We start from the raw sequence: 72,089 nt of genomic DNA, 5'->3' as shown, positions 1-72,089 counted from the left end.
AGAGGGTGGCAGGCATTGTTGTGAAACTTTATAAGAGGTACGAATTGAAGGTCGTACAGGCCTACGCCCCTACATCCAGTCATGATGACGAGGAAGTCGAAAGCTTCTATGAAGACGAGGAATCGGCGATGGGTAAAGTCAAAACAAAAGACACTGTACTGATATATATATATATATATATATATATATATATATATATATATATATATATATATATATATATATATATATATATATATATATATATATATATATGTGTGTGTGTGTGTGTGTGTGTGTGTGTGTGTGTGTGTGTGTGTGTGTGCTTGCGGCATTGTGCCGCACAAAATGTTCGTTAACTTGAATGCGCTGATGCACTGAGAGTGCATTTCAGCATTTACTGGGAGTACGAAGAACCGGGGTCATGAAAAACGTTTTCCACTTTTATTTCAACCTTGCCTTGCGCGCAGTAAGGTCATATTCACTAGCGTTATCGTTCAGAATGGTTGCGTTACCATCGAGTCAAAGATAACAGCTGTTTCAGCGTCATAGACTGGATAATTTAGTGACTCTGTTCAAGCATCCGCTCTATCGAGTGCAGCCCCGAACACGTGTTTCCATCGCGCTCGTGTTACCCTACCAGCCAGACTTATGACCCTTCAGCAAAGTGATTGAAAAGAAAAATTACTGTGGGAGAAACAGTTTTATACCCTCGTACAGGGCGTCCTGTTTCCTGTGGAGTGGCCTGGTATATTTACTGGGTTCGTAAAAACGTATGGATCCGTCACAAAGGGCAGGCTACCTCAATGCAGAAATAAAGATATGGCTTTGGAGTTTACATTAGCTAGATGCACCTCTAAAGAACACGTCAGGAGAACACAGAAAGAGCAAATGAAAGCATCATTTTATTATTTATATACAGTAGGTCCAGTTGCCGAAACATTGAACAAAAAAATGAGCTCAAAAGGTAATAAATAAACAGGGTGTTTGCGAGTGCAATAGTCGGGCAGAGGTATAACAGGTAATCATAAATGCAGCAATGCATCTTGCAATATTTATTAGAAAGGAAGAACTTCTTGTTCATTAAACCGTCTGAGTACTACGACAAACAAACCTTCAACTCCAACCGAGCCGCGGTGAAAGGAATTTCCGTCGATGGAGATAGTGTACGGAATCGGCTGTTCGCATGAACACCTGAGCGGAACAACCTGCTGCGCGGAAGGAGGGACAGCAGCAGTGGACAATGCTTGTTCAAAGCATGCTATAAAAATACATTTAATTCAAAGTTAGCCTCTGCAGACAATACAGGTGGTGTATATATATTTATATTAGCCCTTTCGGCCATGGTGTTCAACAAAAATGTCACGGAGAGAAATGGCTCGAAAATGTAACAAAAATGTTTAAGAAAATCACAATGTAATATAGCCATTCCCACTACATCTCTGCCAGCATAGATTGCAGTTTCTTCCTGCTTCTCTTTGTGCTTCTCTTGATTAGAACGCCCTAGACGGGAAAGCAATATGTCGGAAGGAAGTATAAAACACTGCATTGGTAACCACGCCTTTGACAATATTTTACTGGATTACCACTGTCTTCGTATCTATCCCAATATTTTTGTTGGTTATGAAATGCTTCGAGGTTTATGCAGATGGGTAAGCTTCGTCTCGCATTTATGCATAGCGAACGACATGCCACCTTAAGGTTAATATAAGCAACTCTAGAGAAAACGCTCCCCATCACGACTATCCATTGACAACGCTGAGTGATAGGGTGCCGTCATCATGGTCCACCTAGATGCCACGCAGACGACTAGTTGCCTTTGAGACGAGACGTGAAATCAACCCTAAACAGAGCCTCCTTCGGAATGATGACGCATGCTGCTTCCGTCACCTCCGAACCCGCTCCTCACGCACCGTATGTTTCACACAAAAATCTGACAAATAGCTATCGGATCTTCCTCAGAAATAGACCGAATGAACTTTACACATTGTCACCATGTACAGTCGCCCGACTACTTAACAGCACCGCGTGAGCGCCAACTGCCCGGCCGGTGAACCCTTTTTAATGGCGCGAAGGGGCCGGAACTAGCAATGGAAAGAGAGATGAGCAAACGATCAGCAAGTTCTCGCAGATATTCGTGGCATCACCCCGTTAGATGACGTTAACCGACCGGTGAGCTCACGCTCTTGCAGTACTGATAAAGAATCCCTCGACTGTACGTGATAGGTGTAAAGGCTTGTTTCTGCGTCGTATTGCTATAACGCTAAAAGCAAGGAGGCGGAAGAAGAGTACAAGCTTGGGGTTGAGGATGACGACATTCGACACTTGCCTCATGCGCTAGTATTTTCCTACATAACCTACAAATATGTTTCTCTGTTTGTTTATTCCTCGTGCTACAATTTGCTGGAAGTGGGAGGTGCATCTATTGCAAGCCTGACCACTACCACCATGCCGACTGAGGAAAAGGCTCCAACATTGGCGATCACCATGGTGAGAACCATGCCAAGCGTCACCTCGGCTCAGCCCCATGACTCTTGCACGTTTACAAGCACCGGTAACATTGAAGTGGAAGATTGGCTCCATATGAACGAGCATGTCAGCGAAAATAACAGGTGAGATCAGGCCCTTATGTTGGCCAATGTCACCTACTACTTCAAACACACGCGAAAAATCTGGTTTCAGACACATGAAGAGGAGCTAACAAGATAGGAGCAATGCAAGAAAACGTTGTGATGCCTTTTGGGTACGACAGTAGGACGACAACGAGCCGCGAAGAAGGACTTTGGGATTCGCGCCCAGACGTGACCTTTATTCAGGAGGTGCATGCCCTTTGCGGCAAGTGGCACAAGTGAATGTCGGAAGAAGAAAAGGTAAACCATGTTCTCAAGGGCAAAGCAGACGACGTCTTTAACCTTCTCCAGTAGAACTTCGCCCACACCAGCACTTCACCAGCAACAGTACCGACGAAGGTCACTTCACTCGCTGCTGCTGCTCTGCTTGCTCCCACCAACGTTTTGAAAGCCAGTGTCCGCGCTCATCGAGTGTGATGTAATCGTGTTTACTTGTTCGCGCTTACATTATGCCTATGGTATTATGGGAATGTCTTCAAGTCTATACGGTCGATAAAACTAGTATTCTTTGTTGGTACAGCTTTCTACCAGTTTGTTATCGCAATCAATGATTCACCTTTAGGACGATAGCGCAACTTTTTTGTTTACTTCGCCTATTTTCACGCCGCTAGAACACTAGCTGTAGCACATGTTCTGACTTTTTGTCAAGAGTGGACGAGCAAGGCAAGCCGTTGTTTGGAACCAACGTTCCGACACGAGGACTAGTCGTCATCAAAATAACAAATGTTCCACCTTTTCTATCTTTGCACATGTATATTTTATCGTAAGAAGTCAACAAAGTGTCTTTGTTGACTTCTTATGATATGAAGTAAAATTCGGGTCCTCGGTTTCCTTTCTTCTCGTTCACTACATAGCGAGGCATCGAATCCTCCAGCATTGATTCCTTCGGTAGCATCTGTTGGTTTATTAACCAGTTGCCTTCCCCCTAAAGGTTCAAGTAGACGTGAAACCTGCTGCAAAATAAACAGATATATAACAACCGCCGTCATTGCCATTAGGTGTGGCGCTGGCTTAGGCTCCAAGCTTTAGTCCTAGTCGATTGATATCAATACCCCAGAAAGCGCATGGGAAAATGGCGCCATGGTAGTTGAATTGCTACAAGCATTGCACGTGCGACGTGAAGACGTGGGTTCATGCCACACTTGCGGCCAGTCGTATTTTCTACAGTTTCACTTCCATTAATTTATCATTTCCTTATTTCCATTATTAGGAACATGTAATTCTCCTATGTGGGCCTTTCGTGTCTGTCTTTGTTAGTGTCCTATGATATCACTAAGAGTAATCGGGCACTCGGTTTCCTTTCTTCACGTCCTTTATCTGGAGCTTTGCACGTTTGTAACTTCAATCTACCCTACAATGGCTTAAAGGGAAGCTGAAAGGTTTTCCAGAAAAAATGAGTGAAGATCTGTACATAATGGTTTTCAACCCTCCGAATTCGAATATTGTATCGAAATTGAGCGAAAGAAAGCGCAAATATATTTTATTTCCACGAAAAGTGCAGCAGCGGACACGCCCAGCCCGCGCGTCTCGTTTCCGCCTGTGATTGGTCGGTGCAACTCGTGACGTCAACTCTAGTAACCGACCGCTGCCGCTGCACATGAAGCGCGGTGCCAGGTAGTTTGGTGCTGATTTTCTGAGATGGTAATGGAAAATTTAGAGAGACTGCGTTTTTCTGAGGAGTTCAGCATTACTCCCTACATGTACGAGCCGCTTGCGAAGAGCCGGCCTCTCGAAGAAGCAAACGATGCTGGTGCGAGTAGTGCTTTCGACGCGAACGAAAGCAAAGTCTTGGGATCTCCTCGTGTTGGAAATGCTCTTTGGCGAGTATGTTTTTTGCAAAGCGATCTAGTGATCTCGCCGATCTTTCGCCGATCTAGTGAGCTCGTTTCCGGTCAAACAAATGTAGTGTTGTGTTCCTGCATGCCTCCTCGTGGAACGTAAGCGGGGATGCGATCGTCGGCATTTGTGCGCTGTCCAAAGCTGTCGGCAATATACAAAGACGGTTTAAACGCGTGAAAAGCTTCCCGGTTCATGCAGTACGTGTAGTGACCTTCATCTGTTGACTTGCACTCACGTTGACTACCACTCACGTTGATAACCACTCACGTTGACTACCACGCACGTTGACTATCACTCTACATACACGCAGACCCACCAACAAAGGAATGCAGGGTCGATCGAAGCAGATTACGATGGCACGCACGCAGAAACAAGTGTTGTCAGGCACGGTCGCGGATGCTGCGAAGGAACGAAACAGTGTTGACGTCACAACACCGCGGTTTCCGGTCTCCGCTCCACTCGCTCACTCAACGGGGGGCGGAGCTACAGCGCAATTTCAACCGACGATTACGTCGCTCCTAATTGAAATAAAAAAACAAATTTTACCTACATGGTTTATAAGGTTCCCGCATCCGTATATGAGCGTCTTATTGAATTCGACAGACTCTTCAGCTTCCCTTTAATGGCTCAAGACTATCGAAAAATAATCATTTGCTTTCTCGATAAGAATTTAATTTCTGCTCGGTTATTCCGTTGATGTGGACAGATATCAAGTAGAAAAGCGCATAGGCATGATTGAAAAGTTAACTAAAAGAATTTATTCGACCAATGAGTTGAGGAGAATTTCTCAATATAAAAAAAAATAAAATGCTTTAGAAAAATGTCACGTCTTCTGGCAGAGCTCCTGTGTGATCGTCTCATAAAAAGCACGCAGCTTTAGGTAGCACGACGGCCTACACATCTCTTCTCGAAAGAAATAAAAAAGAGGTTGTTTCGTATAAAACGTTCCCCGACGATTACGATATACCCTAATCCAAAATTTGAGCACAGATCTGTACGTGTTTATCATTTTGCGGTATTTCATTTCATTTCATTATTGAAGCCTCAAAGGCCCGGAGGCATTACATAAGGCGGGGGCGAACAAAGTATGAAGAACTCTTCATCACGCTAAAGAGGGAAAAGAGGAAGAAAAGATAGACGAAGAATAGAAAAGGACACAACGCTCAGGAGGGAGCCGAGCAAGCTCAGGGAAGGGCATGCTGGTCCAGGTATCAGGTACGTCAGTACCTGGAAGGTTAGGAGCGTTGTGAGCATCGTTGTTCTGGCGGTGTTGTGCCCCCTGGCGTAAGCAATCTCTCTGGTGTGGCACGTTGCAAACATTGCGAAGGTTGACGTGACTGCCTGGCTAGTCCCAAGACCACGGCAGGCAGCGCATGGGTGACGCGTCAACACGATTGACAGCATACGCCGCAGACATACCTCCCTTCATGCAGCGCGCCGTTTGCATCTATGACGTCGTGCGACGCGCTCGCCGCATGTCATCGGTGAACAGTCGACGGTGAGCTTCTCTGACGCCATCTTGTAGCGGTCGTCACAAGTCTTGCGCGGCACTGCGCTTTTCGTATTCCGCTGCGCTCCGGGATCGTTTTCATCTTTCGCTGTGCACGTTGGCTCGGTTACCCGGAGAGACAGCGCCGACCCTCGCCGCAGGAACGGGTGCTAGATGCTGTGCTCTAAATAGTATGTAGATTTCAACTTACCCTTGGTTAGCCATTACTAAAGTGCTTATTCTTGGAGAAGTTCCGGTTCTTCAGGTTCAGCTCAACCCGCAGGTGCATTGAGAACGAGCAGAAGTGCAGGAAGGGTGCAGATTGCAAAAGATTGTGGTAAAGGCCATGGTGGTGACAAATCGACTACACGCACCACGTACAGCTTCAGCAGAGGTTAATAACAGCGACTATAGATTTGTGATTACTGTTATATACACTGATTTATTTGGTTACAATTTTGGACAGGATCTTGCTCAAAGGTAAATGTATACACGACCACTGTTGGCACGTTGAGTGACTTGGATTGGTGTGGCCCTTCAAACCAAAATTTCCAAGCACAAACTTAGTCAACCATTTCTGGTATGGTTTTGAAATGTACACATTGATGTTTGCACTGCCAGTTCTGTGTCGACACACCCAAATTGAAATATCCGGCAACGGTCAAAGGGTAGTGTCACCTCAATGCTCCCACGCAAATTCGTAGCCATGAACCTTACAGGGGTATGAGCAATCGCAGTTTTGCTTGCTTCTGAGGGTATGAGCCATTGGTAAGGGAGTAGCCACTGCTTCCAGGGGTATGAGTCATTTATGATGACAGTTATAGACATGCTTTTCTCTATGTTGCATGAGTGATTAGACTGAATGTAAGCACTGTTTGCTTCACTTTCCTGAGTACTTGTAGCCTCTGCCTTACGGGGCTATGAGGGATTGCATTTTTTGCTTGCTTATGGTAGTATGAATGCTTACGGGGGTATGAGTACTTACGGGGGTATGAGCAATTGAGGATTATAGTTTTGCTGACGGACACGAAAAATACACAGAACCCTAGTTATACATGTCTTCGCTGTAAAAAATAAAAACCAGTGAGCCTAGGCCCCACCACTCTCACACAATTTTGTTGCACGTTTACAGCTTTCGGTACATTGCCTACACCAGAGGTCATCTATCACTATGATCCTAGGTATTGACAGGCTAGCCCTAATAATTCAGTGGTGATAACGCAACAGTCATTACTAAACTTTATATCACAGCATCTAGAATGATCTTCATCACAAGTGCTAGGTGAGTTTTTTCGTTCCTTTTTTTTGCTCAAGCGCCATATTTCTAACCATATTTTCATTATACCTTCAAAATAATGAGAAGTATTTCATGAAACATTCCGTGACCTGTGTGTTGTTATCTATCATAAAGATCATGGAAATAATAGAAGTATGTGGCGGGGAAAAGCATCCATAGAAGTGGAGCTCCACTCTGGCACCTTTTGGTGGCCTTGGGCCTTTCGGCTGTACCAGCACCAGCCGAAGCTTGTTCCAAGTTTATTATCTGCCTAAGGAGCAATTCTTCGCTGAAAATAGTTTCTGAACATAGTTTCATAAGTCTATGCTTTCTGAAGTTTGATACGACATTTATTCTTGGTTTCTAATGGCAAACACCTCCGAAGCATTCACATCTCCGCTATGCGTCTTTAGTGTTTAGTGGACCGTTCCTTTGTGAAAGGCCAGGCCTAGCGAACAAAACAGCGAGAAACGAGCGCTGCGCAATTAAAACTTTAGATGTATACGCAAACAGTGCTATTCGGATGAGTGATGACGCTGGTGCATTGTACAGTTTTGTTGGATTCTGGGCGTTGCTCTCCCCTCCATTATTCATAGTTCACCATTGTGAACAACTTATAAATTTTGTCTGTGATTTCGCATAGAAATTAAACCTTAGCTGCCTTTCTTTTACTTCATCATCATTATTTATTTCTTCATATTTAGGTTATACAAGACATGCACATTTTTGAAGATATCTTAAGAACTTCCGTCATTTTCTTTCTCTGTCTCTTGTCGGCAGGTATTCCCGATCGTTCAATGAGGTGGTCGCCATGTCTTTCTATTGAGTTTAACTTTGTACAGGACATCGATATACCGCGTTCCATTTTCATCCTGAAACATGTTAGCTTCGTTGCGCTAAGATGCCGTAGGCGATTAAACGGAAAAAGAAATTTCTGGATACGTGCGGTAAAGCGAACAACGGTTTAACATGCGCTGCAATGTTAAAACAGATGTTATGCAAACGTGACGCTAATAAGCGCAACGTTCGTACGAATTTATGCAAACGCAATGTAACTTTACGTTTATCGCCGTAGTTGAATTCTTCAATTTCACCGCGATTCCCGCACTCCTTCGTTGATCAATGCTCCTCGCGCAATACACGATGGTATCCTATTTTGTTCGCTGCACTTCTTTCTCCAAACTTCTCCACTTCTCTGTCGCCGACTTCTTCAGTATGTGCTGTTGGCTTCCTCATGTCGCGCCTCTTGGTGAGCTTGTCTTTTCTGGCACATAGCAAGTGGTACATACCCTATTGCGCAAAACCCATAAGGCCATGGTGTCTGTTCACGTGATAATTCAGTGGCAAAACTCAGTACCCCCAAGTTTCCTACTGAGCAAGACAACTACCACAATGGGTGAACAAGAGCAAACAAAACTTCACTTTATATAACGAGAAGAAACACTCAAAAATACCTTTACACAAATTCGCATATAAAGATTGTTGGGAGCGATTTGAAAAATGAATATGCTTTAGAAGCAACAAATGTGGTTCTGCAACATTCGGAAGATATGTTTATTACCACTTCGAAGTCTACTTCCATTTAGCCGACAGTTCCCTCATGTTGTTTAGGGCAGGCCCGTAGATTTCCTCAAAGCAAGGTTGTGCTTGACTCGTTCGTAGTAGCTTCTCAGCATGGGAAACTTGGTATAGTCAACAATAGTGTTCATTATTACACAAGAGTTAGAGAAATAGTTAATTTGGAATGTCGGATGTTCGGGAGACCCAAGTTCTTAATTGATAAGGGCAACTCGCTAGTACTGGCAGCTGTATACGATATGATTACCAATTCATGAGAGCTACTGACCGATAAAACCCAATATATTAGCATTACAGGTACCATAGCAGTCGATTTTTCACTTTAAGCGGCACCCGAATGAGAGCATTTGCATTCAGGGCCATATGTCGCGAAATAGAGGATAAGTTCATGCTGGGCATCTTGCTTTTTGCCACTCTTGCAAAACTTCCTGGACAAGGACGCGTTTGAAGGGCATTTATTAGCGCCGAAATTAACAATTTTATAAGCCGTACTTCAGTTGTGTTTTGTTTTAGAGACAGCCCCTTATTTTTTTACGGAAGGATAAGGCCCGCAGCGAACAAAGACTTCTTGCAGAAGAGTTGCTAGGCGAGTTGGAAGTACTTTGCCGCAAACATGGTATGTTTCAGAAGAATAAGAAGCCACAAGTTGCTCATTGCGAGCAAAACTAAAATTTTGTAAGCAATTCTTTTTATGACAAACTTAAAACGTGTCACAGTATGGCAGCTCGCTTCTATAAATGTCTATGAAATCTTAACTAACTCTAGATACTTATTGAATTTTAACGCTCAGTACAGTCAGTATGGAAACAGAACACACCAGCCACCCGCTATCCAGCTGCTGTTTTTCTCATCCTAGTACTCTTCCGCGATTGCCGCAGCGTGACTGGCTCAGTGTGGTCACCATGCATTTGTACATTACCTCACTAATCACTACTGCCTTAAAGAATTACCGCATCTTTTCACGTAGCATGATTAACGTCAACAGACGCATGAGAATGGGTTTCGTGCACGGAATAGCGTTCCAAAACGGGCATTGGTAAGAAACCTCTGAACACGTGTTCAGAAATTTTAAATCGTTTGGAAGCGCTAGTGGCGATCTATGTAGCTGAATGACTAGAGGTAAAGGGGCCAATTGTAGAGAGAATGATCCCTATTCGACACCTATCAAGAGGGTTTATATGTCTCTGACCGCAACGTCCTTTGTCGAAAAGCGCGAAAAAATGTTGAAAAGCGCACCGCACGGTGTGTGGCCACATCTTTGTGTCTTGTCACCTGGCATTATACCTTTAGTCATAAACCAAAAACAAACACAACTAGCCGACACCATTTAACAAGTATTACTAGAGGTATCGAAAACGAGTCAGGCGACAAAGACGCATCGAAGAATTACCTCAAGAGCCGAAGCAACGAGCGAGGAGGTCATAGCAAGATCGGCCACGGTGTAGGTGTCACCAACCGCGAACTTGTCACCCATCAGGTATTCGAGCCCTCTGAGGACATTGTCTTCGAATGCCGGCTTCCCCTAGGGCTTCGGCTTGGTCTTCTGCTGGAATCGTGGAAGCTGTTCTAATGATAATGATAATGATATGACATAAAAGTCGGGTCCTCGGTTTCCTTTCTTCTCGTTCATTACATACCGATGCCGCGAATCCGGCAGGATTGATTCCTTCGATAGCATCTGTGGGTTTATTAACCAATGGCCTTCACCCAAAATGTTCAAATGGATGTGATGGCTGCGACAAAAACAAAAGGACATTCCACATCCGCCGTCAACTCAAGGCGCTGGCTAAGACTCCAAGGTTTAGTTCTAGTAGATAGAATTGAGTACCCCTGAAAGCAGGATGGCAAAGCAGCGCCGCGGTAGTTCAATTGGTACGAGCATCGCTCGCGTCATGTGAAGACATGGGTTTGTGGCCCACTTGCTGGGAGTTGCTTTTTGAAACAATTTCATTTCCGCTAAATTATGATTTCTTTGTTTCTGATAATAAGCATACGTAATTTCCCCCATGTGGGCCTTCCATGATTTTCTTTGTAGAATAATTATAGTCGACCGTTAAGTTGACATATTGAGGAATTCGCTAAATAAAAAAGAAAATGCTTCAGAAAAATCCTACATCTTATTGCACAGCGCCTGAGTGAGCGTCTCCAAAAAACTAAGCAGGTTTAATTACCTCGACGGTCTAAACATCTCTTCACGAAAGAAACGAGAAGTTGTTTCGTATAAAATTCACCGACGATTACGACACTCCCTAATTTAAAATTTGAGCACGGCTCTACACGTGTTTTCATTTTGCGATGTATTAGCTAGCGCGGATAATCTGTCCGGTGCAGCACGTTGCAAACTCAGCGAAGTGTGAGGCGACTGCCTCGCTAGTCACGAGATCACGGCAGGCAGCGCATGGGTGACGCGTGGACGCGATTCACAGCATCCGCCGCAGATGGACCTCCGCTCATGCAGCGCGTTGTTTCCATCTATGGTATTGTGCGCCGCGCTCGCCGCATGGCATCGATTAACAGACGATGGTGAGATCCTCTGACGCCACCTCGTAGCGGTCATCGTAAGCCTTGCACGGTACTGCGCTTTTCTTCTCACGCTGCGCTCCGCCTTCGCGGCGATCTTTCCCTGTGCACTTTCGCTCGGATACGCGGATGGACAACGTCGACGCTCGCCGTTGGAATGGGTGCGTTGAAGCTGCACTCTAAATGGATTTCAGCTTGCCTTTGGGTAGCCCTCACTGAAGTGCTTCTTGGCAAAGTTCGCGTTCTTCAGGTTCGGCTCGATCCACAGGTGCATTGACAGTGAGCGAAAGAGCAGCAAGGGTGAAGATTGGAGACGGCGAGGGTCATTGCCGTGGTGGTGACAAATCGACTACACACACTACGTGCGGCTTCAGCAGTGGTTAGCCTTCATGAAACAGTGCTGAAGGCCAGCATTTATCGAGGGAGAGGGGAGATGACCGGTGCCCACTGTTTGGGCCCGGCAGTAGTTGTCAGCGAGTAGAGGCGGATCCACAAGGGATCACGGCAGAAAAAAAAAATGGTACACTGAAGTTATCGGTCAGGGCTGGTTAGTTACTCAATTATAGCGGATTTGTGCTCTACACACATAAAAATCACCTTCAGAATTTTCGCTTTCCTATCATGCGGAGCTTTATTGCACGCACAGTAACAATAAGCCCTCTTAATGCCTGTGGAAGCATTAGTTACTAATTGTAACCTACCATTTGAACAGCTTAGTAGTGAACTTCAGCAAACGCTTTAGAATTAGTATATTGATGAAATTGAACTCTCTGATCTATGCGTGGCGTTCTTTTACCTTGCACTCAAAGCGCTGCACATGAGCATATCCACATTCCGTCTCAATAGAAGTGCGGCCGCCGAGCCTGGATTAGAGCAGTTCAGATTGTACTAAGCATCGCCACTTATAGAGTGACTAAGCCACCACGGCGGATCAAATAATATATTTCCTCTGCGTGAATTTGTCACTTAAGCATGAAGCTCGGCAAGTCGCGCCAAATTGTGAGCATAGGCTTTGACCCTTTCCTAAAAATAAGCGCTTTTTGTACTGATCGATGCATCTGCTCGTTTGTAGTGTTGTTAATAAACAAAGAAAGGTGGCTATAATTTTCGCGTCTGCGAGAATCCGGGCCGGTGCAATGAAACTGCCGAAACACGTGCTATACACGTTTCTACAATATCTGCAGTAGTGGGTGAGGCTTCAAACATGAAGCTCGGTACATCCTCCAAGACCGTTTCCCTATACGTCATGTTTTGTACTGTCTATAAACGGGCTGCAATGACGAGGTCGACCTATCTAGCGCTCATGAATTCAGCATAGGTCCACAGCGCCTTGTCGTTACTTCACTTCGACCAAATTGCTAATAAAAGAGTACTCCGTACTGCTGAATGGATCGTGGCAAAGCTTCAGGGCTGGCACTTTTCTCATTTCCTCACCAGCCACTTTTAAGTAGTACGTAAGCATAATACGAGTTCTTCAGGTAGTTCGCGGCTATTAGTAAGTTCTGGCACGTCGCCTCCAAGATATTTCAGCACACTGCAAGAAGCCACTGGTACGGTCGATCACGAATCATGCCACGAAGCTGCTATTTCTGAGTCGTGCGTCAGTTCTGAAACTTTTGTTTAACTTTTGTAATAACAATGTCGAAGTTCTTTTTGAAAGGTGAAGCATCGAGAGGGACAGGACTGTGTTAGACAACTGCACCAAGTAATGAGCGTTGTTTCATCGACCGGATAAAGTGCGGTAAGCATTCGCTTACAAATTAAATTACAATCGCTTACAAATTAAATGTATGCACGCAGCCCCGCCATGCGCAGCCCCGACCGGGCAAGAGGAGTAGACGCGCGCTTACCTGCACCCCTAGTGCACGTTTGATCCCGTTACCGCTCGCACAACTGCCCACACTCTTTTCACGCGTGCTTGAGGAACTCACCTGCAAGATTAAGCGTGCCGGAGGATGGTGAGCCTTAAGCTACCATCCTTCTTGGGTCGCTTTGTCAAGCTTTAGTTCGCACTACGGCCAAACGATGTGCGATATTATTGCACTTGGAGTGTGCACGGAACATCACGATGACAACGACGATGATAACGAACCTAGAGCGCACATTATTCCGATCGCACTTAAGCAGCTACTTTGACGATACTTTTGTGAAGCACCCTCTCCTGATTCAAGCATAAACTCTTGAACTGAGGATTCTCTATATGCATTACTCAAAACTATAGGTAAATGTTTAATCCGCGGCCTAAAATTTCGCACCAATTGGCCTTAAATTTCTGTCATTGTAATGGCGCTATCGGGTAGTCACTGTACACTGAACTTGTGAATACCTTCCTGTCAATGCTCAGCGCTGGCTAACACGAAATAGGATTTTTTTTTCCCTTTAACTGCCTCAAAGGTAAATTGCAAGAACCTCCGCATTTGGGCCGGTTGATTAATGACTTGAGACGTAGCAGTGCTGCTGTCTGTCGTTTTCTCACGTTCTGTTTTTTTTTTTGTACTGTTAGTGCTCGTGTAACATGAAAATAGTTTCTGGGTGTAAATTCGCCCAAACTATGTTGGATACTTTTTTCTTAGGAAGCAGTCCACAATCGATTTACGTTTATCGGTGTATCTTTATTTAGGTGGAAACAAAAAAAAGACCTAGTCGCCATCTAATTGTGACGGCTGTTCCATTTCGCACAGTATACTTAACGACCTATTATTCTTCATAATCTACTACTTGTAAGGACTTACTATGTTGTTTACACATAGTAAAATGTTGTGGAACATAATCCCAACAAGTGGCATGTGCACGATCGTTGTACATTGCATTTGGAAGCGACGTGTGTATGGGAATTTGTCAGGCTTAGAGCACTGATCGATTGAGAATTGTTCCTGCACGTGAACGTGTCTGCAACATGGCGGTTTCTGCTTAGTAACTTTGTTCGCAGGGGCAAAGATCACAGCTACTGAGCCAATACCGGCAGCAAAACGTCTTCGAAGGGCAAAGACAGCCATCGCGGGTGGTTGTTAGCAATGACTTCTGCAAGGGATGTCCATGCTAAGACTGATTTAGGCACTCGATGGCAGCGAATGCCAATACGGGTAATATGATAGCATAAACAGCGAATGTATGAATATAATTCGCAGTTGAATGGTATTCTGAAGATGACCGATCTTCTTAATAGGAATGAAGGGGTCTTAAAATTGTGGCATGCCAGTACTGACACGCTGTATTTCTTGTCTTGCTTCATCGAAGGGAAAGTAAGTTTTGGTGAAATTGTTCTCGTCAAAAACAATTGTAGGCTTTTCTTCTAGCAGATCTACCACATAGAAAGAGATGAAGTGCCAAGCACCAACTCATGTCCCAGGGAGACTCAACTAGACAGAGAGAATGATAGAAAAATTGGAGGCTTGAGTAAAGATTAATATCTATGGTCGGGCCTCACTGGCTTCACTACAGAAGGAGAAGGTGAAATGAGGCGATGGATATTACAAGGAAAAATTAGAGTCACTGAGCGCACACGTGCAAAAGAATGCTTGCATGTGATGATATGACCCATACTGTATAATTATTCACATACGGCCACAGGATCCTTGCTTTCGAGAACGTATGTGCCGTCTTAGCGGCTCAATGATTAGCACTTCTACGACAATGTCCAGTGGCTTTCAGTAGCTTTACGCTGTGTCTCAAAAGGAGCTTTGAGGAACAGAAGTACGCGAATGTAACATTACCTTAGATACAAATTTTAGTGTTTTTTTTTCGGAAAACGCTAGATAGGCATATGATAACCCTCATGTGTGCCATCGTGATGGAGCAAGGGACGTTAGAGAATGTGCGATAATCCAAATTTATGTATTACCCAAGGATGAACAACATCAGCTAATAGCCGGCGCTTATTCTGAAAACACAGCTGCACTGCTGGTACGTCTCTAATGATGATAGGGAAATAGGGGCAGGGAGATTAAGCGAATAGAGGGCTTGCGCGTCCGTAAGGGAACAGGCATTGTTTATATTTTCTACACGAGCACACGCGCTCCCTCCGCCCAACCGTGCTTCATCGTCGCATTTGGCTCCTCATTGGCACTGCCCTTCCCCCCCCCCCACTCTCTTTCTCCTCGTAGAGAACAAGGTCGAAAACTGGCTTTGGACTGTCGGAAAAAGGACTGCGACGACGGGGATTGCAGGGCCGGCCACGGTAGCTTGATCGAAGGTGGGTGCTGAGCCTATCGACTGCCATTTGCCGTCCCTGACACGAAGACGAATTGTGAATTGTTTTTCGTGCAAATCTAGAGCCCATCTTTGGCTGGTATGCGATGGTTCCAGCGATGTTTTAACTGCGTCTGTCTGAAGGAAATGTTGACTGGCACGTTGCATGTCCTTGAAGAGGAACTGTGTGCGCGCTAAATTGGTCCCTGTGCTGCCGGTCGGATAGCCCTAAAACCTCTTATAACCACCTGGGATGAGTGTGTGTGTGTGTGTGTGTGTGTGTGTGTGTGTGTGTGTGTGTGTGTGTGTGTGTGTGTGTGTGTGTGTGTGTGTGCGTGCGTGCGTGCGTGCGTGCGTGCGTGTGTCTGTGTGAGTGCGTGAAGTGCCGTTCCACTCTAGAACATAGCGACAATGCTTCTCAGCGACGCAATATGCAAGGTTTCCAGGACTCTTTCTCCCTAAAAAGCACACGCACAGACACGTACACGGGGAAAACAGGCAAAACAAGCCACTGATTTTTTTCGAATAAATTTCATTGTCGCTTGCACAAATATGAAGGAAGGATAGCACCAGAATCTAATAAGAACATGGCATACAACAGCTACAAGATAAAGGTGTTTTCTGCCTAATTATAAAATATATATGTGCCAAATAAATTTTCTGTAAACTGTATGCCCTGTCTTAGTCATTTTTCCCCAGTTGCATATTTCTTAGCACTCTTTAGCCACAAGAATCCAAACCGTCTAGCTTAAGTTGTAACGCTTCCACAGAGGCGAGGACTGGGGTCTTTTTGAGGCTCTGCGTGCGTTTTCGCTATGGGCGCTTCAATGGCGCCGCCACGAATCTACATCAGGTGAGCCCAACGGTTTCTCAAGCTGGTGATCCCTGGCTGGTTGATCTCGTCGAAGTATGGAAGCACGGCCTTAACGCGGCTGTAGTAGGACTTCAGTTTTGGATACTTCTCGGCATCCAGGAAAGGTACCTGTACATATGAGCGCACAAGCCTCTATATCATTCAAATCATTCTTAGTGGTTCAACACATAACAGTCACTTCAGTAGAAATCCTGCGGTGTTCCGGTTAATATTTTGTGCAGTGCAAGAACGGCGATGCTCCGAATCACATTCATAAACAATGCTCCGAATCACAATGCTCCGAATGCTCCGAATCGCAGTAAATAAATAAATTTCGGAACAGGAAAAGCACAAGTGTTGTTAAAAAAAAACGCAACGACAAAATTCGTATTTCAGCTCGTTCGGCGCCTCTAAAGCTAAATAGCAATGTCTGCTTGCGAGTTGATATTATTCTGCGTTTGAAGCAATGCTTCATCAATAATATATTGTTGCCAAAAGTTAGCTGTTTCGTGTAAGAACTAGTTAAAAATCAATAAGTATATTGCAATATATTTTACACTATTCAGCTGATAAGGGGCCTGCCCGTTGCCAAAACGCGCACAGAATATGGTGATTTTTGCAACAACAGCAACAATTCGAGCTTTTCATCGAAAATAGCCTACGTGCAATCCAGATCTTAAGTTTGGGGTAAAGGGAGGCGAGTAAGTATGGAGTTAGTGAACAGCACAAGAATGCAACGTGTAAAACGCAGACATGTCTCGTCAGATAATTTCAGCCTTCTGGCTAATGCGAGCACAGCTTTATCAGATGGGGAGCTTAGTTTCCGTGGCGTCGCCTATAGACAGATGATGTGGGGCTGAACCGTAGTTATTTTTTTAACAACTGTGAATAGCTAGTGAGAGAAATGGAATATAAACATATCGCACAAGCTTTACTATATGGCGCCCAAGCTGTTGCGCCATCTCGTCTATCATGCTACTGTAGGAAACAGGGCTTCGGTAGATATTCGAACCGGTAGCAGCCCGCCCTATATGTGCCCTCATACAGATTTAGAACGCCTAAATTATGGCTATTGTACATAATGACCGTAGTCATCGTTAAACTGACTGTAAGTTAGCTCAATATGAAATAGTGTAATAGAGCTGGGCGTGTCACAAGCTGCCTTCTCTTCTTCCCTTCAGAGTACCATTTCTTTTTTTACCTTGTATAATCGCGTACAAAACGCCAATAAGCAGGCCTCACCGAAAGTGTTGTGCTTCAATATATTCCACCTTCCCTCGGCATTCATTGATGGTATTACTCTTCGAAGCGCTGGTGTGGCAATGCGAATGGTTCTGACGGCCGTGTGTCTTGGAAGTATCAATTCTGATTATTGCATCTAATACTTGGAAATCAAGTACTAAATGCATGCAAAAACAGCCGGGACCACGTACATTCTTGGCTCTTCTTACTCACCGCTCACTGACAGTTTGGTGGTTTACAGCCCGCAGACACACCGAAACCCATAAACTGCTGCTTACCTCAAGGATACGGGTAAGGTAAGCCATGACGCAGAGGTCAGCGAGGCTAAGCCTGTCGCCCAGGGCGTAGTTGCCGCCTGCCAACACGTGCTCGAAGCCCTTGATAACGTTCTCCTCAAACTCTTCCACGTCCTTGTCTGTGGGGATCTTCAATTCGTAGATGCGTGGCCGCTGCGGGGTAGCAGAAATGGCTGCTTCAGCTTGGGCATATTAGAAATAACCTAATATAGCCGACTCAACAACTGTATATCGCGCTCGGATCCGGTGCGTTTGTCTCCCTTTTTTTTCTATGGAACTGATAATGGATCGTTCACCACGAATTGAGTCCGTATCTGTTATTCTGCCACCAAATACAAATAAAAATTGTGAACATAACTGCATTGCCTTTCCTAATTTCAGCTACTGAGACAGCTGGTAACAAGTTTCAGCTGTTTTAAGAGCACAGCTCTTAAGTGGCCGTCCCTGCAGTGAGCATCGGCACGCTGCGGCGTCGTAGCTCGACGTAACTGAGCGAACTAGTACAGCGAAGGATGAAAGCGAAAGCGGAGTGCAGTGGGGAATGAAAGACGCTAGGAGGAAGGCGGAGAGGATGGTGCATCGGAACCATGAAGCCGAAAGTAGAGGAGGGTACAGCGAAAGCATGACAAGAAAAGGGTAGTGTGGCGACGATGGCTACCAGATGGCGCCACAGTAGTGCACGTCCTTTGGGAGGTCTGTCGGTGGCGGCTGCTATGAAGGGCACCTACGCGTAACCCACGCGCCCGATCTCGCTCACGTCCTGTGTGGGCAAGATCATGTAACGCATGGATCTCAGAAGACTTCAAGCACGCCTGGACGAGACGAGTCAGATGCCGGCGACAATGCATGGATTCCGCCAGCACCTGAGAACCCAAGACGTCCTGATCCAATTACACCAACCAGTGATTAGGAGAGCAACGAGGCACGCGCCCCGGGGACCACAAGGGGGCTTTTGACAACGTGTCATGCGCCAGCGTGCTCGAGAACCTGCGCAAAACGGGGTGTGGCCCCAAGACCTAATTCTATATTAAAGATTTACTGACCAATATAACGCTGACTATCCGGATAGGAAATGAAAGGTCCGAGCCTGTGGAGCTTGGAGACAGGGGTACCCAACAGGGGTCTGTCCTGTCACCTATGCTTTTCAACCTGGCCCTCCTGCCCCTGCTCGAACTACTCACCCTTATGAAAATGAACCATGAGTTTCTGTGGAGGACGTGATGTGTTCCTAAGGTGACATCAGACATTCATGAGGAATGCATCGTCTAATGTTTTTTGGCATCACAAGTACATCAGAGACTCAAATGACAATGCACCTTAGGATTTCTGATGAGAGGAGTGTACAGCTTTTTTGTGTTATTGCTAATGTCAAAGTACATCATATATGAATGTGTACGATGCCAAGTCGCGAAAAATTCTTTGTAATGCATTAAATGGCTCATGAGCCGCAAAATCCGGCATTGTCGGCGTGAGCACTCGATGTACAAAGAGGTTACAAACTCTCAACCTTTCGTGGGAGTCGAACTAACCTACCTTTGGCGGCAATTAAGGCTACGAACCCACGACCTTTGGTGTTGATTAAGGCACCGTTAATTAAGAATGTTATTGAAGATATGGTTAATTAATGCACTCGAACGCACGTACGACTCTTAGTGGAAGTCGAAGCCTGTTAATTAATATGTTAATTAAGGCGCAGCTGATTATTATGTTGTTAATTAAGACACTCGTATCCACGACCCTTGGTGCTTATGAAGGCGCTGGTAATTAACGCGCAGTTAAGATGCAGTTATTTGAGGCACTCGAACCCACGACCTTTGTTAATGATGACGATGCTAATTAAGGTACAGTTAATTACGATCTAGGAATTAGGTCACTCGAACCTTGTGTGGGAATCGCACCCACGACCATTGTTGTTAATGAAGGCGATATTAATTGAGGTAACGTTAATAAGGATATAGACAACACCCTCGAGCCCACGATCTTATGTGTTAATGAAGGTGGTGTTAATTAAGGCGCAGTTATGATACAGTTATTTGAGGCACTCGCACCCACGGCCTTTGTTAATGAAGATGGTGCTAATTAAGGCACTGTTAATTAAGATCTAGCAATTAAGTCACTCGCACCCAGTACCTTGGGTGCGAATCCAACCCACGGCCTTTGTTGTTAATGAAGGCGATGTTAATTAAGGTAGTGTTAATTAATATAGTTAGTTAAGGCACTGGATCCCACGGCGTTTGTTGTTAAAGGTTATGGTAATTAGGCATATTCAATTAATATATAGTTACTGAAAGCACTCGAACCCATGATCTTGTGTAGGAGTTGTGCCCACGAATTTTGTCGTTAATGAAGGCGATGCTAATTAATGTACAGTTAATTAAGATATAGTTGATGAAAGCATTCGGACACATGACTATTGGTGGGAGTCCAACCCGTGACCATTGGTGTTAATGATGACAATGTTAAGTAAGGAACCGTTAATTAGGATACAGTTAATTAAGTCACTCGGACCCTTGGCCTTTGGTGGAAGTGGTTCCGATTAATCGTTAGGGACAGTCTAAGAGACAAAAATGATGAAAACGATATAACACAGCGTGAGCGCCGAGTATTCAGGAAACGCTTCCGATATATCAGGGCTAGGCACAAAACAACGACGTCATTTTCTTTCCTTTTTAAAGAGCACTGTAAGATGGTGTTACCCCGTTATCACATTTGGTAAACATTGCAATCCTATAGCGTATGCCTTGTTCTGAGCAGTTTGATTTCTCGGATGTGTTACTAGTCTTTAAGTGGCAAACCGACAATTGTGCAGATTGACATGATCATGACATGGAAAACTGCGCGTAAAAAATTATGGGGTTTTACGTGCGAACACCACTTTCTGATTATGAGGCACGCCGTAGTTGAGGACTCTGGAAATTTCGACCACCTGGGGTTCTTTAACGTGCACCTAAATCTAAGTACGCGGGTGTTTCCGCATGTCGCCCCCATTGAAATGCGGCCGCCGAGGCCGGGATTTGATGCCGCGACCTCGTGCTCAGCAGCGAAACACCATAGCCACTGACCAACCACGACGGGTAAAAAGAAAAAAAAAACTGCGCGTAAGCGTCTATTTGCTGGAACGCACTGTAGTACTTGGTTGAAAGCACATCGTACGCCAGCGCACATTTCTGGCATATACCACATAGGACAAATGCACGCTACCGAGACATGTGGGTTTTTCGAGGAATCTTCGTGGATAGCACGATCAACACAGAAGGCACGAGCGACAGTAGTGCAACCCGCGCAGATTAAACGCACTAACACGAAAGCAAGATACGGACGACAGGGGCGTAAGCTGCGCCACACGAGCAGATTTGACGCTTTCCGACTGACATTGTTGCAACTGGCACTAAAACATCGCACACTGCACACATGTGTCCCTCGGAGATCACGTCAACGATGTCTGAGGCCATATAGTTGATGTTAACGACAGCAGGAAGTTATTTAAATTGAAGTGACGGCGCAGGTAGCACGGGGAGAAACGAAATGCGTAATTCACGGGTTTTATGAGCGGTAACCGAAGCGAAAATCGTTCGAATAACGTCACCGCAACGGCTTTCTATAGGGTTAACATTTTCAGATCTCGAAGGCCATGCTTTTGCTGTCTGCAGATAGCAGAAACGATTCAAATTGAAAATGCGTTATAGAATTTCTTTCTATGCCAAACTATAGCTTACAATATAGACTTATCTGCGGTTCTGCTTGTCTTGCAACAGCTATGCGCAATTAGGCAGCCGCACAAATCCTCAGATGGCGCTAGCCGAGGCATTGGCCGGCCCCAGCCGACCTGTTGGTGGCGCCACCCACCATCCCGTTTTCTATCCAATCCAATCCAATGAGCCTGTCGCTCTGTTTACGAGTCGGTCGGGCGTGCGAGCTGCAACGATGTGCTTGTTTGATCGTGTGTTTTTGTGTTTGTTGTTACTAAATATGACTTAGTTCGCGTGCGCATATGTGCCAGAGACAGCTTGTGTCTCGCTGCAAACTCGCCGTGTGCGTGGCGCGCCAGCCAAATGTGGACCAACGATGTTCATGCCGTGGAGTGCGTTCCCTTTGTCTCTGGTTGTCGTGGAAAGTTGGGTGGACGTCGCGAAGAAATAATGCGTATTGTTAGCGTGCCACTGCTCCTCCGCTATGCACCGGTATGTCTGCTGGGAGTAACATCGAAGCATGGGCAACTTGGAGGGCGCTTTTCGACCGCGTCGTGCCATTCAAAAGGTGAGTAACCGTGCTTGCTAACTACACACGTGTTGTGCGTGCTTCTCGGTGTGGGCATAGGTTGCCTTGCGAACGTAGGAAAGAGAACTCCCACGACAACAGTGAAACCTATGCCGATGCTTGCTGGGTGTCAGAGTTTAGTTGCGCGAATTTATTGCCATAATGCGGAATTGAAAATCTTGATAAGCGTTTTCTTCTGATGAGAAAGATTAAGTTCGGAAATAATCGTGTTCATCATGCGCGCTTGTGCGTGAGCTCCCGCATTTCTGCTGATGTCGCATAATAACGACTCATCTACCTCTTGACCGATTCTCACTGCAATGACGTTTCCTCGCTTATAAATGATTCGACGTTGTAATCTCTGCTTACAAAGTTTTCGATTTAGGAGTAGTATTAGGAGAAAAGAAATGTAAGCAATCACAGCGTGCTACTGGTACAGGTTTGTTTTGAAGGGGTGTTGCCATAACTTTGACGTAACTAAACATTACAAGGGATAGTCACATAAAGTCATTAAAGAAACTCTAGAATCGTTATGTAAACAAACATTCATGTAATGCGCTGCTGCTGCTGCGTGTAAAATTTTGCCTTGTTGAAGGGGTCCCCGTTATCGTGACATTCATCAGTGACTTCGACTTTGTGCCCTGTTGCCACCCTGCACCAGTGCAGGCATTGTTTTCGTGACTGTTTTTACATGCTCCTTGCATGGGTTCACGATGTGATGGTCTTATTCTGCCACAGCTATAAGTTAACACAGAATTCTCTTTGTAGTGGTGAAGCCGTGACCCACAACAGTGTCCACATAACCCGTGGCCATGGCTGCAGCAGCGCGGCATGTAATCTGGATGGACATATCAGGTATGCTTTAAGTGTACGTGTTCACAAAAGTGGGCTTCGGTATCATTAGTGGATAAGTGTATCGACATATTACTTAATGAATCTTGCTAAATAGGCTAAATATTTATGCAACTTTATTCCACTTGCTGCTTATTTGTGTTTGTAGACATTATGCACACGTAATCTTGTTCTGTTAAAACTACACCTCGCATGTCCTGACGTTTAGTATTTTTCTCGCATCAATTGCTTGGCTGCAAGTCCATTTTATTTTTGCCTATTACGCAGTATGTTTCATTTTTATTTGTTTGGAACTGTTTCTTATGCTGTAGCATATATTGCCCTGTTTTCCTTTCTGCTTATGATACACACATGTGCTGTTTTTGTCCATGTAAGAATTCGAAGTGTAGTGTGCCATATATGTCACAGGTCTAAGCACGCAGTGTGCATACCATTGTTTAACATTGATATTTACAATTATGTCTGTTTTGTTCTCAGAATAACTGTCACTGGCAAATACACATTCGATGAACTCGAATTTCTTGAAATGAAATAGGCAGGCCAGTATTCATTGTGCTGCAGTTACTTAAGTAGTGAGGTCTTTTCTGGTAAGCTTTCTATTTTTTCTCTCTCTTTCTTCGTATTCTTTTCTTTGCAAGCTGCCCCTATTTATGCTGGTAGGCATTGTAGCAGTTGTGAGTGTGTCTAATGCAGCAATGTCACAGCTAGGTTGCACACACTACAGGATACCAACAGATACCCATCACTGTTTTTGTGCATTTCTGAGAACCAGCTGTGTCCACTCGGCAAAACTTGTAGTGTCTATTTGAATTTGCCAATCAGTTTATGTAACCTTTCAGGACAACATTTACGCAGCGAAGGAAGGGAGACCACGCAACATGACCTTGGCTAACAACTGTTTAAGTTGTAGGAAGGACTAACAAAAATAGCACTCGTTGTGCACCAGTTAATTTGAGGGATGGCAGAAGTTGTAATACAAAGGCATAAAATCATGATAAATGGTGTTTGCATAAAAAGAAGTAAGTGAATCGGCACACACTAGTTTCTATCCCTTGTAATGTACAAAGGATGCCTTTCTTCATGCATTGATAATGGGGGCTGCCTGACACTTATTGTTATTTATGTGGTGTGCCTGACTGATTTCTCTTGCCAATTTTCATCCATGGGTGAAAACAGATAAACAATCCTAATCCGGCCTGAAGCCCCATTGCGGATATATGTGGCCAAGTCGGACGAGCATACTGGTCTTTTGAGTGAAATATCGTGATCTCATAGGTACATATTTAGGCACCAGCCAGTCTGCACTATGTACATTTGACCACATGTGAAAGGAATACAGTACAGTGCCTCTGACACGTACTGGACAAATTGGGTGCCACCTTTAACCAAGCAACCCTCGCTTGCCTCCTTGCCTTTCTCGATTCAATTTTCAATTCAATCAGTTCATGTAACTTTTCAGGACAAAATTTGCGCAGCGAGGGATGGGAGACCACACAACATGACTGTTGTGCATATGCTGCCTAATTTATTTTTGCTGGAAATATATGTGCATTGCAATCCACAAGTGAATTGACAAAGGCACCCAGGCATTGGAGGCTTGCTTAGTTAAAGATACCCAAAATTTGTTTTGTATCTCTGAGGGGCAATGTAGGCTATTCTTTTGATCACGTGCATATTTGGTCCAATGTACATTGGGCATGCTGACTAGCCGGTGCCTCAGCATGCGCCTAGGAGAGCACCATAATTCACTCAAAGGACCAGTGTGCTCGTCCCATTTGACCATGCATTGACACGACAAGCTGTGCACTAGATTTAGATTGTTTATCTGTTTCGTTCGCCTATGACAACCGATTGATACAACAAAATCAGTGAGGAATACCACATCCAAAAATGGGACATGGGTCAGTCAACGCTCATTATGATTGCATGACACAGAGGAATACTCAATAATGACGTCTGATAGCAACCACCATGCTTATTTATTAAATTATTTTTATGCAAGCTTGTTCATCATGCTTCTACGCATTTGTTTTTCAACTTGTGCCCTCCCTCTGAAAGCAGCGCTCGGGTTTAAATAATAAAAACACCAGACATGGTGGGGTGTATTTCTTGAATTGGATGTATGCCGTCATTCAGGAGGCCAACACATGCATGACATAGTAGGCTTGGAATGTATGAGAACTGTGCCCGTAGCTGATGCAAATATTCTGTTACGACTGGCACTTGGATGTCTCTGGGATGCATTGGGTTGCCCGTGCACAAACACTCCTACGCTCATTTCCAAGCCAAGTAATTAGTGAGATTTTCTCATTCACGCTAGCAATCCACAGACACTGCTGTCCTTTGTCAAGTGGAAACCGATATAGCTGAAGTAGTTCACGAAATGTACACACGCCACAGCTGATCCACGTTGCACGTTTTTACAGCCAAGAACAATTTCTGCTTACTGTAGTTACTGCTCCACCCAAAGGCCACACAGTGGTTCCTCAACAACTTTGTGTGAACCGACCCCACATAAATTTTTCGCAGAACTATCTATAACATCTCCAAATCGTTCTGCAGCAAGTGATACAGCGTGTATTTCTGTGTTTGATTGCCAAGTTTTGTTAATTTTCTGTGCTTTGTACCATGCAGGGTACACGTGCACTTACTTCAAGATGACGACACTCCACCTCAAGAACAGCCTCTCCTCAGTGATAAGTAGCGAGATTAAATGAAAGGAAAATATCACATCCGTAACCAGACTGATACTGTGTTTTCCTTCCATTTAACCTCCTTCTGCATTTAAGGAAGCATTGATATGCCCAATAAATGTTTTTGTTAAATATCTTTCTTTGAGTAATGTCTAACATGCAGCATATGTAGGGCCCATGTAAATGTTGACAAAAGTGCTGCATCTTCGCTGGACATACATACATGCATACAGGCTGCATATATCAAGCACCAAAGACAGTCACGCACAGGTAACATATTTAAATAAGGTCTGACTGCCATTGGGACACATGAGAAAATGTTACCACACGTGGTGGCCAATTCTGTTATAGGAGTAATATGAGCACCAGCAGTCTAATGTATAAGCTCATTAGAGATTCATTAGGAAGACGTGAGAAAGTCACAAGAAAACTTCTTTGGAGCGCACATTAGGAACACATTTCATGCTCACAAGAAAAACACTCGTCAAGAATTCTACAGAAAGACGGTGGCCAATATGTTATAGAATGACATTAGGAATACATCAGAAAATTTCAAAGAAACTCATCAGAAAGTCTAATGGCTTTGATGTCAAAACTCGTCAGACTTTCTTGTGAAACTCATCTGATATTTTCATAAGGGCAATCAGATCAAAGACGTGGACCACGCGTTCTCTGCCGGCGATATAACGGTATGGACGAACCGCGTGGGGTGTGATGCCTAGGTGGAGGAAGCCTTGTAGAGAGCGGCAACGACCGTCCACGAGTGTGCCATGACCTGCAGCCTCAGCTGCGTTGCACAGAAATCGGAGCTGCTCATGGTGCAGCCCGGAAGACCAAAGAAAGAGCCGCCGCCGAACATAATTATCACCATCGACGGCACAGAGATCAAGCCAACGGAGCAGATCCGGATACTGGGCCTGCTTTTACGCCGCGACGGCAAGGCGCACGCCGCCGTCAACAAAATCAAGACCACATCAGAGCAGGTCCTGAGCATGATCCGGAGAGTCACCAACCGGAACAGACGAATCAGAGAAGACGCACTGCGCCTGGTGCAGGCATTCGTTGTGTCACGCGTAACGTACTCCGCCCCGTACCTCCAGCTTACGAAGGTGAACCGCGAGACGCTGTACACGACCATAAGGAAACCAGTCAAGTATACGAGTATACTGGATGCCATGGGCATCCCAGTATACTCGTCAACGCAGAAGCTGCTTGACATGGGTACCCCCAACACGGTGGAAGAGCTGGTGGAAGCGCACCTGTCCCACCAGAGAGTAAGGCTGAGCTGGACAGAGCACGGCCGGGCAGTCCTACGCAACATAGGATGGCAAATTGAACAGCAACCGACAACGGAGCCGCTCCCCAGAACGTGAAGAGACATTATTAAGACGAAGCCCCTCCCCCGGAACATGTAGGGGGGGAGTAGCAATGACAGACGCTCTGCGCAGGCCAAGGCACTTGCTCGACAGCTGGAAGACGACCCGAGGTTCTCTACCCGGACGCCTCGCTTCCCAGGCACGGCACCAGAACAACGGCGGTCGTCACCACCATCGATAAACTGGTCACAGGCACGTCGATACGGACGACGAATACAGCCGAAGCAGAAGTGGCCGTGGCTCTCGGACTGGCGGAACCTGGAGTGAGGACTGTGATCAGAGACTCCAAGACCACCTACGCAAGCTACGGAAAGGGAAACATCTCTCCCGCGGCACTAGCTATCCTCGCCAAACGCAAATCACCGGGACGGGCCGTTGAGCTCCTGTGGGTCCCGGCTCACTCGCAAGTGAAAGGCAACGCACTCGCCGACCACTATGCCAGAGAACTGTCAATCCGGGCCGAGGATGAGCCAGAGCTACCGCACCCCGTGACAAGATACAAAGACATAACCCTGATGTACAAAAGCGGCAGATATAGGCTTCCCCGTCCGCATCCGCAACTTAGCCGAAGGCAGCAAACGATCGTGCGACACGCGCAAGCAGGGTCGCTAGCGCATCCCGCGCTCTTGCACAAGATGTTCCCAACAGAGCAAGACACTTCATGACCGTTTTGTAGACGATCAGAAGGAACTCTAGCACACATCCTTGCAGAGTGCACGAAGCTCAAGAACCCCCCGCTTACCATTTTTACCCCGCACCCTCTCCAGCCCCAACCCTCCCGAGCGACCTTGTCCAGCCCCGACCTACCGACCCAGCTCGCGCTTGCGGCTAGGGGCCAGGAACTGCTGAACGCATATGGAACCTGAGAAGAAGGTTGCACCCCGTCTGGTGCCAGCGCGCACCAACCTTTACTGAGGGCTCAATAAAAGTTGATTCTCTTTCTGTCTCTAGGCGCGAAGAATACCCTGACTGTTGGTTCATTTGACCTGTAGAGAGCGCACATTTTCTTCTCCAATAGACAGCTACACATGCTGCAGTCAGGCTAAGCGAAGCTTCGTCAAGATAATGCTGTCCAGCTTTTTCTTCCTTGCCCTTGCCCTTTGATTAGCAAGTATTAAATATTGTTGTGATGGCAATAATGACCAATATGACAGATTCAAGCCCGATATATTTCTATGGCAATGGCATTACGTCTCCTTGAATGTATAAGGTGGGGATCACGATGATGATGTTCATGATGATAATAATTAATGGCATTTTCTTTGAGACGGGGCTGTGAAAAAACTCACCTAGCCTGCTTGATTATGTTTTTCACTCTAGAATTTTAGCTTACATATCCCAAATATTTATTTTTCTTCTTCAAAAGTTCTCTATCAACCTTGCACTGTTTGTTACCTGTGCCTGCAACGGACCTGGTATCAATCTGTTCAAGGTTGTTTTCTTTTCGCCAATAGTCTAAACGTATTTTGCTTAAAACCCCGTTTTGGTCGGCGTTCTGTTTGTCTTCCTATCACGCCGTTACTTGCCTATCTCGACTGGTGACTGGCTGATTTTGGTGGCCACATTAAATCCAAACGCTTCTGCAAACTTATGGGAATCATGGGTATTCACGGGTATCAAAGGTTGAATTCCTTAGCATTCCATCAGGGCATGCTTACTGGCCTCTGGATTTTTGCTGCAGCATACACATACCTCAACTTGTTGCGAATATATGCTGCGGCATGTATTTGAACTTAGGCAACCGGAGCGAACCTCATATAGCATGACATTACCTTTTGTATTGTCGTGCAGATTTTACTTTCTAATTTCTCTCTTCCCATTCTTGTGCATGTCCATGGTCAATTTTATTTCCATTCTTTGCATCCATTTCGTTGTGCCCATTACTCTTCAACTTCAATCACGGAAGGATGGATGGATGGAGGGATGGAGGGATGCATGGATGGATGGATGGATGGATGGATGGATGGATGGATGGATGGATGGATGGATGAATCTTATGAGCGTCCCCTTTGAAACGGGGCGGTAGGTTGCGCCACCAAACTCTTGCTCTTATACTGCCTAATGTCCTACCTAGGTTAAAAAATATCCTATGTTGTAAGCGACATATGCCGCATTTTTAAACAGCTGAGGTTCCTTATTGGATTGTATTTCTACAGGACGCGCTGTGGAGGCGCTTAGGTGACACACACTTCTGCAGGAGGCTGGGTCCTGAGCCGCCAGTAATAAAGAAATAAAAGTAACAGACGCTCACCATGGATAGCTGGCCCAGCAACCTTACTTCCCAATTATTACAAAACGATCTATAGCCCTTGCTCTGATTACATTCAGTTGAAAAACTGCATTCATGTATTTATTGAACTCACCATGAATTTCAAAAAGTGCGGCTGTATTGTGCTAACAATCGTGACAAGTGCTTGGTCGATGCGCGCACGAGCCTTGATACAGGTCGGGTAAAGTTCGGAATCAGGTGCCTCCTTCCGCAGCAGATAGTAGCATATGGCCAAACTGCACAAAGAAAACGGTAACACATTCACCCTCCATGAAATGTGAAGGTACATGAGGTCGCCTTTCCTGAATATGAGAGCTGGTCATGTAAGTATCTCGATAAATACATGTATGTTACAACGAGCCCGGGTGATCAATGACCGCTCTTGTTAGAACAACTGTACGTTTCGTCACTACGGACCCTGCGTAATATGGTCAAACAGAATAGTCGATTGTACTGGGTGTTAAGGGCGGCTTTCGTGAAGTCTGCATACTTGGCATGCAGCGTCACCGATGTTGGCTGCTCGGATCGAGTTCCGACTATACGTGGTTGCGTAAAACTAGTTACGCTGGAATAAAGCAAAGTTATGTTTAAAAGCAGACCAGTGTACAGACAGCCGCTGGTGTTTGATGTGTAGGCGCCGCGAAACAGCAAGGCGCTTTTTGACAACCTTCTGCTCCTAAATTCTGAGAAGGCGCCAAGAATGAAGACTATCTTGTGCAGCTTACCTTTCATATAAAATGAAGCCATTATCGGAAAGCGTGGGAAGCTTTTGGAACGGATTTATCTGCATTGAAAGAAAATGAATACATGGTAAAGAGATTCAATTAGAACTACGTTATCGACGAAAGAAAGGCGGGAAAAAAGGGGTTAATCCAGGCGCTCGCTTTTATATCACATCATAAGAAGCCAACAAAAACTGGGACCAAGGACAACATAGGGGAAATTACTTGTGATTAAAATATGAAAAAATAAAGAAACGATACATGATGAAAATTACAGTCGATCAAAAAACAACTTGCCAATGGTGGAGAACGATCCCACAACCTTCGCATTAAACGTGCAATGCTCTAACAAATTGAGGCACCGTGGCGCCGTTTCCCCATCCACCTTCTTGGGTATTTCTGATTCCTAGTAGAACCCTGGGAGTAGAGCCCCGCTGGCGTCACGTTTTCTTCACGCCGGCGTCAGAGGGGATCCGTAATCTTTGTTTCTTGCGTATGCATTGCTTCTGTTGGGTTTCATCTTATTCAAACTTCATGAATCAATGAGTCAGCAACTCCAGGCTTCAATTGTACTTATCGTCCTACTAACTAGCTTACATTTCACAAACCGCTGGGCTCAGTTTCAGTATGTACGCAATGCTTTATGTGCTTACAAATTTACTTTATTTCTTTTCCATAACATGTTATAGGTAAGGACTGAACACATTATTGACCCCGCTGCTTGAAGATAGATGGTTACAGCAAAAGTTGTTTGACTCTCAACTCAGAGTAAAATGGGGCATTTGTGCCGCGATATCCAAATAGCAATTCAACATAACCATATCAGTGAGCACACTCGCCAGTCATCAAAATTCAAGATAGATTGAACACATGGGACGCTTATACTAGATTAATAACACCAGCTTGTGTAAATTGTATAGGTGTGTGTTGAGTCGAGCGTATGTGAGTGTGAATACACTAGCAGGACGACGACCACGTCGAAGACGATCGTATTGTAGCAAAAGCTGAATTTCTACTCCTGCGTAATTTGCGCGCAAGTTCTACGGGTGTGAATGAAGGTTTCTACATGGGTAATGCCGAGCGTAAGCGAGAGAAACATGAATTGTGATGTCAAGAGCAACTACGTGTTATGCAGGCGTACGTACGACAAGCTGTGTTGTGTGGGGCATGCCAGAACTACGGTGGCATTTGTACTCCAGCGAAGAAATGCTCAAAAATGATTAACTTAGGTGACCATGATGTTGTGACACCGTCGTGCAGTTGCTACGCAGCCGAAACAACCAAGAGGAATGTGCCGCTGTAATAGGGCCTGTCCCTGATATAGTGCAATCTAACACGGCCCCTCAAAGCGTGAGCTGTCACGCAGGAAGATGACGAGATAGCGGCACGTGGCCGTGTAGGCGCCAAACCAAACCAAACCAAACCAAGCTGCCTGCCTAAGGTACGAGAGAGATATGCATGCGATTGCGGCTTCTCCGTAATGAATAGAGTCATGCCGAACCACCTCGCTTGGCAAGGTTTCTCTAGGAGAGGCTGCTGAAGTGCGCAGTGTGGTTGAAACTTTTGATCCCGTTTCTGAGTGGATTTCGCATCTGGATGCTTGTCTTTTCCATATTCCAAAACTTTCATTGGAATGCTTAGCACGCACGCACTTGTTTTTCGTGCGTGTTTAAATGTAACGCAAATAGCTTTTCCATTGCATTACTCACATTTCCGTGAAATAAATAATGAAAACGTGCCGTTGTAGCCAAACAGTTACAACATCATGATGGTGTGCACAGGTTAGATTTCGCCATCGGTCACGCATTATTATTTTTTTTTATGAAAGTGTGCTGAGACAGTAACCTGCCTACCCAAAGCAAAGTGCCAAGAATGACGCAAAAAGTGTTTCGCACTAAGAAAAGCATCTTGAATGTCACTTTGGAAGTTGATGGCCCCTATTGCAGCAGCGAAGGTGGGGAAGTGGTTCCATTGAGTCTTGGTCTTAGGATCAAAGAGTCAGTATACAGGTTAGTTCAAAAAGTTGTGACAACAAAGATAAATTTGTATTTCATACCAGATGGAATATGAAAGAAAGAATTGACACCCACCCTTAAGTAGCACGAAGTTACAAAGGAATCCTACACAGCTTTCTCAGAAACAAAGCTTCGTAGTTGAAGAAAAATTCGTTCTGTACCGGGATTCCTCCTGATTTACGTGGATTTGTTTCTAAGAAACACGGGCGGGTTTGCTTTGTATCTTCGTCCTACACACGGGTGGATGTCAGTTTTTCCTCTCATGAACATTCCACCTTGCAGAGTTTTGTAGAATTCATGTGCCATAGTCTGTAAGCTGCACTACAGGGATTGAAAAAGAAAATGGTTTCTCAAGGCTTCATTATGGAGATATAATTTGTGAAAGTGGTAGTGACGAGTATGGTTAAGGCGAGAGGGTATACAGGGGAGGTTTGGCATGTTTTTCATTGAGGAGGAAGAAGTGTGAAAGGAATAACTTAACTATAGAAAGCGGGCAGGGTGATTCTGCACAGATTCGACGGCAGTGAAGAGTGTAGAGTGACTGTGGTCACTTAAGGCAACTTAGAGAGAACTAGAGTTTCGTGCAAAGCGAATCCTAAGGAAAATTGTGCTTTTCAGAAATTACGGCGCATGTAGCCAAATTAGGGCTAATAATTCCTTGTATAGTAATATTAATGCTAAGGTATTAATATAATACAGAATTTAGGGGAGCAGCACTAAGATAGCGCGTGTAGCTTGCGTTGTTAAGGTGTCGGGTTATTCTCATACTCTTATTGTTGTACTCCTTAATGTTTAGTCGCATAAGCTATAAGGACGAGGTCACACGAATTAGATTTTTTTTACATTTAGGAAAACTACTTGGTTTGATAAATTGTTGTAATTAACGCCATCATAGACAAGAGGTTTACCGCATCAAAAGACAAGGCAACAGTGTCCGCGGCGTGTCAAATATAAACAAGAAACAACAATGACCCAATTACGCACCTTTGTGGCCCGTAGTAAGGTCATTGTCGCAAAGGTCCATACGGATCTTTGTGACAAAGGGTCAAGCAGAAGAATAATTCTTTGTAGTTACATATTGCGTTCGAATACAAAGATAGCATTTATGCCACATAAATACGCTGAAGTGGAGATTAAGTTTAGCCAGAGTGAAAAGAAGTAAGTTATAGGTTGCAACGAGGAACGGTTTGAGTCATGAAAATAACCAATCGAATAATTTGCGCGTATGTGCACAACTGGTTTTTCATCAAACGCCCACGTTGCATGTTGACTCTCTGTTCTGGCTTTCTTCGAAACAACCGTGGTTCCTATAGTATTTTGTAGGTGGCCTACGAGGTTCTGTGCCACCGAATAAAAGGGAGGCTACAGCAGCCTTTTTGTGAATAACACGAACACTCAATAACGTAAAGACGTAGCGCACTGGAGAGATGTTGTCATGTCGGGGTCACCGGTGAACATGTATATATTTTCACTTGCGTATAACATAACCCCGACAAATCATTTCAGGTTGAAGAAATTCCGCTTACTTTGAGAAAATCCGCACTAGGTCACGCTGCTACTAAGTTACCTTAATCGATCGGATCAGTTAGCGAGCCATCGCGATGGCATCATTGCTATGTTTTATGAACTTCCACTTCATGGCATAAACCATTGTACGCGAGAAAAGCACTGCAGTTTCACTGTGAACGTGCCGAAACATGAAAATACTTCCCAACCGTGTTGTTCAGGGAAATCCATCCAATGAGGCCTTATTAATTCACTAGCCCGAGTTACAGCCTGCTGCCCGAGAAGCAACAAAGGTCGGCATTGAAAACGCCGACGCAACCTGACCATCTTGTATATCCGCTGAACCATTGTAATAACTTGTAAGTATTCTCTTCCGGTTTCTTTTAACAACTGGAGCCATTTTTTTTTCACCAGAAGTAGAGAAAATATATCCAGCCTAATTATTTGTCGCTATCGGCAACAACATCCGTACTTGTAAAGACATGCGTGTGATAGCAGGACGCCTACTTGAATGTTTTGTAGACTCACCTTTTGGTACTCAAGAGTCCGGTGCTCGTCTTTAAAAGTATTCATATTCTTCAGCGCCAAGTCCACGCCGATGTGCTTTGCCAGCATGCGGACCATTCCGCACGGCGGGCTACCGTAAATGTTGTAAATGATGTAAGGCATTGCAGTAATACGGGAGGGTTCTGCGAATGGTCCTGTAGTGGTAAGAGTTCGTAAAGATCGCGCCGTGGTTGTGACTGCTCTTTACCCAACCGTCCTTCCAGTGCGTAGCTATGTGCTTCACAGGTGTTTTGGCTAGTTGCAGCAGGCCTGGACTTGGTACTTGGCGAGGGCACTTTCCTTTATAGCCACGCGAGTGTGCTGGCGGCGCCTAAACTAAAATACGTCCAGCTGGCAATTGCGGGTCTTTCGCGGTAGATAGCGTGCGTGTAGCAGGCCATGGCTGCATGACAACAAGATATAGTATGTGGAGCGTCCCCAAAACACCGTGAAGGCCCATCTTCCAGCGCTGTTGGAAGGCTGCGCTCGCTGAAGGAGACGCATAGTACGATAGCGTTGTGCTTACGCGGAATGAAATACAACATAAAGTGTATCTGATAAGAGCAGAAGCGCAAACAGCCGCGTCGTCTGCAAATCCCTGCGTGGAGTTTGTGGCACTGGGACACATCCCAGCCGTCCTTGTCGACAGAGCTTAGTTTCAGAACCTTGATATGTTTCGTTTCTTAAGGGCTGCTTCGTGTAGAGCGCATAGGCAGTAAAGTTGCTTCCCTCCCCGAAACTCCATGCAACTTGTAGCAATTTACCCGAATCTTGTTTCACTACGGCCAGTTCGGCGTCAGTTACTGTAATGACATTTCTTTTTTTTTTAACTTGTACATTTTCCCTTCAAGATCTGCATCATGCGCATGAGGTGTGGAAGGCCAAAACTGGTGTTGCTTTGTATCATTTATAATGATAAATTGTGTCATTCATAACTAAAATGATGCCCTATTATAGGGCCTTTGAAGCGGACCCTTCACTGCTACAAAATGCTGATAAATGCGTACCAGCTATTGAGGTACTAACAACGCGTATTTGTGTCGTATGTATGAGGTGTGTTGTTACTGTTCTATGCCGTCTTTATTCACCTGTGTTTTCACTTCCAAATACCACCGTTCGAGCGCAATGTGTTAGGTTTTTCGCATATATATATATATATATATATATATATATATATATATATATATATATATATATATATATTATTGAGACTGTGATGCATTGCACATAATGCTATCTTAAACTTGACGGAATTGGGCAGTCCAAAATACACTACTTGGAATGCCCAGTCCAGGCCCTGGGTGCAGAATGGCACAGACAGATAGATTAGCCTACTCTTGAATAGGAGCAACATAAACTCGGATAACATTATTCAAAATGGTTTGCCTACATTTGGATCTACGGTCAGATAGGTCCACCTATCGAAACGTAGGCCAAACTTTCTGAGGCATGGCTGGGTAGCCTCTCTACCACAATTTAGACGCTAGTAACCCATGTTCAGTGTTACCTGTAGCCATGTACTCTGTGTTGACTACGCGAAAAAATGAACAAACATCAAAAATGTTTCGGAGCCCTCCATGTGCTCAGAAGTCGCAATTTTATCAAGTGATGAAAAGGGCATGAAATTCCAAAATGTTTGTCCCTTCATGACATGAAAGGCTGCAAATGAGGCACACGAGAACGCTGGTGACCACTATCGCTTTTCGTGCACTGCATAGATAAAAGGGCATCTTATTCCCCGACTACTTCAGCAAAATTTCCTTAAAAAAGCAGGTATTAGATATCAGAGCATATATCAAAAAGGCCATGTTTGGGATCGTTCTCAGAAAATTTTAGTTACACGGTAGCGAAACTTGAAATTTCGGGGTAGTTTGCAGTCTTCCAGAAATTGGATATTTTGATCTCGGGTGCTCACTCAATTAGGCCGTGACGAGCGGATGCCCATCAAAGAAAGGCGTTAGTCATATCGCCTAATATGATGCAGTTTTAGTGGTAGGTAAATGAGTCTAAACTTCGAAAAGGGTCTCTTCTGTGCTATTTCCCCGCCTAATTCTATGCACGGTTTTCTGCTTGTTGCTGCGCCGACACGCCAGCTTGTGTCTCGAAGCGGAAATAGATTGAGGTGCGACAGGTAAACGTGTTCGTAGTGGGTTCTCTCATTTTGAGGTCCTTGAGGGTCGAGTGAGCCCGTAAAACTTATTACACGGCGCACTAAACCTCATGACTGTGGGGAAAGCTGCAGGCAGCGCGATTACTTCGACCATCTCTGAAATTAGTTTGTGTACACAAAACGTGAGTATAGCGCATTATGTTCCGTATCCGACGAAATGCTCCAGATGCTGCTGAGGATCCAACAAGCGGTTTCGTGTCCGGCAGCAAAGGTCCAGACTTGGTTACGCTACGACATGGTACCCGTGCTATCGAAGAAAGAAGTATGTTTGTTTTGTTTTACGAGTTTCTATTTTTGGCGTCGTTGATTGGCTCCGTATGTACGAGCATGCCAGTGAAAATAACAAGAGCAATCAGGCCCTTATCTTTGCCAATATGATCTACTACTTCAAATGCACGGCAAGGGTCTATGTTCAGACGCATGAAGAGGAGTTAACAAGTAGAGAACAATGTAAGAAAACGTTGTGCTGTCTTTTGGATAGGACAGTCGGACGACAACGAGCCGCGATCAAGGAATTTGGGACTCGCGCACAGATTTGACGTTTATTCAGGAAGTTCACGCCCTTTGCCGCAAGTTGGACAAGCGAATCGTGGAACAAGAAAGGTAAACCATGTTCAGAAGGGCAAAGCAGGTGTCGTCTTTAAGCAATAATGTTCATTGCTACGCATGAAAGGTGATGACATGCACGAATAGATGTAGTAATACCGAATGAGCAAAACAAAGACAAAGGCAATGTCGGATTAACCTTCTCCAGTAGAACTTGAAGCACATAAGCACTTCACCAACAGCAGCACCAACGAAGGTCACTTCGCTCGCTGCTGCTGCTGTGCTGTCTCCCACCAACGTTTTGACTGCCAGTGTCCGCGCTCATCGAGTGTGATCTAATCGTGTTGGCTTGTTCGCGCTGACACCATGCTCGGTAATTAGGGTATTAAGGGAACGTTTTCCAGTCTATACGGCCAATAAATCTAGTATTCTTAGTTGGCACAGCTGTCTACCAGTTGGTTATCGCAACGATGCTTCGCCTTTTTTGCGATAGGGCGATTTTTTTTTTACTTCGCCTATTCTTCCACCGCTAGAACACTAGCTGTAGCACATTTTATGACCTTTTGTTAACCATGGATGAGCAAGGGAAGCCGTTGTTTGGAACCAACGTTCCGACAAAAGGGATAGTCGTCTTCAATGCAACAAATGTTGCACATTTTCTCTCTTTCTATCTGTATATTTCATCATAAGTCAACAAAGTGTCGTTCTTTGTTGACTTCCTATAATATGACGTAAACTTCGCGTCCTCAGTTTCCTTTCTTCTCGTTCATTACATAGCGAGGCCTCGAATCCGGCAGCATTGATTACTTCGGTAGCATCAGTGGGTTTATTAACCAGTAGCCTTCACACAAAATGTTCAAGTACACGTGACGCCTGCGACAAAAGAAAGAGATATATCAACCCGCCCTCAAGGCCAAGAGGGGTGGCGTTGACTTAGACTCGAAGGTTTAGTCCTAGTCGATAAATATAAATACCCCAGAAAGCTGAAGGGAAAACAGCGCCGCTGTAGTTCAATTCCTACAAGCATGGCACACGCGATGCGAAGACGTAGTTTCGCGCCACACTTGTGGCTAGTTGTTTTTCACACAGTTCCATTCGCATAAATTTATCATTTCTTTATTTCAATTATTAAGAACCTCTAATTTCCACTATGCGGGCCTTTCGCCTCTTTCTTTGTTGGCGGCTTATGATATGACTAACATGAATCGGGCACCTCGGTTTCCATTATTCTCCTTCATTATCTGGAGCTTTGTACGTTTGTAACTTCAATCTGCCCTATAATGGCTTCATTGCTCAAGACTATTGGAGAATAAACATGTGATATCTGCATAAGAATTAGCTTGCTGCTCGGTTATTCCATTGATGTGGGCAGTTTAGCATAAACATCAAGAAAATTGAAAAGAAGAGAGGTACGTAGGCATGATTGAAAATTAACTTAAAGAATTTTTGTTGACCGTTAGGTTCACGTCATGAGGAATTCATAAAAAAACAAGAAAATGCTTAAGAAAAATCTCTGCTCTTCTGGCATAGCTCCCGAGTAAGCGTCTGAGAAAAACCACGCATGTTTAGTTAGCTCGACGGCCTACACATTTCTTCACGGAAGAAACAAAACGAAGTTGTTTGTTAAAAAAATTCACCGACGATTACGACCCTCCCTTAAGCAATATTTGAGCACATCCCTATGGATGTTTTCATTTTTCGGTATATTGGCTGGCGCGGACAAGCTCTCTGTTGTGGCACGTTGCAAAAGTAGCGACGGTTGAGGCGACTGACTCACTAGTCCCAAGATCGCGACAGGCAGCGCATGGGTTACGCAACACGATTCGCAGCATGCGCCGCAGACAGACCTCCGCTCATGCAGCGCGTTGCCTGCATCTATTGTATCGTGCGACGCGCTCGCCGAATGGCATCGGTGAACAGACGACGCTGAGCTCCTCTGACATCATCTCGTAGCGGTCGTCGCAAGTCTTGCGTGGCACGGCTCCTTTCTTATCCCGCTGCACTCCGTGTTGGCTTTCATCATTCGCTGTGCACGTTGGCTCGGTTACGCGGAGTGACAGCGCCGACGCTCGTCGCAGGAATGGGTGCTTGAAACTGTGCTCTAAATGGTATGCAGATTTCAACTTACCTTTGGGTAGCCCTAATAAAGTGCTTATTCTTGCTGAAGTGCAGGTTCTTCAGGTTCAGCTGAACCCATAAGTGCATTGAGAGCGAGCGGAAGAGCAGGAACGGTGCAGATTTCAGAGGACTGTGGTCATGGCCATGGTGCTGACAAATCGACTACATGCACCACGTGCGGCTTCAGCCCAGTTTACTAACAGTGACGATAGCTTTTTAATTGCTATTATATGTACCGATTCATTTGGTTACAATTTGAGACAGCATCTTGGTCAAAGCCAGGTGTATACACGACAAATGTTGACAAGTTGAGTGATCGCATTGGTGTGGCGCCCAAACCAAAATTTTCTAGCGCAAACTGAGTAAATCATTTCTTGTATGGTTTTCAAATAAAGTCTGCACTCCGTTTTCGGTCCCGACACACCCAAATTGAAATCACCGACAATGACCTCAGGGGTAGTGTCGTCGCAACTGACCCACACAAATGAATAGCCGTGAACCTTACGGGGCGGTGAGCAATCGCAGTTTTGTTTGCTTCTGGGGGTATGAGCCATTGCTTACGGGAGTAGCCATTGCTTCCAGGGGTAAGCAATTTATGATGACAGTTTTCGACATAGTGTTCTCTGTGTTGCGCGCCTGATTAGCCCGCATGTAAGCACTGTTCGCTTCACTTGCCTGAGTGCTTGTAGCCTCTGCATTGCAGGGCTATGAGCCATTGCATTTTTTTGCTTGCCTATGGCAGTATCAATGCTTGCGGGTGTATGAGTACGTACGAGGGCATGAGCCATTGATGATGATAGTTTTTTTGGCGCACGCGATAAGTACACAGAACCCTAGTTATATACAGCTTCACTGTAAAAAAAATAAACATTGAGTCTAAGCACTACCATTATCACGCATCTTTGTTGTACCTTAAAGCTTTTGTTACACTGCCTAGACCAAAGATCATATATTACTATGATCCTAGGTATCGACAAGCTAGCCTAATAATTCAGTGATGATAACGCAACAGCCATTGCCAAACTTGATATCGCAGAATCTACAATTATCTTCATCAAAAGCACTAGGTGAGCTTTTTCTTTCCTTTTTTTTCAAGCGAAAAATTTCCAACCATATTTTCTGTCGACATGCAAATCAATTATAAGTCTTTCGTAAAACATTCCGTGACCTCTGTAGAGTTATCTATCGCAAAGATGATGAAAATAATAGAAGTATGCGGCGGGGAAAAGACTCTGCAGAAGTGGCGCTCCAATCTGGCACTTGTTGGCGGCCTCGGGCATTTCGACCGCAGCAGCACCAGCCGGACCTTGTTCGAAGTTTGTGGTCTGCTTAAGGAGCAATTCGTCGTTCAGAATAGTTTCTGAACATAGTTTCACACGTCCATGTTTTCTGAATATTGATATGACATCTTATTCTTAGTTTCAAATGGGGAGCAGTTCCGAAGCATTGACATCTCCGCTATGCGTTTTTAGTGCTTAGTGGACCATTCCTTTGTGAAAGGCCATGCTAGCGAACAAAATAGTGAGGAGCTGGAGCTGTGCAATTTAAATGTTAGATGTGTACAAAAACAGTGCTGTTCGGGTGAGTGATAACACTGGTCCGTTGTAAAGTTCCGTTGCGTGCGGGGCGCTATTCTCCCTACCATAAATCACTCTTCCCAATTTTGAAGAACTTAGAAATCTTTGTATGTGATTTCTCACAAAACTTAAACCTCAGCTTGCTTGCCTTTTCTACATCATCATTATTTATTTATTTATATTTCAGTAACACAAGATATGCACATTTTTGAAGCTATCTTAGGACCTTCCATCATGTTCTCTCTCTCTCTTGTCGGCATGTATTTATTATCGATCACTGAGGTGGTCACCATGTCTTTCTGTTGAGTGGAACTTTCTTAACGACATCCATATACGGCGTTCCATCTTCAGCCTGAAACATGTTAGCGTCATCGTGCTAAGACGCCAGATGCAATTATGAGGAAAAAAATGCTCTATCGCACGCTTACGTGCAGTAAAGTGAGCAATAATTTCACATTTGCTGAAATGTTAAAACGGATGTTATGCAAGCGTGATGATAATAACCAGAATAACGAATTGACGAAAATAGGAATGTAATTTACGCTAGTCGCGGTAGTAGACTTCTATTTCCCCGCGACTCCCTCACTCCTTCGTAGATCCGTGCTCCTCGCTCAATACATGCTCGCGTGCCCTTTTGTTTCGCGTCACTTCTTTCTCCAAACTTCTCCACTTCTGTGTAGCCGACTTCTTCAATATGTGCTGTTGGCTTCGTCATGTTGTGCCTCTTGGTGAGCTTGTCTATTGCGGCACTTAGGGAGTGGTACATACCCAATTGTGCAAAAACCATAGGTCCGAAGTGTTTATTCATGCACCTATTCAGTGGCAAAAACCTAGTGCCCCAAGTTCTCTGCTCAGCAAGACGACTACCACAATGTGTGGGAAGAGGCAAACAAACCTTCACTTTATGGAACGCTCAAAAACATGAGACAAATTCGCATTTAGAGATTCTTGTTAGCAATTTGAAAAGTTATTATGCTTTACAAGACCAAAATGTGGTTCTGCAACATTCGGCAGCAATGTTTATTACCACTTCGAGGTCTACATTAAGCTAGCCGACAGTTGCCTCATGTTGTTTAGGACAGGCCCGTAGATTTCTTCGAAGCAAGGTTGCTCGTGCTTGACTCGTTCGTAGTAGCTTCTCAGCTTGGGAAACTTGGTATAGTCAACAAGATTGTTCTGTAATACACAAGAGGGAGACCAAAAGTTACTTTGGAAAGTCGGCTTTCGGGAGACCGAAGTTCGTAACTGATAAGGGCAACTCGCAAGTACTGGCAGCTGTATACGACATGATCACAAATTCATACGAGCGATTTACCGATAAAAAGCAAGGTTTAAATTGTACACGTACAATAGCAGGTGGTTTTTCATTTGACGTGGCACCCGAATGTGAGCATTTGCATTCAGGACCACGCTTCTTAACATAGAGGATAGACTTATTGCCGGGCATCTTGCTTCTCGTCACTCTTACAAAACTTACTGGGCAAGGACGCGTTTGAGGGGCATTTCATAGCACTCAAATTACCAATTTTATAAGCCTTACTTGCTTTGTTTATATATGCAGGATGTTCTTGAGACAGCCCCTAGTTATTATACAGAAGGCTATGGGTGCAGCGAAGAAGGCGTTCTTGCAGAAGAGTTGCTAGGTGAGTTCGAAGCACTCCGCCCTATTCATGGTATGTTTCAGAAGAATGAGTAGCCAGAATTTGATCATTAACTGCCAAAAATGACATCTTATAAGCTGTTCTTTTTGTGACAAAGTTGAAAAGTGTAATATTTTGGCACCCCGCTTTTATAAATTCCAATTAAATCACAATTAACTCTAGATACTCATTCCTAAATGTTAACGCTCAATACAGGTATAACGAAACTGAGCACGCAGCACTGCAGAAAAAGCCCCCCTACCCGCTATCTGGCCGCTGTTTTCCTCGTCCTAGCACTTTTCAGCAATAGCCGGAGCGTGATAGGCTTAGTGTGGTCATGAGAAATTTGTATATCGCCGCACTGATCACTAGTGCCTAAAAGAGTTTCCGAAGCTTTTCACGTCGCATGATTAACGCCAACATACGCATGAGAAAGGGTTTCGTGTACTGAATAGCGTTTCAAAATAGCTATTGGTAAGAATCGTCTGAAGTCGTGTTCAGAGCTTTGAAATTGTTTGGGAGCGCTAGTGGCTGTCCATGTAGGTGGAGGATTACAGGTAAAGGGGCGTAGTGTAGAGAGAATGGTGTCACCTTGAAACCTATCAAGGGACCTTATGTTTTTCGGACCGAAAAGCCCTGCGCCGAAAAGCGCGAAAAAATTTGAAAAGCGCACCACGCTGTGCCAATCTCTTATTATAAAGCATCTCTTCGTTTGTTAGCGTATTCCTAATTACTTGCTCCTTGCCATCCTTGCGTTTTACCTTTTTTTTGCCTTGTGTTTTCCACTGCTCATTACCGTAGCCCTCTCTTTTTAGTCTGTGCTCTGTACTTGTAACGTAGTTGGTTCATTGTTTAATAACATTCGCTCCATTTTATGGTATTTCAATACCGTTCCCCCCTTTATGTAATTCCCTTTTAAGGGTCCTTAAGGGTTAATAAATGGTGATGATGATGATAATGATGATGATGATTTGTCCATCTTGTTACCTTGCGTTGTTCCTCTAGTCATAAACCAAACCAAGCACACCTAGCCGACACAGTTTAACAATTAGTGCTAGAGGTATCGAAGGCAAGTCAGGCGACAAAGACGCAGAGAAGAATTACCTCAAGAGCAGCAGCAACGAGCGAGGTCATGGCGAGATCGGCGAGGGTGAAGGTTTCACCGACCGCGAACTTCCCACCGATCAGGTGTTCGAGCCCTCTGAGGACATTGTCTTCGAATGCCGACTTCTCCTCGGCCTTTGGCTTGGTCTTCTGCACAAGTCGGGGAAGCTGCGCAGCCACAAATGCGCGCACATTTGGCTTTATACAGATGAGAAGATAATGTTGGCGCAGAAAGGTAGCGATGGCTTCTGCTTGTCGCATGATAAAAAAAGAGCATTACGTACTTATATTTACATACTACAGTGTTGATTATTCGTGATTTGAAACCAAGTTGTTGCGATTATTGTGGCCTCTTGTCTAAGCACAATAACACGCTGAATGTAAGCCTGTGTAACTGATGCACTTAGGGCCTATACTTCAAATGCTTTGCGCAAGCAACGGCAAGAAACGTGTGAATATCAGTTGTTGCCCTGTTGTCTTTGTGTTTCTTCATATGCTAAGAAAGCCAGACCAAGCACAGGGCATCTGCGATGTTTATAAATAATTATGGTTTCCTAGACTTTGTTCCAAGGTTGACTCGGAGAAAGTCAACTGAAGTGCGTACGTACTTCGACTGACGGCGGATGTTAGGCAGACATGGACCACGTGTACGTTCCCACTGTGTCAACAAGATTTGGTATCTAGCTCTGAGGAATTGTTGGCACAATGTATGCATATTCGAACAGTGGAAGGTCCTCTTTTTAAAACACAGTATGCGAAAACAACATGTACGAGCTTTCGAAGGTCATGTGGAGCCGACATACGGATTCATCAAGATATTAAGTAAAATTAGCACATAGATTCAGTTCTCTTATCTCTTAGGCTTGGATCTACATTTGACTACGTCACTCAAGTTTGGTTGAAGGTAGTGGATTTATTTATGCAGATACTGAATACAGTATATATATATATATATATATATATATATATATATATATATATATATATATATATATATGCGAAGGTTGTGGGTTCGCTTCCCACCCGTGGCAAGTTGTATCTTCGTCCACGTGAATTTCCCCTATGTTGTCCTCGGTGTCTGTGTTTGCTGGGTTCGTCTGGCATGATTAAAAAATCAGGCCCCTCTGTTAACCCCCTTTCTTCTCGTTTACATATATATATATATATATATATATATATATATATATATATATATATATATATATATATTAGTCATATAATGAGAAGCCAACAAACACTGACACCAAGTACAACATAGGGGAAATTGCATGTGCTTAATAAATGAAATAAAGTAATGATAAATAATGGAAATTAAAGTGGATGAAAAAACAACTTGCCGCAGGTGGGAACCGAACCCACAACCTTCGCATGACGCGTGCGATGCTCTACCAATTGAGCTACCACGGCGGCGTTTCCCCATCCACTTTCTTGGGTATTTATGTGTACTAGTAGAACCCTGGGAGTGTTAGCCAGCGCCCCCACTCACAGACCTTGGCGGCGGACGTGGAACGTCTTTTTTGCCGCAGGCGTCACGAGAACGTGATCTTTTCGGGTGAAGGCAACTGGTCAATAAACCCACATATGCTACCTGAAGGCATCAATGTTGCCGGATTCGGTCTCGAATCCGGCAACATTGATGCCTTCAGGTAGCATATGTGGGTTTATTGACCAGTTGCCTTCACCCGAAAAGATCACGTTCTCGTGACGCCTGCGGCAAAAAAGACGTTCCACGTCCGCCGCCAAGGTCTGTGAGTGGGGGCGCTGGCTAACACTCCCAGGGTTCTACTAGTACACATAAATACCCAAGAAAGTGGATGGGGAAACGCCGCCTTGGTAGCTCAATTGGTAGAGCATCGCACGCGTCATGCGAAGGTTGTGGGTTCGGTTCCCACCTGCGGCAAGTTGTTTTTTCATCCACTTTAATTTCCATTATTTATCATTACTTTATTTCATTTATTAAGCACGTGCAATTTCCCCTATGTTGTACTTGGTGTCAGTGTTTGTTGGCTTCTCATTATATGACTAATAATTATCGGGTCCCTCGGTTAACCCCCTTTCTTCTCGTTTATTACATAACGAGGGTCTCGAATCCGGCAACATTGATGCCTTCAGGTAGCATATGTGGGTTTATTGACCAGTTGCCTTCACCCGAAAAGATCACGTTCTCGTGACGCCTGCGGCAAAAAAGACGTTCCACGTCCGCCGCCAAGGTCTGTGAGTGGGGGCGCTGGCTAACACTCCCAGGGTTCTACTAGTACACATAAATACCCAAGAAAGTGGATGGGGAAACGCCGCCGTGGTAGCTCAATTGGTACAGCATCGCACGCGTCATGCGAAGGCTGTGGGTTCGGTTCCCACCTGCGGCAAGTTGTTTTTTCATCCACTTTAATTTCCATTATTTATCATTACTTTATTTCATTTATTAAGCACATGCAATTTCCCCTATGTTGTACTTGGTGTCGGTGTTTGTTGGCTTCTCATTATATGACTAATAATTATCGGGTCCCTCGGTTAACCCCCTTTCTTCTCGTTTATTACATAACGAGGGGCTCGAATCCGGCAACATTGATGCCTTCAGGTAGCATATGTGGGTTTATTGACCAGTTGCCTTCACCCGAAAAGATCACGTTCTCGTGACGCCTGCGGCAAAAAAGACGTTCCACGTCCGCCGCCAAGGTCTGTGAGTGGGGGCGCTGGCTAACACTCCCAGGGTTCTACTAGTACACATAAATACCCAAAAAAGTGGATGGGGAAACGCCGCCGTGGTAGCTCAATTGGTAGAGCATCGCACGCGTCATGCGAAGGTTGTGGGTTCGGTTCCCACCTGCGGCAAGTTGTTTTTTCATCCACTTTAATTTCCATTATTTATCATTACTTTATTTCATTTATTAAGCACATGCAATTTCCCCTATGTTGTACTTGGTGTCAGTGTTTGTTGGCTTCTCATTATATGACTAATAATTATCGGGTCCCTCGGTTAACCCCCTTTCTTCTCGTTTATTACATATCGAGGGTCTCGAATCCGGCAACATTGATGCCTTCAGGTAGCATATGTGGGTTTATTGACCAGTTGCCTTCACCCGAAAAGATCACGTTCTCGTGACGCCTGCGGCAAAAAAGACGTTCCACGTCCGCCGCCAAGGTCTGTGAGTGGGGGCGCTGGCTAACACTCCCAGGGTTCTACTAGTACACATAAATACCCAAGAAAGTGGATGGGGAAACGCCGCCGTGGTAGCTCAATTGGTAGAGCATCGCACGCGTCATGCGAAGGTTGTGGGTTCGGTTCCCACCTGCGGCAAGTTGTTTTTTCATCCACTTTAATTTCCATTATTTATCATTACTTTATTTCATTTATTAAGCACATGCAATTTCCCCTATGTTGTACTTGGTGTCAGTGTTTGTTGGCTTCTCATTATATGACTAATAATTATCGGGTCCCTCGGTTAACCCCCTTTCTTCTCGTTTATATATATATATATATATATATATATATATATATATATATATATATATACAGTGAAACCTCGTTATAACGAACAGTTAAAAAGTCGGAAATTAGTTCGCTATATCCATAATTCGTAATATAAAATTTCGTAAAAAATACATGCAAGAGGACCAAAATTCAATCAGAGAAGGCACAGCAACTCGAACGATGCTTACTTGGGTCACGTTCATTTTTTTACGCACAAAGAACTGCGTTATCGCGGCCTGCTTCTTGGTGTTGATCGCATTCCGTATCACGCCTTGTTCCACAGTTTGCAAACACTCAGCAAGGGCAAACCCACTGCCCTCAATAGCACTGCAGTGGCGGCGCAGTAAATCCAACGCAGCAAGTGCTTCTTGTGAAGTCGGAATGTTCTCATCGTCTACAGGGTCAGCCTGAGCTTCGTCTGCGGGATGTTCAGAGACTTCCGCAGCGATTTCAGCGTCCGTCAGTACAGCCGTGGTCGCTGAGATGTCGTCGCCACCTACGAAGTCTTCTACAGTCATTGTTGCGGACATGTCAACAACAAAACGCGAAAAATCGTTCCAAGCCTCATCGAGATCGCGGAGCTCTGCTTCTGCTTCGTCCGGATCGTCACCATCGTCACTTGATGCATGGGCCTCTGGTGGAACAAAACCTGCACGTCCTGAACGTTTGCTCCGCTGCACAACACACTTGTAGTGCAACGAAGCCTGCCGCCTGCTAATAAAGTGAGGTAAGGCTTGGCGTCGCGAAGTTCGTTATATCCGTTTTATGCCAAACCGCGTTCGCTATAGGAAGTTAAAAATACATGTGTTTGACAAAAATATTTCGGAAGAGTTCGATATATTCAATAATTCGTTATATGCGTGTTCGTTATATCGAGGTTTGACTGTATATATATATATATATATATATATATACACATGTACATATGTAAACGAAAAGAAAGGGGGTTAACCGAGGGGCCTGATATATATATATATATATATATATATATATATATATATATATATATATATATATATATATGTATATATATATATGTGTGTGTGTGTGTGTGTGTGTGTGTGTGTGTGTGTGTGTGTCAATTTTCAATGCCTATAACTAATGAATGGGAAAGTTACCTAAACGGTTATAAGACGAAAATACCTCGAATTCCTTGTAATTACGCCACACAGTTCAACATTTGGCCGCTTGTCACAAATAAGATCGCGCAGACATCCAGTGCACGTAACTAGTCGCCAAATTTCGTTTTTGCATAACACCAGTCAAATATTGAAAGGATGTTCTAATAGCGCATCAAAACAGAGTGAAAGCCCATACTTGGCAAGCTTTGGCAAAGCTCCGTTAAAACAGAACAATAACATCCTTCGATTTCCACTAAGGCTGCGTTTTGATAAAGCTGTGAGAGAGGAAATACATTGCGCACGTTTCGCATAAAAGCATACAATTGTTTTCTAGCGTTTGTATAAGTCACGCACTGCAATGGCCGTCTAACTCACACGTACTCTTGAAACATCGACTAATCATGACCAACAACATGGGCCCATATGCTTGACAATTTTATCTTTGTGCCAAGTTCGGCTCTTTGGCACATAGAGAGAACCGGAGCATTCGATTTGCATTTTACTTTCGAGCACGGATTCAGCAATTTATTTTAGCAGTATTTCTAACCCGCACATTTTAACTTCCCACAACGGTATCCATTGCTGGTAACATATGTAACAGAGAATGTAAACTCAGCGGCATATTCAGTTGCCCCGGGAGAGCGGCTAAGCTCTTTTGGTGGATTCCCAAACACGCTTCATACAATCACGACAGCTTTATTATGCCAGTTGCTGCAGATGCCATAATTATTGTAAACAACCTTAACTTTGATCACACAGAATCTATAACGCCGGCCACATCCACGCTAAATTTACCTTCGATTCGTCCTTTTCTTCTTTGAAGACACTGTCACTGCCCGACTGCCGTGTGTTTTTTTTCTTTTTTTTCAAAATCAGTTTCCTCTGAATATCGGCGGTGGTTCCTGAAGGTCACAGAATCGTGTTTGGTTTTAGGTGAGCTTTCTTTGCCTTTGATAGCCAGCCATAGGTGGTAGCGCTCATAAGATGTTCGACCTATATAATAACACTAACAGAAGATGACCTCTCAAGATAATTAGCCACTTGATGGTCCTTCCCAGGACGAGGGAGAAAATGGCGCACTTACGAGGAAGGCAACCGTTGCACTGTGAATTGTAGTGGAAAGGCACGCAAGAACCTGGTCAATGCGGGTGCGAGTCTTGATGCAGGTTGGGTAGAGCTTCGACTCGGGGGCGTATTTGCGCAACAAGTAGTACGCGATGGCGTTGCTACGGAGAGAATAAAATATAAGCAATATGAAAGATAAATTGCAATTATGGCTGGAAAATAATCGGAACGCGGAAAGGAAACATAAACCTCATTTCCTCACAACATTAAAATTGCGACACACAGAATGTATGAATTAAATTTACGATCCCCGTGAAAAGCGAAAATATATATTATTTGATTTACACTTTATTCACATTATTAAGGGCACTACATAGGGGGAATAAGAAATCCTAATAACTAATTTATTGATAATATAGTACGCTATAATATAATACTTACTATATTACCATTACGAAACCATAAACCCTTTGGACACAGTATTGTCTGCCATGTCTGCTCATGGACCCGGCATCGTCCTCGTTACAGGAGCGATGGACTGTAGCATCATATTCGTAGGATCTGGGTACTGGTGCCAAAAGCAGTTCTAGAGCGAAAAGAATGCTTGGTGGATGCCTGCCGTACATATATATTTAGTAAACAGAAAAAGAAGAAAGAGATTTCTAGTCCAAATAAAAAAAGAACTAGCGTCACTAGAACAACTATCGCTTGCCTTCATGTTGTTACGGAAGGATGGACGAAGAGAGGACGAAGATTATCCCGCCACCCGCTGGCTGCTGCGGGTTGTTGGTGGTCAGGCATCTTCACGACCAAGACTCATTTTGTATATATATTGTACATATAATATTCCATACTCCCAACATCCCCGTAACAATATCACAAGTACAGTACCCTGGCACTACTCCTCACAGTGCTCTTTTAGTATTCGTTTTCATTATTGCATGGGAGTACAAGTTTCCGAAAAAACAGAGTCCGACCGAAATTTAGGTGTGATTGGAAACGTATCCAAATAAGAACTGTGACAGAGCTGTAAGCTGTTTTTTTTTATTCCACCATCATAATTTTTTGCGCATGCAATGTATGGTAAACATCAAGTTGACAGCTCTAAGACATTTCTTTGCTCACAAAACGATGTGTCCCGCTTAGTGCTTCTCGGAAGCCATCTCAGATTATTTGTGATATTTACAAATGAAGCACACACACACACACAAATTATGAGCATGTGACACACGAGCGCTCGTGTGTCTCCTGTCTTCTTTCACCTTCATCGTCTGGCTATGCGCTTTAATTTTTTAATCATGTCTTACGAACGCGTCCAAACAGTCACTTTAAAGTGTCTATGTTATTTTTTTCTCTGTCGTAGCCCAAAGTAACATATGGGGATGACAAATAATAATCGCTCTATTGATGTGAAACTACATCGAGTATAGAGTTTCTTGAGAAGTTTGATGTAGTTACAGTTAACGCTCACAGCAACCGTCTCATTTGCCTCCGGACAAAGAACAATAAATCATGGATTACACGTAACAGCAGCAAACCTTACCTCTCGTAAACAATAAAACCTGCATCGTCAATTGCAGGGACTTTGTGGAATGGATTAATCTGCAAGGAGAAAAAAGCGCAGTTCTTGCGACGCTCGCTTCCGACAGGATGCGTCAAAGAGAAACAAAATTTCATGCTTCAGGTTAACTAACAAAGTCACCATGTTCGTTCTAAATAAAAAAAAACATTTATTCAAATCATAATTAAGTATCAAGCCAGTGCGCGCTGTTTCGCGTCGGCATACGCTAATTATAGCACAGCTACTTTATATTTACTCTTTCCGCACACTGTCAAAAATTACGCAGCGGACACTCTTCGAGCGTGAGGGCTGCACTGCTCTATTCTTTAAGTCATCAATGAACGCACTGACATAATTCCTCAAAGAAAGCTTCAGCGCCTGAAAATTAAATGACATAGCTATAATAAAGCACATATTCCACAGGAACTTTTATAACAGCACGGAAAGCTTGCAGCGATAGCACTTCTTCATTACGACTGTATATCTGGCTTTCTTAACATGTAATCACACAAGCCTTCTTAGAGCACTTTTACTACTAAAGAGTGGGAAGACCAAATGTAACCTCCACATTAACTAAACCAATACTATTACTTACAATCAATGCAAATAAACAGTTTTAGCGTATGCTCACACTGAACCAAACGAAAATTTTGTGTTGCTGCAAAAAGAACCGTACATTTCATTTTCAGCAATTGGAAAGCACACTTTATCAGCACAGCTTCAATGGTAAGAAATCATGGCGTGGAGACAGACCACAACGACTGCTTGCTTTGCTTATCTTAGTTTGCAAGGCCGACTGTTCAAGTAGAACCAATTCGCTACAAGGTATGAAAACACCGATTTTGGCAATCCGCTTCATATAATATGACATACTACTTGCTAATGCCTCACTACACCTATTTTATCGCATGGAGGCATACCTTTAGATATTCGTCGCTCAAGTGCTCTTTCTTGGCGAAGTCCAAGTTCTTGATCTTCATTTCAATTGCCAGATGTTTTGCTACTGAGCGCACAAAAGCGCAAGGTGGGCTCTTCTCTAGGTTGTACAAAGTGATGGCCATGGTGCAGAGCAAGCGTCGGCGCGACCCTTCTTCCAACTCGAACCGACAACGAGTGATGTGAGGGCAAACGTGAGGAAGGATGTTTGAAGAGTGCAGTTGTGCAGGTGCCTTGGGCGTTGCACCTGGATGTCACCGCTAGTAGCGGCCTTGAAAAGTGCTCACGTACGCAGCCCACTGCGACCAATATAGGGCCACGCGTTTACTAGTAAGATATTGTGCCTATATATACAGTCCGCACCTGTAGGATTCTGCCATGCTGCAGATTGTAACGCGCTGTTATATTATCATCCAAAAATAAATAAAAGAGATAACAACTTGGTGCCGATTCTACCACGCACATCGAGTAACCAAACCTGAGTTGACGGGTTCCGTGCTACATCGTTATTACGAAATATACAAATGCACCCAGAAACGCAAACAGTTGAATGTTAGCGGCGATAGGGGGTATCGGAGTCCGACGGTGCGTCATTTTCGCTTACTACCGACCACAGAAAGTCATCTTCTAGTTCCAGGTAATGCATTAGAAACGCCACACTTATCGGGGCTCTGGCAACCATTGTCTGCGGGATCAAATTCCACGCACCATGGAGCCAAACTGCAATCTCTCGAAACGTCAATTTCATCAGAAACTCTTTCGATGGCCGTGTGCTTAGCTACCTTGCATCGCGCTTACTTTTTCTAGTTTTTGTTTCGTATTTTTATCGTGAGTAGTACCAGTTACGATTGTAACGGCCATGCAAGTTTGAAACCCCCCTTTTATAAAAAAAAAACAACGTCCACGTTATATTCGTGAAAGTACGGCACACATGCACACAAACATTGTGCAGCATAAAAAGTTTATTAACTTGAACGCGCTGATGCGCTGATAGTACATTTCAACATATACTGAGGGCATGGAGAACCGGAGTCATAAAAATGCTTTGCAGTTTTGTTTCAACGTGGCCATGATAATTCAGACAGGTCGCGCTACGACCGAGTCGCAGATAGCAGCTGCTACAGCCCGGCAGACTCGATTATTTAGTGGCTCGGTTCAAGCATCCGCTCTATGGAGTACTGCCCTGAACACGTGTTTTCATCGCGCTCGCGTTATCCTACCAACCTGGCTTATGAAACGTCAGCAAAGTAATAAAAAAACACTGTGGGAGCAACTTTTCTACCCTCGTACTGGGCGTCCTGTTTCCTGTGGAGGGAACAGGGACATTTGCTCATTTGGTAAAAATTTTGTGCGGATAGATTACAGATGGCAGGCAATCTTCATGCAAAAACAAAGATGCTCCTGTAGAGTTTACATTAGTTAGATGTACCTTTAAAGAACACTTCAGGAGCAGACAGAAAGATCAAATTATAGCGTCCATTTATTTATTTATTTACAGTAGACGCAGTCGCCGAAACATTATAGAAATAAACGAGCACCCAAGGTATTAAATGAACACGGTGTTTGCGAGTGCAATAGTCGGGGCACAGATGTAACAGGTAATTAGAAATACAACAAGGCATGTTGCTATATTTAGCAGAAGAATAGAAAGCTTTTCTTGTTGAATAAACGATCTGAGCACGATGGCAACTAAAGCTTCAACTCCAACCGAGCAGCGGTGAAAGAAACCGACGTCGACGGACACAGTGTATGGGAGTCGGCTGTTCGCACGAACACATGACCAGACCAACCTGCTTCGCTGAAGGAGGGACGACAGCTCTGGACAATGCTTGTTCAAACTTGAATAAAAAAAAAACAGATTTAATTCGAAGTTCGCCTCTGCAGACAATACAGGTGGTGCGTGCGTTGCACGAAACCTTTATATTTTAGCCCCTTCCACCATGGTGTTCCATAAGTATGGCACTGAGAGAAATAGTTCAAAGTTGTGAAAAAAATGCTTAAGAAATTCAAAACGTAACATTACTGTTCTCGCTATATCTCTGCCAGCGTAGATAGCAGTTTCTTCATGAGAACGTCATCAAAAACGTCATCTTCATCATCATAAAGACGACTGCTTTGGTAACCACATCTTTGCTAATATTTTACTCAATGACCAGTGTCCTCATAACAATCGTAATATTTTGTATTTTGTTGGTTATAAGATGCTTAGGAGTTTGTGCACATCAGGAAGCTTCGTCGCACATTTACGCTTAGCGAACTGCACGCCACCATAGGATTAGTATAGGCAACTCTAGAGAAAAAGCTCCCCGTAACGCCTATCCATTGATATCGGTGACTGGTAGGGTGCCGTCGTCATGATAGACTGAGATGCCGCGCAGGCGACTAGTTGCGATTGAGACGAGACGTGCAATCAACGCGAAACAGAATGGTTCGGTATGGTGACGCCTACTCTTTCACTCGCCTCGGTACCCGCCCCTCAAGCACCGTGTGTTCTGCATAAGAATGGGACAAATAGCCATTGGATCGTCCTCAGAAATATACCGAATGAATTTTATACAAGGCCCGCTTGTACAGTCTCCCGACTCCTTAACAGCACCGCGCGAGCGTCGACTGCCGGGCTGGTGAACGCTTTTTAATGGCGAGAAAGGGCCGAAACTAGCAATGGCAAGAGAGATCAGCAATATATCAACAAGTTCGTGCAGATATTCGTCACTTCGCGCCGTTAGAAGGCCTTAACCAACTGCCGAGTCGACATTCATGGAGTACTGCAAAGGAATCCCTCGACTGTACGCGCTACGTGTAAAGGCTTGTTTCTGCCTCATATTGTTATAACGCTGAAAGCGAGGCTGAGGACCAAGAGCACAAGCCTGGGGTTGAGAATGATGACGACTACAATAAACACTTGCCTCGTGTGCCGGTCTTTTCCTACATAACCTGTAAATGTATTTCTCTGTTTCTTTAATCATCGTGCTACATTTTCTCGGAAGTGTGAGGTGCATCTATTATTGCAAGCCTAGCCGCTGCCACCATGCCGTCTGACGAAGAGGCTGCAACAATGGCGACCACGACGGTGAAAACCATGCGATCTGTCACCTCGGCTCAGCCCCGTGGCCCCGGTACGTTTATAAGTACCGATGACATTGACATCGAAGATTCTCTCTGTATGCACGAGCATGGCAGCAAAAATAACAGGTTGGTCGGGCCCTTATGTTGGCCAACGTGATCTAATAATTCAAACGCACGGCAAGGGTCTAGTTTCAGACGCATGAAGAGGAGCTAACAGGTTTTTAGCAATGCAAGAAAACGGTGTGCTTCCTTTTGGGTAGGACAGTTGAACGACAACGAACCGCGAAGAACTAGCTTGTGACTCGCGCCCAGACGTGAGGTTTATTGAGGACATTCATGCCCTTTGCCGCAAGTTGACAAGAGAATGCTGGAAGAAGACAAGGTAAACAATGTTGTAAAGGGAAAAGCAGACGACGTGTTTAACCTTCTCCAGTAGAAGAACTTCACCCATATAGCACTTCACCAGAATCAGCACCAACGAAGGTCACTTCGGTCTCTGCAGCTGCTGTGCTTGCTCACACCAGCGTTTTGACAGTGAATGTCTGCGCCCATCGAGTGTTATGCGTTCTTGTTTGCTTGTTCGCGCTGACACAATGCTTGTTAATTAGGGTATTAGGGGAATGTTTTCAAGTCTATACGGCTGATCAAACTAGTATTATTTGTTGGTACAGCTGCATACTATTTGGTTATCGCAATCGATGCTTTGCCTTTTGTGCGAACCCGGTAATTCTTTTTTTTTGTTTAGTGCGCCTATTTCTACACCGCTGGAACACTAGCTGTAGCACATCTTGTGACTTCTTATGACAGGGAATGATAAAGGGAAGCCGTTGTTTGGAACCAACGTTCCAACAAGGGCCCTAGTCTGCTTCAACGTAACAAATCTTCCACATTTTCTGTCTTTCTATCTGTATCTTTTATCATAAGAAGTGAACAAAGTGACTTTGTTTGATTACTTTTTACGATATGACTAATAGAAATCGGGCCTTGCGGTTTTTTTTCCTGTAGTTTGTTACATAGCGGTGCCTCGAATACGGCAGCATTGATTCCTTTGTAGCATCTATGGGTTTATTAACCAGTTGCCTTTACCGAAATGGTTAAAGTAGCCGTGACCTGCGACCTAAAAAAAATTATGTTTCACATCCGCCGTCAAAGCCGTGAGATGTGGTGCTGGCTCAGACTCCAAGGCTTAGTTCTAGTCGATAAAGATAAATACCCCTGAAAGCAGATGGCAAAACGGCGCCGCGGTAGTTCAATTGATAAGAGCATGGCACCCCTCATGCGAAGGCATGGGTTCTTGCCCCACTTGCGGCCAGTTACGTTTTCAGACAGTTTCATTTCCATTTATTTATCATTTCTTTATTTCATTTATTGAGTTTTGCTGGAAAGCTACATAGTGCTTGAAATGTCGTTGGCTGAGGAAATTTGGCCAGGACAGGGAGCTTAGAGGGATGGGGAAGTACGCCATGTTTGCGAACAATATGGTCCAGTATAGTTAATTGTTTTGCATCGTAAAAGACACTTCTTTAAGTTAAACTGAAAGCCAGCTCACCTAATGCAGACCAAAACTACTGTAAAGTGTTGAAGATGGGTCTATAAGTTGGGTGCGCACAGCACGACGTCATATAAATAACAGAGCTAAGCGTTCCACTTAAGTCCACGCAAAAAAAGTGCCCGTCATCAATTCAAATGTGGCGGGTGCATTACACAGGCCGAACGGCATGGCATTAAATGCATAAAAGCCATCTGGCGTGACAAATGCTGTCTTACAGTGATAATCTTCGGCAGTTTGCACCTGCTAGTGTCCAGAGAGAATACCTAAGGAAGAATAGATTCGGCTCCTTGTAAGTACTCAAGTGCGTCGTCTATGCGCGTTAAATGATACACATCCTTTCACGTGATCTTATAACTAAGATAACTGTCACCAAATCAGATGTAGCCATCTTCCTGTTTAACAAGAACGATTGGGGATTCCCATGGACCACTTAATGGTTGAATAACGCCGACAGTTAGCATTTGGGGGCCTCTTCTATAACACGTGTCTGGGTTGCCGAAACCTGTAAGGTCACTGCCGCAGAGGATTATGACAACCAGTGGTTTGGGAGACAGCTGTCCCTCGACATATATCAGTACTGTGGAAATCAGATGATCTGAATTGATGAAGATAGAAAGCTCATAGTGCGGCTTCAGATTAAGGTTAGATCGATGAATGCGTCAAGTGGTGCGGTGAAGAACTCGAAGGCTTAGGGTGTACGTCGGCGATTTAAGCAGAAGGTCGTTATCCGTGCGCGTTCAGAAGTTTACCGGCTCATCACGACTGACGCACTCACGGCGTAAGAAGTGAGCCAGGAGCAACATTGGGTTAAAACCTACATGGCCGTGGCACCAGCGAGGAAATCAAGCAAACCGAATGACAGAGGCGCCTTTCGTCAACGGGCGAAGACGTCAGACAGCATAAAAAGCACACTGCTTTAACACAGGGAGTCACAAGACAAAGGGATGATCACAGACGACCACAGAAGTATTTAGATGTCTTCTGCCACGAAAAGCTTAACAGGGGCCACCTCTTCAAATGCCGTGTCACAAAGAGGAAGGAAAGCCACCTCCGCGCGGGCGCAGTCAGTGACGGCATGATGGCTTGAAAGCAAATTTTGTCCCTAGATGACGTCGTGGGAACAAGAGGCAAGAACTAGACATTTAATATCGTAAAGGTCCTCTCAGATGACGACTCGGGCTGTGCAGTTTCTTAATGGCTCAATGTGCTGCGTACTTGTTGTGCAAAGCGAAAGACCTGAAAGCGACGTCATCCCATTTCCGGGTTTGCGGAAGAGGCGGGCATGGATTAACGAAATGGCGACTCCTTTGTCTGCAACTGATACTCTATGTGCTCCTTCCACGATCACATCAATGACGTTACGAGAGAAAATCATAGGCGTTTAGGATTTCGCAAGACATGCAGTTCTTGCCTCCCGGATAGCGGTGGCAAGTTTGCTGGGTACGAGTGGCAGGCCCACGCCTCATGAGCGAAATCGAGCGGAGGCGATGGGAAGGTAGTCGACCACTGGCAAAAGCGGATTCGTCCGATAGGCTCATAGAATCGAAAGGCGGATCCCATAGTGCACGGCATTGAAGTTCTCTTATCGAGTGGTTGAACGTTGGTTGCCACAAGCAAGTAGTAACTGGTAACGGGCTCCCTCAGAAACGCGCCACGAAGGCAACAATTACACAGGAGTTACAAATCGACCAGTTGTCTGGTGTGCGCCAAGGACCTTGCACGTGTTGATACTGCAGCACTAACCGCGCCAGAGATTGTGAATAGCCCGTGGTGAGCCGCTACTTGCGCCAGTCATCATACCAATGGCAAAGGGCTACTACTTCAGACACAGGGCCCGGATTCGTTACAACCAGCATAAAAGCGTCGTCGTCAACATCCTATGAAGTATGCCTGATCTTGTCGTTTTCCGCAATGGTCGCATCAGAACGGTTGCACAGATCCATGACATCCTCAATATAAATTGTGAAGTCTCTCCTCTGTTGCACTCGTTCTTGCAAACGTTGCATGACGCAGAAGCTTGTGAACTGCATGACGCCCGAACACATCTGTGAAGCTGGTCTCGAAGACCACCCAAGTCGATAGGTCGGCTTCGAAGTTGCGGTGCCGCAAGTTCACAGCTTCGCTCAGATGGAATCTAGCGTTGCCCAGCTTTGTACCCTCGTCCCGAACGTTGTAGTTGCTCCCCCTTTATAGGATGAGAGCCAGTCCTCGATGTAAAAGTACCGAACCTACTGAAAATTTCAGGGTCGCGCTGAGGCAATGCATTTTAGCAGGACACGGCAGGCATCGTGGATATTGGAAGCGGTAACTTGCCCTCTGCTATGACGGGAATCGGTGGCAGACTTTTGCTTCGATGTTCCATGTTTCAAGGCGTGCCATGCACCTCCACCAATTATGACGAAGTGTTTGGAAGTCGTCGAGCAAAAGCCGGAAACAAAGCGGCAGCAATAATGGTTCAGCTGGATGGGAGAACTGGCACGAGACACGTGATGGCGACGGCGATTTCTAGTATGCCGATCTTTTTCTTGCTCCGAGACCCGCAATGGCAATGTAACTTTCTAATGCCGTTCTTCTTTCTTACAATATATGCGAGAATGCGAGAGAAACATTGAGGTTCATCTCAAATGTCTTTGAGATGCTGGACCAAGAGTTTAAACTGAGTTTGAAGCTCACTACACCCCCTCAACACACACACACACAACACCTCACCCATTTCTCTCGCATGTAGCACCAAATCCCCAGTGAGTATTTATATTTATTTATGCTGCTGATTAAAGCAGGCCTATTAAAAAGACAATGCGTAAATGGGACAATATAGGGAGACAAAATACAATCGGTTTCTCAAATTTACCTACATTATCTGCCGCGTATTTGTTGCTGTTCCAAAGGGGTCTTTGCAACATATATTAAATTGATGTGGAAACTGAGTGCGCAAACGATTTCAAGGTAAAATCCATCAACTTGCGAAGCTTATGAAGCTGCGTGTGTAAAAAAAACAAGAAGCAAAGCCTCGCTTAGATGGACACTAAAATTCAGTGGTTTCTTCACTTCTCAGGGTTCTTCGGCAGCGTGAGCGCCACCTACATCGAAAAGTAACAAGTAATTAGCGGACAATAAATGTAGAATCTCCGCGTAGTTTTCTGGTTTATGAGGTAAATTCTCCCCATCAGCATACCCATTGCTACCGCCGGGATGTTTCTTCTGTGTTTATGCATATGTATACTATCTCTTTATCTATTTCCGCATATACATGCTAGATGCTGGACTACTGAATAGTCAAAGTATCGAAGAGCAGTCTTATGTTCTTGACTCAATAAATACAGTTGCTCACAGTAGATCTAGCGCCCTTGACTGAATTATTTCTCAGAATATTTAGAATGGCATCCCACAAACAAATGCCATGAAATATATAATTGATAACATATGCGGTTTATCTTAAATCTTCGAACATTTAACAGATGCCTGCTATTCATGGACAGCGCAGCGGGGCCTATGTGACCTCATTACAGACCCTACACGGGTAGCAAAAGCCTCCAAGCGTGCCAGAAATTTCGCCCCACCGTTCATGTTAAACATTGCTATTCCAGTCAATGCTTCGGCTTTCGAGCGAAACTGCCAGATTTTAGTAATAATATATCAATATCAGTGATAAAGCAAACAATCAAATTTATTTAAGTGCACAGGAACAACCTAGTTGTATTGTTAGTGGTGCACGTAAGGAATGGTATGACACGAATAAATAGATATATTTACATCTAAAAACTAACAAAACGCACAACACTACAACTACTACTACTACTACTAATTATTATTATTATTATTATTATTATTATTATTATTATTATTATTATTATTATTATTATTATTATTATTATTATTATTATTATTATTATTATTATTGTTGTTGTTGTTGTTGTTGTTATCCAACCTGCGAGTACAAGTACAGAAACCAGGTTCGTCTAAGCCATCGCAGTGGCTTGTTACGCGAAACCCGGCAGTCAGTAACAAGACTCAGCCACAAAATTCTTTTTTATATTTTTTAAGAATTAAAATAAAAATGACATTGAAAACTGAGGTAGAGAGCGATAAAGTACAAAATAAAGAGAGAGAGAAAAAAACAACAAACAAGAAAACAGCCAAAAAGTGACGAAACGTTTCACAATGACAGGAAAAATAAAAACATGACGCCAATGATCATTCCGTATACAATGCCTTTAGATTTTTGCGGATGTCGCGTATAGACTCAGAGGAAGAAATTTCAGAAGGAAGAGCATTGAGTATAAACATTCGAACATAAAAGATTCGAGTGCATCTGCCAAATCAGCTATGTGTGTGAGGAACTGAAAAAGCAGGTGCATGACGTAAAGGGCGACAAAGCACAGTGGGTACTTTAAAGGTATCCGTCCAGAAATGTTTCAGTACCACTGTTTGAACAAACAGTGAATATAGGTTCGGCATTTTTTAGCATCTGAAAAAGGTTCATCTCTTGTGGACTATATACGTCATAAGCTAACAGTTTTTCACATACACTTTAGCAACCTATTTACACGTTGATGCCAGGTACAAAAACAATGTACGAATGTGGTACTAGCATATCTGAGCACACTGTAGGATCACGATTGGACCGAAATTTTCCTGGCAGACGCAGGTAAAAACACTTTGATGTGGCACAGTAAACAGACGATTTTACGAAATTTGGTGCGTATGTAAGAAAAGTTAGTAGAAGAAAGAAGACTAGAATCAAAACGTATGCCGAAATAATTTACAGAGTCGAAAAAGTTATTGGAGGGCGGCAATAATTAATACATCGAGAGCTATGCAGATAATGTGAAGAAGAGAGCGAAACATGCTTCAGGGAGCTATGGAGGCAAACCAACTTTGATTTAGAATGATAAATGGCAATTACATTTGCATCAAATCAATCCACTAACTTTCCTACGTCATGTTGAAGCACTGAGAATGCGTCTGGAAAATTCACATGTGTGGCTAAAGGTGCAGTATCTCGTGCATATTGGAATAACCTGCAGGTGGATAGCACATTGTACATGTCCTTAGGTATACATTAAAAAGTAAGGAATACAGTATGGAACCTTGTGGCACACCGGCCTCCAGAAAAACACGGGAACTGCAAATGTTTGAAGTGGAAACCATCTGGGAGCGATCTGTAAGAAAATTGCATAACAATCGGAAAAAAAGGTCATCGGAAACCTAAATTGTAGAGTTTCTCTAGCATAATCAAATGGCAAACTGTGTCAAAGGCTTTTGCCTCATCTAAAAAAAGTGTCCAACATAAAAGATATTTTTTTAAGGGAAGAAAATAAATGGTCACTGAGTTCTTCAATAAAGCCTGAGTGCCCCCTTTTTCAGTAAAACCGTATTGACAGTCGGAGAACCCCTCTTCCCCCCGCTTTGTTAATAAAGCTGTTAATTACTGAGAATATATGTTTTTCTATAACTTTCGCTAAACTAGACAGGATATAAATGGGGTGATAATTATTCACACACTTAGCACCACCACGTTTTACAAGCTGTCGAACTACGGCCATTTTCAACCACGCACGAACACTTCTGCTCGTAATTATCCCGTTTAGGATGTCTAGCAAGACATTTCCCAGAACTCCGAAGTTCCTCTATAGATCAAACATGCGAATTTTATCAATACCTGGTGATTGATGCCGGCCGAAGCTGCCTAATAATGAGTAAAGCTCTTTTTCTGTGATAGTGGGTAGGAAAGCGGATTCAATTACAGGAGCAGTAGTGCCACCAGTGTAAAATGATTGCTTAGACACACTAGAAAAATGGGAGAAAAATTTGTGTCTGTGTGCGTGTGTGTGTGTGTGCGTGTGTGTGTGTGTGCGTGCGTGTGTGCGTGTGTGTGTGTGTGTGTGTGTGTGTGTGTGTGTGTGTGTGTGTGTGTGTGTGTGTGTGTGTGTGTGTGTGTGTGTGTGTGAGTGTGTTTGCCCTAGCGAATAGCGACGCCTTTATGCTACTGCGAAAGTTTAGACCTGCAGCAAAAGAGAGTAAGTAAGCTTGAATGATGCAATTGACTCACAAATTAGACTCTATGCTGATGATTGCGTAATATATAGACAAATATCTAAACCTTCTGATGCAGCCATTCTTCAATCTGATCTGGATGAAATCTCCACTTGGTGTCACACCTGGTCTATGAAACTAAATATTGGTAAGTGCAAAGCAATGAGAATAACGCGCACGCCTAACCAGTCTTCATGCACATACTTCCTTAATAACTCTTCTTTAACTACAGTCACTGATTATAAGTATCTTGGCGTATACATTACTGCCAACCTATCATGGAAAAAGCACGTTGAACATATCACTAATAATGCTAACCGCACACTTGGTTTCCTTCGCCGTAATTTTTCCCTGGCTCCTGTGTCCCTAAAACTACTTCTTTATAATACTCTCGTGCGCCCGAAACTAGAATATGCTGCTTCCGTTTGGGATCCTCACACTAAATCACTCGTACAAGCCCTCGAATCCATCCAAAATCGTTCTGCTCGTTTTATACTCTCTAACTATTCTCGTTCAGCCAGTGTAACACTAATGAAGAAAACATTAGATCTTCCTGACCTTTCCTTACGCCGTCGTATTTCTCGATTATGCCTCTTTCACAAAATATATTTCACCTCTGACACTCTTAAGCAATCACTCTTTACTACTCCTCCTTACTTTTCATCCCGCATGGACCACCGGTTCAAAGTTGGCGTGCCAAGCTGCAGGACTAATCTTTATTTTGATTCGTTTGTTCCGAAGACAAGCGCGGACTGGAACCACCTTCCTGCCTCCGTCGTGTCCATCGCAGTACCCGAAGTCTTCAAGTCTGCTGTATACGATCACCTTCATTAAGCTTCCTACTAAAAATGTATTCGTGTATAGCCATTTGCATTTTTGTATACCCACTCCTCTCTGTAACGCCGAGCGGCCCTGAGAGTAAATAAATGATATGAAATGAAATGAAATGAAATATTAGGTGTTTGCTCCTCTGGTTGAGTTCTGCGCCACCAAGAGGTCAACGCCTGTCAGGTCACTTTTACCCTTCCTGCCCATGTGGCAAAATGCCTTGTACGCCTGTGTTTAGCGTAATACTGAACAAGATAAACCTCTTTAATAAAGCGTATAGCATTTATATATGTTTGGCTATGGATTAACATTTACCATCATCATCGATGGTTTCCACATATTTACTCAGTTCCTATGAAATAGTAGTAGTTCTATTAGCGTTACAAAGTCTTATTCATCCACAGGTACGTGCGCAAAACTGCCTGCTGCTCCCCGATGCGAAAACAGGATGCGTGTCACGCTAGTATTGCCAGCTGGCATTGCAGCTTTCATGCACGGAGAAAGAATGGCCCTAAAGCTTGATTCCAACTTGCTGGAATGTCACCGTGGTGAACTAGAAATATCGTATGTTTAATATTCTGGGTCATTCACGTTTGGCGCGTCAAGCGACAACTGCGCGCTAGCAACGTCTGCCGTCCGTCGCCGTCGGCGAGTTAAGTGCGCGTGTACTGGGCGTAAGTCTGTGCGATGTATAGGCGTAGGTCCGGTGACGTAAATTATAGGGGTGTGCGAATGCTTGAACGCTTGGCACAAAAAAAGATGTAATATAGTCCTATTTATATCGTTTAGAAATTGAATAGTCATCATTTGCGAAATCGAATATTTTTTAAACAACTTCTGAATAATTCGACTTGTCAAATGTAAGCGATTAATTATAAAATTGGAGTAAGAGTATGAGCAGATTTTATATGAGCTGCCATAGCAGACATATGCCAAGAGAAGTTGCCCGTAGTGCTTTACTCTATACATTGTTTAAGAAGCCAGACTTCGTGCTGCGTAATTACCATCGTACGCGGCTACGCTTAAGAGGCCTGAGTATGCAAACAAATTGCTTGTTCATAATGCTGCAGTTGTGCTTTTAATCAAAAACTGTACGTAACGTTAAATTTGATGGATCAAACGTGCAAGCATTCTGAATAAGAGGTTATGAACACTGTTCTGTGACTTGCGAACACAATTATTTATTTGCAGAATCTAGGAGGTGCTCAAGCATATTTTGCGCGTGATTCCGATTGTGATTGGTTTGGGGACGAGTGACGGCCCTATCGCGAATCATAAGAGTCGTATATATTCTCGAAGCGACTGGTTCGGCTGTCATGTTGTTCGCTGAAATGACCATAGCAGCGACCGTTGCCGAAAATCCCAAGGGCAAATGAATCTCAAAAGAACCCTGAGGCCAAAGCTATTAATCTGTTTGCAGTGATAATGTATTCCTTGAAAGTTAGCATCGTTAATTTCGTGATAATCTTGATACATGCATATTGCGTGTTTTTTTGTGAGCGGTGCACGCGGGCACCCCGACGAAGACGACGAACACTCTCTGGCTCTCAATCCATTGGCTGAACTAGCCAGCACTGCAGTTATCCTTTGTAAATATACTTAGTAAATAGTCTACAGTTCTTAATACTTCGTTAGCGTAACATTTTGGTGGAGATAGGTCGACCTTACCACTTCACCGCCCTTAAATGAGCACGTCACGCGTATCGTTCGCCCGGAGCTCGAGGCTACAAGTCCTGTGCCGTTCAATCCACGCCCACTAAACCCCACCATTAACCAACCAGAACCGGCGATCTCTCTCATTCAGGCAGTTGTGCGGCAAGAATTTGCAAACCTAGGTTTTCCTGCTGCCTTCTCTGTATCCCGACCTGGCGCACGACCGGCACCGACTGCTACGCCTAACAGCGATCTGTATTCTCCTCCCATATACCGCAAACCTACCGAGTGGAGAACTCCCGACGACAAGCCGATTTGCTTCTGCTGCCTCCGCATTGCAACGTCGTTCGCCACTGCCGCAGCTCCTGGACGACGCCGTATTCGAGCTTCTTTTCCCCGACCTCTCGCCCTTATGCCCACCAGCGCCGTTACTCGCCTCGCCGTATGACTCATGCCTCTGAAGTATCCGTCAATGACAGTCGTCCTGCTGACTCGCCGTCACCTCAGCCCCGTCGGTTCCCGTTCACGTCGGTTCCCGTCGGTTCACGCGTCTATTCATCGCCGACCAATTATCGCCCCTTCCGGACGGAAAGCTTGATCATGAAGCTTCTTGAGGTAGCGCTGCGTTATCTTCGTCGTGTCGAAATGCTCCATTGATTGTAGAAGGATCGACATTTGGGCGAGTTGGTACTGGTTTAACATCTTGAAGGGGCAGCGCAAAAAGACGATGACAGAAGGCAGGAACACACAGGACAGCGCTGAACTCACAACTAACTTTATTCGAAGGCATACATACACTTATGTACACAACCCATAGCCACGTGCTCTCCCGTCTATGGCGTCATTATCAGTGCTCAGGCAACAAAAAACACCCAAAACCATTTTATCTAATGCTACGTTATGAAGCGGCTTAAAAATTCAAATTCACTATCATGCAAGTTTCTCGATGGCATGGTTACACAACGCGACCCTTTTGTTCTGATATAGAAGGCCTCAATAATCTCCCTCGTAGTCTGATTTTTGCGCGTGGAAAGTATTGTGGTGTCTATATGTTGGAGTGCACCCATGCTCAGAGCAATCCGCGCGACATGCGAGTAGGCATTACCCATTAGTGAGCACGGTCCTGCGGTCACGTATGCACCGGTCAAACAGGTCGCTGCCTCAATATTAGATTGTGTGAACATAGGCACAAAACAATACTTCAATGACCTCTTTTAGGGTGTTTTTCATAGCCCCAGTATTCAATTTGCGATTTCAAGATCTATGATACTACGCTAAGTTTCCGGAGACCTGGTACGTGATCAACTCAGACAGACACCAGTGAAATAAACACATAGTAAAGCAGTCCTCCTGCGTACTCCTTGTTTCATGCATATGCATTTATTCTGTTGGTTTTCATCTTTTTCGAACTTCACGAATCAATAAGTCAATAACTCGATGCTTCAATCTTACTTATTGTTCTACTCACTAGCTTACACTACATAAACCACTGGGCTCAATAAGTGTGTACGCAATGCTTTGTGCGCTGATAAATTTACTCTATTTGTTTTACATATCATGTTTATAGGTAAGGAATGAGCACTTTATTGAGCCCACTGCTTGAAGATAGATGGTTAGATAAAACGGTATTTCTTTGACTCCCAACGCAGCGTAAAATGGGGAATTTGTGCCGCGAAAGGCAAGTAACTATTGAACACAACCATATTGGTGAGCACACTCGTCAGCCGTCAAACTCTGATAGATAGATTGAGCGCATGGGATATTTATACAAGAATATTAACGTGTGTTTGTGTAAACTGTATAGTTTGTGTTGAGTCGAGCGCATGTGACTGTGAAGACTGTAGCAGGACGAAGATCACGTGGATGACGACTGTATGGCAGGAAATGCATAATTTTTACACCTGCCTGATTTGCACGCAAGTTCAGCGGGTGCTAATGACGTGGCCATTTCGCGATTGGTCATGCATTTTCACTTTTATGAAAGCGAGGTGAGAGAAGAACCTTCCTACCCATCGAAAAGTGCCAAGAATGAGGCACGAAATCCGCTATCTGCCCCCCCCCCCCAAAAAAAAAAAAAACCATCTTGGATGGCACTTTAGAAGTTGGTGACAGAAACTGCAGCAACGACGGTGGGGGGAGGGGGTTCCATTCAGAGCTTGTTTTAGGGATTAAAGGGTCATTGTACAAGTTAGCTCAACAAGATGGGACATAAAATTAACATTTGTATTCCATACTCGATGAAATGTGAGAGAAAAAATTGACCTCCATCCTTATGTAGCATGAAGTTACAAAGTTATCCCACACTGCTTTCTCAGAAACAAAGCTTTTTAGTTGAAGAAAAATTCGTCCTCTTCTGGGATTCTTCTTCAGTTACGAAGCTTCATTTCTGAGAAACGCGTGTGGGCTTGCTTTGTAATGCTGTGCTACATAATGCTGGATGCCAATTTTTTCTTTCATGGGCCTTCTTCCACCTTGCAGAGATCCGCAGAACTGATTTGCCATATTCTGTGAACTGTACTGCAAAGATTGAAGAAGAAAATTGTTCGCGGCCCTTCATTCTGGGGATATAACTCGTGAAAGCGGAAGTCACGAATACAGTCAGGACGAGAAAATAGGCAGCGGAGGTTCAGCGTGTTTTTCATTGAGGAGAGAAACGTGTTACAGGAATAACTTAACTATATAAACTGGGCCCTGGGATTAAGCACAGATTTGGCGCCAGTTAAGTGTGTAGATTGGCTGTGGTCACTTAAGGGGGATGCATATTCCACTTAGAGAGAACTGGAGTTTTCTACAAAGTTAAACTTAAGGCTAGATGTGCTTTGGAGAAATTACGGCGCATGTAAACAAATTTGCGGTTAGCTTAACTTGCAATAGTAATATTGCTACGGAACAATATTTGCGATGACGAAGAGGCGAGCAGTGTGAAGACGACGATGACGATTAGAGGCTAGTGCGGGCTGTTGCCTCTTGGACTTGTGGGCGTATTTCCTTGTAAATATACTTTTACATAGCTTTTCGTCTGCGTCTGCCTACGTAACATATCTGGTGGAGGTGGACATTCGCTGTACCGCATCACGGAGTTTCGCAGTGGACGGTACGTTGAGCCTTCCTTCATGGCTCCCGGCGATGACAACTCGACTCAGCCGGATCCGACACCTGCCGCCACTTCAACCACCTACATCGCTCTCCCCGCTCGCCGTGATCCTGGCTATTCTCGGGCAAATATGGGGAAGACGTCGAGGACTGGACCAGCCTGTACGAACACGTCAGCCGCAATAACCGGTGGGACCCTACTATCATGCTCGCCAACTTAGTCTTCGACCTCGGTGGCACACCTCGATTTTGGTTTCGGACGCAGGAAGATGAGCTCACCAGTTGAGATTCGCTTGAGAAAAATCTCCGAGACTTGTTCGGCAGCCACTACGGCCACCAACTTGCCGCGCAGAAGGCACTTTCCGGCCGTCTGCAGACGTCAACAGAGCCTTACGTCATGTTCATTCAGGACATCTTGGCTCTGGGATGTAAAGTTGACGCAAACATGATTCAGTCAGGCAAGGTTTCCCACATCCTCAAAGGCATTGCCGATGACGCCTTCAACTTGCTCGTTTTCAACAACGTGGCGACGGCGGATGCAGTTATAAAAGAGTACCGCCGCGTGGAACTCGCTAAAAGCCGACGTATCGACGAGCAGTTTGCCCGACTGCCCAACGCCCCAGTGACATCTTCCCGTGCCGACGCTGCTCGTCCCAGCTAGAGTGGCGAGGTTACCAATATCGTCCGGCGTGAGATCGAGGCCTCCTATCCTGCTGCCTTCGAATCCAGCTCCTCCAATGCTCCTGCAGTCACGGTTTCCCTCATCCAGGCAGTTGTTCGCCAGGAGATCGCAAACATGGGTCTCCACACCATCTGCTGCGCCCATAGCCCTGATACCGGCCCGGCTTCTTCGATTCCGCCCCGCCCCACATCTTATTATTCACCACGTTTCCGCACCCCATCTTAATGGCGCGCTACTGACGACAAGCCCGTTTGTTTTCACTGCCGTCGAATCGGGCACATTTCTCGGCGCTGTCGCCGTCGCTGGAGTTCCCCGACCCGGTGTATTTATACTGCCTACTCTCGCCCCCCAGGTGGCCAAGGTGTTGATAACAGCAAACAGAGTAAAGGGGAGCTCCAATAAGATAACACGCGAAGCTTGCGTTGTTAAGGTGCCTGGTTATTCTCATACACCTGTACTTCGTAATGTTTAGTTGCATAAGCCATAAGGATGAGGAAATAGGAATCAGAATTTCTATTTTTAGGATAGCTACTTGGTTTGATAATGTGTTGTAATTCACGCCATCCCCGACGAAAGATTTGTCGAATGAAAAGGCAAGGCAACACAGCCCGGAGCGTGAGAAATATAAAATATAAACAAGAATGACCCCACTACGAACCTTTGTGGTATACTCCGGATGCAACAACAGAGGGGCAAGCAGAGGAATATTTGTTTGCAGTTACATATTGATTTCGAATACAAACAAAGTATTTGTGCCAGATAAATACGTTAAAGCGGAGATTAAGTTTAGTAAGCGTGGAAACAAGTACGTCATAGGTTGCAACGAGGAACGGTTTGAGTCACGAAAATACCAATAGAATAATTTGCAGGTACGTACACAACTGGCTATTCATCAAACCCCTACTCCGGATGTTGACTCTCCGCCTGAAACAACTGTGGTTCCTACGGTATTTTACAGGTGCCCTACGATGTTCTGTGTCAGCGATTAAAAAGGAGGCCACAGCTTCCTTTTCCTTGAACAACACCACTCAATAACACAAAGACGTACTGCACTGAAGTGTTCTCGTATCGGGGCCACCATTGAGCACGTATTTTTTTTTATTGCGGGGAACATATCTCCGACAAATCACTTCATTTTGAAGGATTTCCGCTTACGTTGAGGGAACTCTTGCTAGACCACGCTGCTACTAAGTGACATCAATAGGTAGGATCAGTTAGCGAATCGTCGCGACGGCATCATCCCAAAGCTTTATGAACTTCCAGTTCCTGGCATAAGCCATGCGACGCGAGAAAAGCACCGCTGTTTCACTGCGAAAGTTTCGAAACATGAGAATGTGTCCCCGTTTTGTAGTTCAAAAAAATACAGCCATTTCGGCATTACTGTTGCACTAGCTGGAGTCACAGTGTGCTGTTCTTGAAGTGACAGAGGTCAGAATTGAAAACGCCGACGCAACGTGACCATCTTGTATACCCGCTCGACCATTGTAATAACCTGTAAGTATTCACTTCAGGTGTCTTGTAACACCTGAAGAGGCTTTTTTATCTGCGAAAATAGACAAAAAGACTATCCAGTGTAATCAGTGGTCACAATCGGCAACAAAATTCATACTTGCACAGACATACATGTAAGACCAGAACGCCAATTTGAACATTTTGCAGACCCACCTTTCGGTACTGAACAGTCCGGTGCTCGTCTTTGAAAGTATTCATATTCTTCAGCTCCAGGTCCACGCCGATGTGCTTTGGCAGCATGCGGATTATGCCTCGCGGCGCGCTAGCGTAAATGTTGTACAGCATGTAAGGCCTTGCAGTAATACGGCAGCGCTCTTTGGACGGTGCTGTATTGTTAAGCGTTCGTAAAGACCACGCCGCGAATGTGGCTGCTCTTTACCCCACTTTCCTGCGAGTGCATATTTATGTGTTTCGGAGGTGTTGTGTCTAGCTGCTGCAGGCCTGGACTTGGCACATGGTGAGGGCACTTTCCTTTATATCCACGCGAGAGAGGTGGGGGGAAGGCGGCTAAACGAGAATAAGTCCTGCTGCCAATTTCGGGTCTTTCGTGGTGTATAGCTTATGTGTAGTAGGTCATGGCTGCACGACAACACGCTACAGAATGTTGAGCATGCGCGAAACACCATCAAGGCCCAGACTTGCAGCGCTTTGGGAAGGCTGCGCTCGCTGATGAAGACGCAGAGTGTGATAGGGTCGTGCTTACGCGACCTGAGTTACCAAATAAAGCCTATCCGATAAGAGCAGAAACGCAAACAGCCTCGTCGTCTGCAAGCATCCGCGCGGTGTTTGCGGCACAGGTACACATACCAGCCGCATTTGTCTGCGAATCTTAGTTTCAGAACCTTGATATGTTTCGTTACATAAGGGCTGCCTTGTGTAGAGCGCATACGCAGTAATGTTGCTGCCCTGCCGCGAAGCTCCCTGCAACTTTTAGCGATTTACCCGAATATTGCTTCATTGCGGCCAGTTTGGCGTTGCTTACTGTAATGACAATTAGAATTGTGATAATATATATATTATGATAATATAATATTGTTTTCGAAAAATTTTACTTACGCGGTGGTAAAACTTTAAATTTTTGGGTAACTTGCAATCTTCCAGAGATTCGACATTTTGATCTCCCGTGCTCATTCAGTTAGGCCGTGACGAGCGGATGCCAATTCCTTCGAGCGCTTCCTAACCTTACATGAGGCCTCCTTACAGCGAAGGACCGAGGGAGGAAGCAAGCGTACTCTGAAAGCTCCCTTCACCCGTCCTCACGTAAGGAGCGGTTGCCGCATGCCTGGGTTCGAGATTATCTCTTAAAAGCTTTACGCGAACACCATTATTCAATAAAAAATTGCTGTATCGTCGCACAATCTTTAAATTCAAGAGCTAATATAGAGAAGCGTGGACGCTTTCTTCTAGTTTTGTTTACTAAAGTTAAAAAAAAGTTGCGCATTACAGTGCAAAACTTGATGTGCTCCAGCAACGTTGGCATGCCGGCGTCGTGCAATGCCTAGCAACACTTCCATGCCGCACGCGTGACTGAAACGAACATGCCTGGGAAGACGTACCGTGCTTGCGCTTCTCCCCAGGTGGGCGACAGCGCGCATGCACAAGCAAACACCACGTGGTTAAGCAGTGAGGTGAAGCGTTCGTTCAGGGTCAGGAGCGGCGTAAGGACGCATGAAGGTAGCTTTGGAGCTACCTTATGCTGAGGAGGCACCAAGGAAGCCTTCGCCGAGGGCCCCTCAGTAAGGAAGCTTTCAGAGTGACATAAGGTAGCCTCACCGCAATGAAGGCTTCCTTACTGAGGTAAGGAAGATTTCATTGCTTGGCTCTAAACTTCGAAAAGTGTCTTTTCGTTGGTATTTCCCCGCCTAATTCTATTCACGGTTTTCTTCTTGTTGCTTTGCTGGCTCGCATGCTTGTGTCCGGAAACGAAAATAGTTAATTTGAGGTGCCACAGGTAAACTTGTTCGTGGTGGGTTCTCTCGTTTTGAGGTCGTTGAGGGTCGAGTGAACCCGTAAAACTTATTAGGCTGCGCGCTAAACCTCATGACTGTGGGAAAGCTACAGGCAGCGCAATAATTTCGACCATCCCTGAAGTTAGTTTGTAAGCACAAAACGCAAGTACAGCACATTATGTTCCGTATCCGAATAAATGTTCCAAATACGGCTGAGGATCCTACAGGTGGTTTTGTGTCCAGCAGTAAAAGGCCGAACTAGGTTACGCAATGACATGGTAC

At 44.6% G+C, this 72,089-nt stretch overlaps 2 protein-coding genes, 1 long non-coding RNA gene and 5 other non-coding genes across 8 annotated transcripts; 5 read left to right on the top strand and 3 right to left on the bottom strand.

The window, feature by feature from the left end:
• Positions 1-15,983: 15,983 nt before the first annotated feature.
• LOC135900959 (glutathione S-transferase 1-1-like) lies at positions 15,984-34,439 on the bottom strand. The gene is made up of 5 exons (XM_065430588.1): positions 34,109-34,439; positions 30,063-30,121; positions 29,432-29,573; positions 17,873-18,043; positions 15,984-16,481 (listed from the first exon to the last, which is right to left on the bottom strand). Exons 1-5 carry the CDS (start codon positions 34,247-34,249, stop codon positions 16,344-16,346), a joined length of 651 nt encoding a protein of 216 aa, XP_065286660.1. The 5' UTR covers positions 34,250-34,439; the 3' UTR covers positions 15,984-16,343.
• On the top strand, positions 21,816-25,822 carry LOC135900961 (uncharacterized). The gene is made up of 3 exons (XR_010563990.2): positions 21,816-22,147; positions 22,916-23,002; positions 25,634-25,822. It is a non-coding gene; the product is annotated as an uncharacterized lncRNA (long non-coding RNA).
• A 7,104-nt stretch (positions 34,440-41,543) lies between the features above and the next one.
• LOC135900960 (glutathione S-transferase 1-like) lies at positions 41,544-51,561 on the bottom strand. The gene is made up of 5 exons (XM_065430589.1): positions 51,421-51,561; positions 50,483-50,541; positions 48,959-49,100; positions 43,282-43,449; positions 41,544-41,713 (listed from the first exon to the last, which is right to left on the bottom strand). The coding sequence occupies exons 1-5, from the start codon at positions 51,559-51,561 to the stop codon at positions 41,576-41,578; spliced, it is 648 nt and encodes a 215-aa protein (XP_065286661.1). The 3' UTR covers positions 41,544-41,575.
• Positions 44,616-44,688, bottom strand: TRNAT-CGU (transfer RNA threonine (anticodon CGU)). Its single transcript has one exon. It is a non-coding gene; the product is annotated as a tRNA-Thr (tRNA).
• Positions 45,106-45,181, top strand: TRNAT-CGU (transfer RNA threonine (anticodon CGU)). The gene has a single exon. It is a non-coding gene; the product is annotated as a tRNA-Thr (tRNA).
• TRNAT-CGU (transfer RNA threonine (anticodon CGU)) lies at positions 45,575-45,647 on the top strand. Its single transcript has one exon. It is a non-coding gene; the product is annotated as a tRNA-Thr (tRNA).
• Positions 46,041-46,113, top strand: TRNAT-CGU (transfer RNA threonine (anticodon CGU)). The gene has a single exon. It is a non-coding gene; the product is annotated as a tRNA-Thr (tRNA).
• On the top strand, positions 46,507-46,579 carry TRNAT-CGU (transfer RNA threonine (anticodon CGU)). The gene has a single exon. It is a non-coding gene; the product is annotated as a tRNA-Thr (tRNA).
• Positions 51,562-72,089: the final 20,528 nt, after the last annotated feature.

The sequence above is a fragment of the Dermacentor albipictus genome, chromosome 2, assembly GCF_038994185.2.
Source record: "Dermacentor albipictus isolate Rhodes 1998 colony chromosome 2, USDA_Dalb.pri_finalv2, whole genome shotgun sequence".
Classification (NCBI taxonomy): domain Eukaryota; kingdom Metazoa; phylum Arthropoda; class Arachnida; order Ixodida; family Ixodidae; genus Dermacentor; species Dermacentor albipictus.
Note: the sequence above shows the minus strand (reverse complement) of the source record. Positions and strands in the feature narration are given on the sequence as shown.

What these genes read in the sequence shown, in the direction of transcription:
- LOC135900960 (XM_065430589.1), bottom strand. Translation starts at nt 51,561, where the DNA reads ATGGCCATCACTTTGTACAACCTAGAGAAGAGCCCACCTTGCGCTTTT. An exon ending in GGTTTTATTGTTTACGAGAG is followed by an intron (nt 49,101 to 50,482) that starts GTAAGGTTTGCT and finishes TTCTCTCCGTAG; the next exon opens with CAACGCCATCGCGTACTACT. An exon ending in GTGCAACGGTTGCCTTCCTC is followed by an intron (nt 43,450 to 48,958) that starts GTAAGTGCGCCA and finishes GTGGCTGCGCAG; the next exon opens with CTTCCCCGACTTGTGCAGAA.
- LOC135900959 (XM_065430588.1), bottom strand. Translation starts at nt 34,249, where the DNA reads ATGCCTTACATCATTTACAACATTTACGGTAGCCCGCCGTGCGGAATG. An exon ending in GGACTCTTGAGTACCAAAAG is followed by an intron (nt 30,122 to 34,108) that starts GTGAGTCTACAA and finishes CTTTCAATGCAG; the next exon opens with ATAAATCCGTTCCAAAAGCT. An exon ending in CGCACTTTTTGAAATTCATG is followed by an intron (nt 18,044 to 29,431) that starts GTGAGTTCAATA and finishes GCTACCCCGCAG; the next exon opens with CGGCCACGCATCTACGAATT.